Here is a 71,148-nt window from a genome sequence, read left to right as displayed (position 1 = left end):
TGGAGAGGTTTGGTAACTTGCACAAGAACGCAAGTAAATGAGAGGCAGAGCCAGGATTCAAGCCCAGGACTACCTGGTTTGCCTGGGGGAAAGCCTGTATTTTTCCCCCAGGAAGGACCCATGTGAGCCAACAGATGAAGAAGGAGGCAGAACCTATACTTGCATTGAAAGAAGCACAGCATCCACATCACAGACAGTAAGGATCCTTCTAGGAGTTTTGCCACGCATTACGTCACCTCTGAGTATTATACCTTAATGAGGCACGGAGATTTTAAGAGTTTCATTCACAAAATAGAGTGAAGAGTGCTGGAAACTGGGAGAAGCAGCTGGGTATATTGAACCCAGCTGAGAACAGCTTCTGGAAATTCAACAGTATTTTCTTATATCAGAATAGGTGTCCTACAGAAGCCAGGGAGGTTTGTGAGTGTTGCTCTGGAAGGCCAGATGAGAGCAAAGTCATGTCAGTTCAGGTCACATCCATTAAAGGCCTGCCAGGACCAGATGCTGATGAACACAAAGGCCGGGAAGATGGCAGTGCTGGCACTCAGAAGGCACAGCCTGGCAGGGAACTTCACCTGGGGACAGCGAGACCTGTCTAAGGGACAGAGCTGTCCAACAGTGGAAGAGGCTGGTTGGAAGGAGTTTGAGCCCTGAGGCTAAAGGTCTCAAGGGGCTGTTGTGTTATTGCCAGGGTTCCAAGCATCCAAATGTGCACACATGTCTGTAGACTGAATAAATCGTACATCTTTCATGCATGTGTATTACCATTTTGAAATGTATGTGATTGTAAATGCAATTTTGTTTAAAAGCATTGTTGAGTTCACAGTAAAAGTGTATGCTCTCCAATAATACTGAAAGTACAAATTCTAATCTATGTGACGGTCAATATAATTTTTTGATGTGAAAAGGGGTCTTCAGATCTGGACAGTGGTGGGAGCCAAAGTGGCATCATGGTCAGGTGGGTGAGACCCCTGTAGAACCTGACTTCGCTGATCCCACAAAGAAGAAGTGGGCTCCTGCTGGAGCAGAGGGTACTGAAGCTTGATCCAAGAAGAACTTCCTCAGCTTAGGGTGGTGCCTTGATGGCCTGGGTAAGCCAGAAGTTTGGATAAATAGCCTTTCATGGGGATCCTGAAGAGCAGGAGAGGCTTCGTGGAAAGACAGGGGACTGCCTCGAGGCAGAGCAGTACACTGGCCAGCCTCCTGGTTGCAGCGTCCTATGAGGCTGATTTTATATGCTGTAACACAGTGACTCACTCATTTATCTAGGGAGAAAGAGCTTAGGATGCTTAATTAAGCTTCAAATAATCCAGATGTACAGGGTGAGTGTAAGTCAATTGTGTTTTTTCCAAATATTTTTTGGGTCTTGCCAATCCAGAGGGCTGGGCAGGACCATCATGAATTTCAACCCAGGATTGCTTCCTCCGCTTCCATCACCTGTATGACTGAGGACTCTCCAATCAGAATCGATGTTCTAGTCCTGCTAATACATTCCCAGGTCCTGGTCGGCTTCCTGTTCCCTCATGGGCAATGTCTGCTCTGAAATTGTGGCAGCAGAACAAGAGTAGATTAAGCCCTTCCTTCCACTCCTTCTGCTACTGTCTGGAGAGGTCCCAGCTCTAGAACTAGATGAAGACAATGGTGGATTGTGACTTTGCTTCTCGAAGATTCTTCTTCAAGCTAATTCCCTCCAAAAGAATGCAAGTATGGCTTAGAATCAGTGAGCTCTGGCCATGGCTGGAATCTCCCCCAGTTGGGGGACAGTTGGGTACCTTGATTCACTGTGGGTTTATGAATCCTAGGGATTCATACCCTAGACTTCAGGGCCCACACCCAGCCACACAGCAACCTCGTTCTGCCAGGCAGGCCTTCCATCTTGTTCCATCCTCTAATCCCTTTCTTCTCTAGCCAGGGCTACCTCATCCCTGTATTGGTCAGGGCTCACACCTGCAAATATGAACATCCATTCTGTCAAATGTAAATGAGAAATAGTGTATTAAGGGACTTTGTTGCCCATGGCATCTCTGGGAGCTGGGTAGCCTGGTGTCATGCTCAGCCACACCTGGGGGCTGCTCTGGTGACAACTACATGGCCATTGCTGTTGTGCCCATGATGTTTGGGGCAAAGTGACAACATCTACCTTGCCCATGGAGGCCCAGATGTGTCCATCATTGCACTCTCTAGGAAGCCCAATTGCTTTGTCTGTCTACGGCTATCTCCTTACATCATCTATATCAGAGTCTGAGTCTCACAAGGGTCTACCTCATTGGAAGAATCTAGGCCAGAGGCCTGGCCTCCAGCTGCAAAGGAGTCTGGGAACATCTTTTCTGGATTTTGTTCTAGGAAGGTGGGAATCACAATGTGGGAAATAGCCAAAATGCAGGAATGATGTTCACGATGTTGTGTAGCCACAAATGACAAAAGTCTGCCACGGTCATCACTTTCCGAATCCAACCATGCTTGTTTTCAACCCTGAGACTTGGCTCATGACCACCTGGGCTGAAATGCTTTTCCTTCTGTCTAATCCTGCCCTCCTCAGAAGTTTTGGCCCACGTCTCTTCATGAAGCCTTCCTGTGTGATTCCCTGTTTTTCCAACTGTCCACGCCCTCACAGCACCTACTACACATCAAACAGTTTTACAGTCTTGCTTGGTTTGGCTTGTCTAGACTGTGAGCTCTTCGGAATTCTATCACATGGCAACTGAGAGAGTCAAGGCTCAGAAAACACTCTTCGTATTTGCTCACTGGTTTCTCTGTGGAAGGCTGACAGCTGAGGCCCTGCTTCCCCTCATCTCAAGTCATGGAGTTCAATATGGCTTCTATCTATCCAGCCCCAAGCTGTGCTCCCATTCCCTGGCGGCGGCGGGGGGGGGGGCTCCATGGATAAATGCAAATGGAATCATCATTTTATGGGATTGATTCTTTTGACAGGCATGAAAGCTGACAAAAATAGTTAACAATGATAGTGAACATGGCCTGAACTCAGGTGGTATGCTCGGTACTTTCCAGGCATGACAATGACCTTATGAGAAACATATCATTAATAACTGAATCTTATAGACAAGGAAATTGAGGCCTGGAGAGGTTAAACCTTGCTCAGGGATGTGCAGTGACAACACTGAGATTTAAAAACTGGGTCCGTGTACACCTGAACTACCATGATGTTGTATGTCAGTTAGATTTCCATTAAAAAATTTTTAGGGGCACCTGGGTGGCTCAGTGGGTTAAGCCTCTGCCTTCGCCTTGGGTCATGATCTCAGGGTCCTGGGATCGAGTCCTGCGTCGGGCTCTCTGCTCGGCGGGGAGCCTGCTTCCTCCCCTCTCTCTGCTTGCCTCTCTGCCTACTTGTGATCTCTCTCTGTCAAATAAATAAATAAAATCTTTAAAAAAATTTTTTTAAAAAACTGGGTCTGTTTGGCTCCAAAGTGCTTGGTTTTTAATACTAAGAGAAAGAAATATGGCCCAATTTTTGTGACACATTTTTAAAAAGATTTATTTATTTATTTTAGAGAAAAAGAGAGAGAGAGAGAGAGAGAGAGAGAGAGAAAGCATGGGGTGGGGAGGGGCAGAGGGAGAAGGAGAGAGAGAATCTTAAGCAGACTCCATACTGAGTGCCGAGCCTGAAATTGGACTCCATCTCACGACCCTGAGGTCAGGACCCGAGATCAAGACCAGAGCCGAAATCAAGAGTCAGATGCTTAACTGACTGAGCCACCCAGGCGCCCCTGCAAAATATTTTTTGAAACACTTGACAGATCCCACTCATCTAGCTCTGTTCCTGTGAAATTCAGAGGGGCCGAAGTGATTGCCATCTTCAATGGTTAATGATGCTGAAACCCAGAGGATCTAAACAGCTTTGGTCATGTTTAGTCATGGGGTGGGGCTGGCCCAGCTCTGGGTTTGGTTCATTCTTTAAAGTGTGGTTCTTCTGAGGGAGAAAAGTGAAGGAGGGTGGCTATTGGTGGCCACCCTCTCGGCCTTGGGCCAATTTCACATGTCATGAAGCCTGGGCCAGTGGCTGGGGAAGGTCAGAGATTCAATTTAGACTTGCTAGGGAGGGGATCCCCGTACAGGGCAAGAGGCAGATTGTAGGATCTCAAATATCCAGTCAACTTCAAGCCGACTCTGGGACTTTATTTATTTGTTTAAAATTTTATTTATTTATTTGAAAGCGAGTGAGCAAGTGAGCTAGAGAGAGAGAGAGAGAGAGAGAATGAGATAGCACGAGGAGGGGCGGGCAGAGAGAGAGAGAGAGAGAAGCAGATTCCCCTCTGAGCAGGGAGCCCATCTTGGAGCTCCATCCCAGGATCCTGGGATCCTGACCCCAGCAGAAGGCAGATGTTTAACCAACTGAGCCATCCAGGTGCCCCTGATTGATTCTTTTTAAATTAAAATATAATCGACATACAAAATTACATTAGTTTCAGTGTGCAAATAGTGATTCTAAAATTACATACATTACAAAATGCTCACCAGGGCGTCTGTCACAATACAAAGTTACTACAATACCATTGACTATATTCCCTATGCAGTGCTTAACATTCCTGAGATTTATTTATTTTATAACTGAAAGTTTGCGTTTCTTAATCCCCTTCATCTATTTTGCCCATCCCCCCACCCCTCTGATGGAGTGATTCTCGATTGGTTGGTTCCTGAACTGTGATTCCACAACATTGTTTCTACTGGAAAGGAGGAGGCACTCATTGTGCACGTGTATCTGCACACCAGATTTGAGACGTCTGGATTCCTCATGCTAAGATAATCTCAATTAGTTTAGGCTACCTTATGTCATGGGATTTGAACCCACTTTTGACCGGTTTTATTTGGTTGTAATCCAGTAAAGCCTTAATTTATTCATGAATTCATCAGTTGATTAATTGATTGATTCATTCAACCAAACAACTTTTATGAGCATCTATCATTGGCAAAGCACGGTGCTAAGAACCAAGGGATCCAGTATGGTAAGAAGATTGTAAACTCTTGGAAAGCTTATGATTTTATTCTCAGGAAGGGGCCAAGATGATGGGTAGCCTGTGAGTAACAAATGGCAGAGAGAAGGACAGAATGGGAGAACCAGGTCACAGAAGAAAATTTCATTTCCTCTGCACTTGGGAGGTTCCCAGCCCCACCCAGCCCTGAACAACCCCCTGTCCTTTCCTCCCTTCTCCTCATTGAGCCAGCTTCTGCCGGCTCTGCACAAGCCACACCCTTAGCAGGGCCTAACGTGTGGCGGAGAGAAGGAAAAAAGACCTGTCCTGGAGAGATAAGCGGCTAATTTGGCAGGAAGGCTTTCCTCTTGGACAAGCCAAGCCCAGTCCTAAGCCTCTGAAAAACACCAGGCTGGCAAGTTCTCAGGCTTTCGGAGTCAGACATGTATGGCCGTGCAATGGCTCTGCTGGTCTGGCTTCCCGAGGCTGGGGGTGGGTCTGGATACTGAGGCCACAGACTCCTGGGAGCATAGTCCCTTAACCCGAGAATGATCCCCATGTGTCCCGTTCACCACGGAGCACCGTGCCTGGCATGAGTTAGACAATCAGTAATTACTTGGTGAACAGGTAGTAGAATTGATGTTTGAATTTCCCATCCTCTGGGACTTGGGCTGAAACCAGAGAAGTGGCAAAAATGTGGGGAGCAGAAAAGGAAGCTTTCGAGATGCGCCAAGATGTGGAATAATGTACAGTTTCTCTGGGAAATTTTCAAAGCAAGCAAGCAAGCAAGCAAGCAAAGCAAGCAAACAAACAAACATTTCTCATGTTGAATTTTGCTGATGTCTCATCAAAGTGCATAGGTGCTAACTGCCCTTTTTCTTGGAAGACCGTCACGAACCCAAATGCCATTGCCTCCTGACCTGCAGCTTGGGATAGGAGGAAGATTTGTCATGGCTCTGAGCTCTGTTTCCAGGAAGGGAGGAAGAGAGGTCATCATTTCATTCCCCAACGCAGCACAGAGCTGGGCACATAGTGGGCATTTGATGGCCATGTGTTGGCTGTGGAGTGAACTGAATCATCCCTCCTGTCGAGATCCTTGCACTGAGTCTGGGTGGGCTCCACTGTTTCCACTACCCAGACAACCAGAACCTCCCGAACCCACCTTCCAGTCCAGTCATTCTACAGCGGAAGGCAGATAGATGGCTGCTGAGCACCTGGCAGGGATGAGTGTGCCTCCTGGGTCCTGTCAGACAAAGCTAGGAGATGGCCATGCCCAAGCATGGGGCACGCCAGGCGCCACCCCCTGCCAGGTAAGCCTGCCACCTTAGCATTTTTACCATTTCAGATTATTTTCAAGGTGTGTTTAGTAGCCTGGAACAAACTTATTGCCTTGGAGGCAAACCCCACCCATAACTGTTTGGGATTAATTATCTCTCCTTGGTTTGAGCCCAGCCACCTCCTTGAGGTATATAAAGGGATTTATTCTGCACAAGTCTTCAGTTCCCTTCCCTCTTCCTCTGACTCTCAGTGTCCTGCTTAACTCTCGAGCTCTTCCTTCATCAAGCTCTCTCACCATGAACAGACAAGTCTGCAAGACATCTGGTGGCAGCAGCCAGGGTTTCTCGGGCCGCTCTGCCGTGGTCTCTGGCAGCAGCAGGATGAGCTGTGTGGCCCGCTCTGGGGGAGCTGGCGGAGGAGCCTGTGGGTTCCGGGCCGGAGCAGGCGGCTTTGGCAGTCGCAGCCTCTACAGCCTGGGTGGCAACAAGAGCATCTCCATCAGTGTGGCTGGTGGCTCCCGGGCTGGTGGTTTTGGGGGAGGGCGTAGCAGCTGTGGCAGTGGCTTTGGGGGTGGCTATGGAGGTGGCTTTGGTGGTGGCTTTGGTGGTGGCAGAGGAATGGGAGGTGGCTTTGGAGGAGCTGGTGGCTTAGGAGGGGCTGGTGGCTTTGGAGGAGCTGGTGGCTTAGGAGGGCTTGGTGGCTTTGGAGGAGTTGGTGGCTTTGGAGGAGCTGGTGGCTTAGGAGGGGCTGGTGGTTTTGGTGGGCCTGGTGGCTTTGGTGGGCCTGGTGGCTTTGGTCCTGGTGGCTTCCCTGGAGGAATCCAGGAAGTGACCGTCAACCAGAGCCTCCTGCAGCCCCTCAATGTGGAGATCGACCCCCAAATTGGGCAAGTAAAGACCCAGGAGCGGGAGCAGATCAAGACCCTCAACAACAAGTTTGCCTCCTTCATTGACAAGGTGATGAAGTTTGGACTGGGCCCCCATTTCTGGGCTGGGACTTTGAGTTTGACTTTTAGACAGTGTTTAGGATCAATCTTGGATGAGCCAGGCTGGAGGGGGATGGTTAGGCAGAGCTCTACGGTCTGGGAAGACGTTCAAGGCTGATGAGTTTGCCTACATGGTCCCTTGCGTAGGGAAGACAATGGGCTCCTCTTTGGACCTGGACATCTGCAAGTCCTGCTTCTCTGGCTCCCTGCTCCAGTCTCCTGACTGTTGTCTTAGCAGCACTGGCAACACACAGCAAGAGCCACGACCCCTGGCAGGGACGGGTCTGACCCAGGACTGGGCATTTTTGGGACATGAGCTGCCCTTTGAGGCTTTCTGGGAGGCCTGCTCCCTCCTTGCCCCTGTGCCAGGCAAAGAAGGTGGATGCCCTAAAGAAGGGATTAAAGAGGCTTACCTGGAACCTTAGTCCCTACAGGTCTGCAGAGAAGCTGGCAGTGAGTCTGCACCCCTAAACTGACCTGGTCTGGAAGAGAGGGGTGCTTGGTGCCCTCCAGACCACGGTAGCTTACACTGATGGGATCCTTCCTGCCATGCTGATTATGGCATTCCGATCAGTATCAGTTCCCAGCGATTCACATCCCTTGAAGGGCTGAGTGTCAGCAGAGCTTTAGGTAGAAGCTATGCTGCTGAGTTCAAGTACATTTCTGCAGAGTGCACTGTATTTTTGCAGTTTGGGCTAGAGTCCTGAAGTACCCTGGGGATGCAGAGCAGTCATCTTTAAAACTCTGCTTCCAGACAGGGGTTACTTCCAGTTGTCCCACATGTTTCTCCTCCTTCTAGAACTTTCCAAACCATGCTGCATCTTTAGTGGCCCAAATGAAGCAGTCATCTGCCCACAGCCTCTCCAGCTACAGTAGGGACCTAGTTTCACATCCTTTCTAGGCCTTTGTGCTGGGGAGATTCAGACACTTAGTCCTACCTGAACCACTGGTCGTTCAGAACCTCCCCCCATACCGTGCCTCTGCCACTAGTGTTGCCTGATGCGGCTTCCCCCCGATGCAGGTGCGGTTCCTGGAGCAGCAGAACAAAGTCCTGGAGACCAAGTGGAACCTGCTCCAGCAGCAGGGCACAAATTCCATGACTGGCACCAACAACCTGGAGCCCCTCTTTGAGACTTACATTAGCAACCAGCGGAGCTACCTGGACAGCATCCTGGGGGAGAGGGGCCGCCTGGACTCGGAGCTGAGGAACATGCAGGACCTGGTGGAGGACTTCAAGAAGAAGTGAGTGACAGATGCACGGAAGGGGAAGTTGCCACGGGCAACCAGGTCTCGGAGTCCCAGCTCTTCCTGCACTCTTTCTGTCCACCCCCCACCCCCCAACCTAGACTGTCTTCCTCTCCTTACCTTCACAGAGGGCAGCTTGGTTCATTGGGCTCCCTGCTCACCCTCCTTCCCCAAGGACAAGGGAAGTTATGGCAAGTGGCATGAGTATAGGCGTGAGGAAGCACTTCCTCATGGTCCATGTTGGGGAAGATTCTGGTTCTAGGATCTGAAGGATGCTGGGACCACTCATGGTGTGCTGACCAACCGTCCCAGTTTCCCCGGCATGGAGGGGCTTCCCAGGATGTGGGACTTTCAGTCCTAGAACAAGGCCAGTGTGCTGGGGCAAACTGGAACGGCCAGTCCCCCTAACGAATAGGGGGATGGTAAGGAGGATGTGTTCCGCTGAGAGGGGCTGCTGAGGGACAGGGATGGAGAGATGAACTTTCAGTTTCAGACAAAAGTGGTCTTCATGAGTACCTCAAAACCCAAACTCAGCTATTTCTTTTTAATCCTTACAGGTATGAGGATGAAATCAATAAACGTACAGCTGCTGAGAATGAATTTGTGACCCTGAAGAAAGTAAGGGCTGTGTGTGAGGTTCCTGGGGCTTGTGGGCACAGGTTTCCAGCTGAGCTGGGAAATCTTCTTACTCCACTGCCATGGAGCTGCCAAATTCAGGCACTTAGAGCAAAAAAGAGAAGCCAGGTTCTTTGTAGTCTGGAAAGATCCCTGAAAGAGTCAGTTCATTTGTTTTCCATTTTGAATCATCCCAGTGGGATGTGAGTTACTCCTTCACGTGCAGACCAGCCTCGGACAAGGACTGGTCAGTCACCAGCCTGTCCTGACTTTTTCCTGCTGCATGTGCAGTTTGTTGTTTGTCCCTTGGGGGAATGAGGTCTTTATGCTTCTGTCTTTCCCAGGATGTGGACGCCGCCTACATGAACAAGGTGGAGCTTCAGGCCAAGGTGGATGCCTTAATGGATGAAATCAACTTCCTGACGAACCTCTATGATATGGTGAGGACGTTACCTCCTAAGAGGGGAGCAAGGGAAGGTGAGATAATCTCGAGACTGGGGCACTTTGGTATCTAGAGCCCCTTGTTGGGGTTCCACAGGGTGGACGGCAGACTTGGGGTTCTCTGAGGAGCTGCGGGGCTGGGTGGGGCAGATGTACCTTCAGTGCTGAGTCAGAGAATGGGTCTGTTGTTTCCAGGCCTCTCTATGCTTGTTGCAGAGGCCCTGAGAAATTAACAGGCCCTGTGTTCGTAGGAGCTGTCCCAGATGCAGAGCCATGTCAGCGACACATCCGTGGTCCTATCTATGGACAACAACCGCTTCCTGGACCTGGACAGCATCATCGCCGAGGTCAAGGCCCAGTATGAGGAGATCGCCCAGAGGAGCAAGGCCGAGGCTGAGGCGCTGTATCAGACCAAGGTGGGAGCTAGACAGCTCTGAGAGGTTTCAGGGAGGCCGTGGCCTGTGGGCCTGCTGGGTGGTGAGTCCCCTGTGGTCACTGGGTGGACTCCTCTTGGTTCTACTCTCTGGGGACATCTTTCTAATGGTTGTTCAGTTGCAGAAAGTGCCGGCCCTGGTGGAAGGTGGTTCTGCTGTCCCCTGTCAGGCCACGTGGGACAGATTTTAGCTTGCTCAGGGACTGAGGGGGGGAGAATGCTGACCATGGCAACCCAGATGTTCTCTTCCCTGTGGCCTCCAAAGTGTCCCTGCTGAAGCATAATCAATGTCATTTGAACAAATGCTTACTGAGCACCTCAAGAATGGGTGGGTGATGTTAGGGATGGAGAAACAAGTCAGTCAAAGCTGCATCAACACCTCATCTTCTCTTCTGTTCCCCAGCTGGGAGAGCTGCAGACCACGGCTGGCAGACACGGGGATGACCTGAAGAGCACCAAGAGTGAGATCATGGAGCTCAACAGGATGCTCCAGAGGCTGCGGGCCGAGATCGAGAATGTTAAGAAGCAGGTGGGATGGCAATGAATACTGGTGCCTGGATGGACTAGCGGGGCCTGGGGGCAAGGATCTCAGAAGTCCTAGTCTGGAACAGGCTTCTGGGGTCATCTCAGGCAGCACTGGCCTCCAGGGAGTTCAAAGACCAGGCCAGTCTAGAGGGCTGGTAATCCACAGGGAAAATATCTCGGTAGATGAAGACAAGATAGAGGTGTTGGGGAGTGCTGTTGCCTGGCTTGAAGATGCTTGCTATGGGATAAGCTATTGTAAGACTCAGAGAGTATGGGACCCTCCTAGGCTCATCTCTTCTCCTGCCTCTCCCTGCCCCAGAATGCCAACCTGCAGGCGGCCATCGCTGAGGCTGAGCAGCGCGGGGAGCTGGCCCTCAAGGACGCCAATGCCAAGCTCCAAGAGCTGCAGGCTGCCCTACAGCAGGCCAAGGATGACCTGGCCCGGCTGCTGAAGGAGTACCAGGAGCTCATGAACGTCAAGCTGGCCCTGGACGTGGAGATTGCCACCTACAGGAAGCTGCTGGAGGGCGAGGAGTGCAGGTGGGCCTCTAATTCCATCTCCCCACCTTCCCTGACAGAAGGCACCTGCTGAGAGCCTGATAAATGACCAAGTAAATGAGAACAGAGGCCTGCTGTATAGCGAAAGGCCTCCACCTTCCACAGGCTCTGCAGAGAAGCACTTGCTTTAACCAGCCCACTCTCTCCATAGATGGCCAAAGTTCAAGTGAAACCAGTGCGCACTGGGGTCTGTTATGGTCCACAGAAGGGTCAGAAACAGCACTGATCTGCTTGGCTTCTGAATTAGTTCTGGTTGCTGTTCAACACCTTCATCCATGAAAGATTGCTGGAAATTTGCTTTGTGACAGAGCTATCTGTCTCTTGCTTTCTCCTACAGGATGTCTGGAGAGTGCCAGAGCGCTGTCAGCATCTGTAAGTAGCCAAAATAACCATGACAATGAGAACCGATTCTGAAATATCTACACTCACACAGGGCAGTAGCATCTTACTTAGAAAATATTTCTATGGAAGTTGGAGAGGTTTTCCATGGAAGGGGCAGCAGATCTGCTTTTGTCATTGTTTTGGGTTCAGGGCACTATTAATTGATCTATATGGGACAGGGAATATCCATCAGGGAGCCTGTTAATGGGCGGAGAAATTCTGGATCATCTCCAACAGTGTCATCAAGAATTGACCATAGGTAGAAGGAACCACTGGGAGATTCATTAATGACTTAGCACTACGGCGGGGCAAGCACCTTATGCCATTAGACTGCATCACGGTGATCATCAGGAGCAAAGCTGCCTCGGTCTCCTGCCCATCATCCCGGGCCCATTAGTTACCATACAGGGAGGTGGGCGCTGGGCGCTAATCACTGTTCTGTCCTCTCCCCTGCAGCCGTGGTCAGCAGTGGCGGCGCGACATCGGGCTCGGCAGGTGGATTAGGCGGCGGTTTCGGCGGCGGCTTCGGTGCGGGAGGGGGCGCGGGCAGTGGCTTCGGCCGGGCAAGTGGCAGTGGCTTCGGAGGCGGCAGCGGTTTCGGCGGCGGCAGCGGCTTCGGCGGCGGCAGCAGCGGCGGCTTCGGCGGCGGCCGTGGTTTCAGCGGCGGCAGCGGCTTCGGAGGCGGCAGCAGCGGCTTCGGAGGCGGCAGCAGCGGCTTCGGGGGCGGCAGCAGCGGCTTCGGGGGCGGCAGCAGCTTCGGCTCCGGGGCTCGCTGCGGGGTCAGCAGCGGAGGCTTCAGCTCCGGCAGCAGCCGAGGCGGGAGCGTCAAGTTCTCACAGTCCTCGCAGCGCTGCTCGAGATAAACGCTGCGCCTGGGCCCCGCAGTCTCCCCGGTGCCTCGTGGCCCCAGCAGCGCCTTCCCTCCGCCGTCAGCGCCACCCCCCCACCCTCCACACCCATCCCAGCACCGCCCCCTCCTAGCCGTTCTTTGGGGCTCCAAGACCCAGGCCTCTGGCTCCTCCATCCGGACCCCTGGCCGAGCGCAACCTTGAGAACTCTGGGCGCTCTCTTGGGCTCCCGCCTCTGCCTGGTTGTCCAGGAGTGGCCTGAGCCACCACCTTGTCCTGCCCTTGGGGTCCCCTCCCTGGGGGAAATGGTCACCAGTTCTGATGTATATAACACACGGACCCCTCTGCCAACCATTCTGTCGCCAATAAAGTGCATTGTGTTTCACATCAGGCCTCGGCGTCTTCCCTGGCCCCGTTTCTCCCCACTGGAGTGACTCCTGTCACCCTCTCCCAGTGCTGTCTGTCCGCAGAAAGCTGGAATGCTGATCCTTTGCCTCTAAGGCAGTCACTCCCTCCTGTCCACTGTATGGGATCGAAATGGGCAAGATTGGGTGGTTCCTGTATTGTTTGAGCATGGTGAGGGGGTAGGGGAGAGGGGCTGGCAGGGTCACACTCTGGGAGGTCCTGTTGACTAACAGTTCTTAGAGGGGAAGGTAGGACCTTGTAAACTTCCATCTCCCCCTTGTCTTCTCTCATGTGGGGGAACCTAAGAGGGCCTTCAGTTGTTGAAGAGCTTGGGGATGGAGGAATTCTTTCCTTGGCGCTGGTCCCTACTCCAGCTGACAAGCTGAAAGCTTTCCACCTGGGCAAGTGTGAGCTGCTAGACCTCCAGGGCTGCAGGGATTTCCCGGAGCTACCTATCTCAAAGTCTGACCCCCAAACCCCACTCTGTTGAGGAAGCTCTGCAGAAAGCCTTCTGTGTCCCTTTAATCTTTCCTCCTTGGAGCACATAGTAGAGATTCTGAGAAGGCTTGTAGCAAAGACTACCTGTTAGCTGTCTTTAACCCAGCATTGCCCACAGAGGCCTCCTTTCTGGGTAAACAACTATTGACACTGGTGGGAAAATGTCCTACACCTGTCTGCATGCACACTGGGTCCTTAGGTTGTGTGCCAGCCATGGAAGCTTCCAGAACCAGGAAGCCCTGATAAAGTATCAGTTAGCCATGGCAGTGCTGTCTGGAAGGTCATGGCTAGAAGAAACTCAGGCTCAAGGAGTCCAAGAGCTTTATTTGCAAAGAAGGAGACCGAGGGTCAGAGAGGTCTGGTGGTTTGCTTAGGATCCTAGAGCCTCTGAAGGTCTGAGCTGGGAGTGCACCCAAGCATCCTAAGCCTGGAGCTCCTGCCCCTGCCCCACACTGTCTCTGAGGCTATATTTGCTCCCCTCATGGCCAGCTGCCTGGGTACCCAGAGAACACGTAGGCAATGGAGTAGAAATGGTAAGCCAAGCTGGGCCAGGGAAGCAATATTTCCATCTTAGGCCAAAGCTGAATTTCTTCCAGAGAAGGGAAATGATAATTAAACAGAGAAAACCAGCAACTGGGGCTTGAGATTCGCACGGACATCCTATGTTCTCACTTAGCAGAGCAATCCAGGGCCAGTTCTCTCTGATATCCCAGGAAGACTCTTTGTAGGATGTGGGATTTGGTAGCTATTGCTTCATCTTTGGGCAGGAAGGTGCCTTTTCTGGCTGGCATCCGTTCATGGACAAGGCTAGTCGGGTGAGACCCAGTGCCTGCCCCAGCTCAGAGCTCAGAGGGCTGGGTGTGTGGGAAGGTGCCAGGCCGGTGATGGGACAGCTGCTTCCCCTTACGTGAAGTCTTTGTTAGAATTCCTTCCTTCAACCAATATTCACTAAGTTAACTCTCAGGCACTGGGTTGAATGTTGGAGATACATCGGTGAGCAAAAATGAGATGTTGTGTTGCTCCTGTTGTAATAAGGGAGCACAACAACAAAGTATGCAAGCAAACAAACAAAATAACTTTAAGCTCTGTGGTAAGTGTATGGGGAAGAGAACCTGGCGGCTGACCTGGAGAAATGGCAGGACTTGTGAACAGATTGGACGCAGGCATGAAGGAGAAGGAAGATGTGCCTGTGCTGCCTGGTTTTCCAGTGGGAGCAGCGGCATCACAGCTGATGCCGTCTGCAGAGGGGAGGGGATGGGAGGGGCCGAAGGTAGGATGGGTCTGAGGAGGCCCTTCAGGAGCTTGGCTCTAGATAAGTTTGAGCTGCTCACAAGATAGACATCTAGCCTACAGCTGGAGCAGTGAATGTGGTTTCAGAAGGGACACATATCAGGACTGGAGACTCCCATTTGGACATCATCTGCATGAGGATAGTTAGGGTTGTTTCTAGGGCCATGGCAACCGCTGAGCTCTCCCAGGTGGATGGAAGAGAAGAGGGCCCAGGCTGAGCGCCAGCATCCAGAGTCAAGGAGAAGAGAACAATCAGCCAGGCAGTAGAGGCTGGGCCAAGTTTTCCAGAATACCTACCCCTGAGAAGTCAAGGGGTTTCTAAATGGGCTCCAAGGGACGCCCAGGTCAGGGCTAGCCTTTTTTGGGATACTGTCCATGTCTCAAAGTTCACATTCAGCCAATGGCTTTTTCCTTTGCTGTTCTCCCTGGACTCTAGCCACTGGCCCCTGTGCATCCTGTGGGGGTTTTCAGGACACCTCAACCATCTAAGTAGCCTTCAGGTGGCAGGGGGAATCCATGCAACTTCTTAAAGGGGAGAGTAGCCAGGGATAGGCTGGCTCAGAAGGAATGGCACCATGGAGAGGGCTTTTTCTTGGAGGTGTCATTGTCCCAAAGAAATGACCAAGCAGGTGAACTCAGTGCTAAGACCTGAGACTGAAGGAATTAACTCCATGCTTGGCTGGATATTTTCTACCTAGCCCTGATCATTTCTGATCCAGGCTGGAAACACTTCCAGGGAACTTTGCCTGATTCTGAGCACTCCTCTTTTTTCTTCACTTCAGCTTTTACAAAATTTCTTTGTGAAATTCTATGGTGATTTTTTCAGGTGCTCTTAAGTCTCTGGGCTTGGGTTTGCTTTCTTCCACTTGACTAGACTTTTTTATCTTTTGAGTAAGGAGCCAATTGGTGCTGTGTTGTCCATTCTTTTCCTATCCTCTGAGGCATGTTTGTTTGCCCACAGGGGAACTCTCCATGACTGTTGAATAATGCTGACTTGTATGCCTTAAACTGGGATTTGGGGCTCTCTCTGTTTTGGTTCACTCCTGTTTTGTTTGCTCCTTGGGTGTGGAGTGGTACACCCTCCTGTGATGCCACGGGGACCCAACTGCAGTCCCTCACCCCAATCCTATCCCCATCCATTCCTCTCTGCCTACACCCTCCCCACACCCCACCAGGGAAGAACACACCAAACAGTTCCTTCCTGTTCCAAGAGCTTGTTGACTCATTGGTTCACGCATTCCTGCAGGTCAAGGAAACCAAAATGGGTTTTTAGATTTTGGGTTATTTCATTCTTTCTCCTTCTGGGATGTAGGCTATGGGTCAGAACAAGTATCAACAGTGATGGTGACAAAAGCCTCAGTTAAGGGAACCAGGGGATTGTTTTCCCCCACAAGAATCTGCCTCTGGATAATCCAGACTGCTGATGATCAGGATTTGCATAGAAAGTTCTGGGTAATTTGTAGGAAGCTCTCTGTGTGACTGTTCTCTGTTTTGCCTAGAGCTGGGTGGGGCTTGTTAGGCAACCGTCAGAAATCTCATCTCTTGGAATTTGGGCTGCCCCTTCTATGTCTTCTCAGCACTTTGGCCCCTGTGCATTCTCCCTCTGCTTCCGAGGCCAGAAATGTAGACACCCTGCAACAATTTTGGAAAGACTGAGAAAAACTCACGAGTTCGGAAAGTACTTCTTCACATATTTATCTATATCTCTCACAAGCCCCTTTGGGATGCAAACTGTATAATGCACATTTCTGTTGTGCCTAAAATCAGTCTAATTAGCCCTGATATTTCCAGCCCAGGCTGAAGGCTAGTTGGTTCTCCTAGGATACCACTGATGAGGGTATTGTGCGAGCAATCTGCTATCCTTAGAATCCATGGTGATATCAACTTCTGGAGAAGATGGGGGCAGGAAAGGATGGTTCTAGACGGCAGTTAAGTAGAGATTTTCATTGGGGGCAATCTCCCCTCCCCCTCCAGAGAGAACATATGACGATGTCTGGTGAAATTTTTGGTTGTTGCAACAGGAGGAGTCCTATGGACATTTAGAGTGTAGGCACCTACAAGGCACGGAAAGGCACGGGACAGACCCCTGATCAAGAATTATCCAGCTGAGGGGCGCCTGGGTGGCTCAGTGGGTTAAAGCCGCTGCCTTCGGCTCAGGTCATGATCCCAGCGTCCTGGGATCGAGCCCCGCATCGGGCTCTCTGCTCAGCAGGGAGCCTGCTTCCTCCCTTCTCCTCTGCCTGCCTCTCTGCCTACTTGTGATCTGTCTGTCAAATAAATAAATAAAATCTTTAAAAAAAAAAAAAAGAATTATCCAGCTGAAAGTGTCAGTAGGGCTGCTGCGGAGAAACTCGGAAACCAGGCAAGAGGTCATCTCATTCACCCCTCTCCTTAGGAAAGGATCCTTGGTTACCCTGATCTTGGTTATAGCTGAGCTGAATAGAGACAATTTTGGCTTTGAGGGAAGTAGATATTTTTAGGAGTTTGTTATAAAACAGAAATGTCCTTCTACCCTGGACAAAGGCACAGGAAAGAAGCCAGACAAGCAGTGTGGCCCTATGTGGGCATTTGCAAGACCTGTGCCAATGAACTGCGAAGTCTTGCAGTTCTGGAATAAACCTGGCTGTTTTATGCCCTGTGCCTTTGACAGTCTTCCCCTTTGCTAGGAATACTCATTCCATCTTTAGTTACTTGACTAGCTCTTACTATCATTGACGATCATTCAGGTTCCACCTCCTGCAGGATTTGCTGGACCGCCACATGGCCCTGAGGTCTGCCTGTGCTCCCACGGGGCCTGTTAACCCCCTTTCCTCACTTGCCCTTTTGTATTAAGATGACCAGTTTCATGTCTGTTCTTCACACTAGCATGGAAGGAACTCGAAGGGATGGATGTGCCTTCTTCGTCTTTGTGCGTCCCCGTGTTCACAGTGTCTCTCACATGACACTGTGAATTTTACCGAGCTAATGAGGTACTGGAAAAGGATAGGGTGGGCTCTTCAATGCAACATTGTCCTGACATATTTCACAAAAGCAACACGATTAAACAACTCATTGTTGTTCTGTACTTACTGGTGCAAGTCGTACGCCAGGTAATTTGCACGTGTCATTTCATTTAATCCTCACCATAGGAGGCAGGTGGTTATTATCCTCATTTTCTAGATGAGGAACCCGGCGCTTAGAGAGGCAGAGTAACACGCCTGGTCTCAGCAATGGAAGTGGCAGATCTGGGCCTCTAATCCAAAGCCTACACTTACAACCACGGGAGTGAAGGGGGCTGGCTGACTTTGCCCTCTCCAGGATGCCCTCTCTTGTACTAGCTCCGGAGCGTGGTGCTAACAGCTCTCTGCAGTCCCGAGGAGCCAGAAGCTCCAAACCTGGTTTGGTTTTGGTTCCAAACCAAGCCTGAAGATCCTAGGCGAGCAGAAGAGGTTTTTTTCGGGCTTCTGAGGCCCCGTGAGAGGGGCAGGTCCACCTTCAACTCTAGAGAGTTCTGATCTCCAGTACAGAAGCCAGAGATCAACCAGAGGAAATAACCTTGATAATGATGGGTGTTTCTCTTTGATGCCAAAGAAGAATTCGCAAGGTTTCAAACTATTTTCATTCATACAAGTGGATGCTTCCAGGCATGTCTGTCCATCACATTCCGTGGGTGGGTTCTTTAAATGTCCAAGTGGACATTTCACTTTTCAGTCTGGGTGGTGTGATTTGACTTGCTGCAGCCCACATGAATTCATGACAGGATTTGGATAGCCTAATTAAAACCCTAGGTCTGGGACACCTGGGTGGCTCCGTCAGGTAAGCATCTGCCTTTGGCTCAGGTTCTGATTCCAGGGTCCTGGGATGGAGTCCCACGTTGGGCTCCTGGCTCAGCAGGGAGCCGGGTTCTCCCTCTGCCTGCCCCTTCCCCTGTTTGTGCTCTCTCCCACTGTCTCTGACAAATAAATAAATAAAATCTTAAAAAAAAAAAAAACCCTAGGTCAGTCAGCTAATTGATTTGGGGTAAGTAATTAACCTCACTAAGCTCGTGTCCTTATCTATGAAATGAGAGTGAAAATTCTGACTTTGTGGCGTTTTTATGACCACTAGAAATTATACTCATAAACAGCTTAATTTCGTGCCTGGTGTATGGCCGGCACTCAGTCCACATTAGCCATTTTTATATTCTTTTTACAGATAGGTAAAAAGAGCAAAGATTTGAAAGAGGACATTCTTGTCACTAAAGCATAGCCCCCACAATTCTTGGAAGTATGCAGTAGCTCAATAAATATTTGTTGACTGATGGACGGACGGCATTACTGATGAGCCCCTGTAGTGGAAAACTGGCTTGGCCAGGCATGGAAGACTGGCTTTTATGGAACTTGCCATGCTGACACTGTGATTCCTTGCAATTTGATGCAAAAATCATCAGACTTCAGTGCTTCATTGACCCTAAACTGGGCTACCCTTGAACATTCCTCCCTCCTTTTAGCCTCTAGACTGGTATCTTCTAGGAAGGCTCTTACATCAACATCATCATCATCATCATCATCACAGGAGCTGCCATATGCTGACCACTTGCCCTGTGGAGGGGCTTCTAATGCTATTTCCTCTAGTCCTTACAACAACCTAATGAGGTGGTTATGCTAACACAAATTTAGAAAACAGAAAACTGAGGGCAGAGAGTAAAATGACTCGCTGGAGGCCTTGTAACTGGAAAACGGCAAGGCTGGGATTTGAGCAGCCTAACTCCAAGGTCTCCATGTTTTCCACCCCTCCACCCTGCAAAGAAAGAGAAAGAGAAGAGGTCATTTGAGGTCCAGAATATTCAGAATGCCAATGAAAAGGGATGAGGCCTTTTCCCCATGGTGCTTCCTGAAGGAAGTCAAGGCAGCCAGACCATGGCTGGTGAGAGATCTGTGTTGACGGGAGAATCGGTCCTTGGGGACCTACTCCATTTTCCAGCATCCCAGAGCTCTTCTCCTAACTTCATCTACCTTCAGGCTTTAGTCTGCTCTCAGCTTCCTCTCTCATGCATGGAGCAAGTGCTTTCTCTTTGGGTGATGAGGCCGGTCTCTTTAACTTTATGCCTTAACCCCTTGGCTGCCCTATGTGCCCATTCTCATCCATTCCAGATGCATCGCTGGACTAGTGTTTCTCTAAGTGTGTATTGATAGGGGTTAAGATAGAAAGGTTTTGGGGCGCCTGGGTGGCTCAGTGGGTTAAAGCCTCTGCCTTCGGCTCAGGTCATGATCCCAGGGTCCTGGGATCGAGCCCCGCATCGGGCTCTCTACTCTGTGGAGAGCCTGCTTTCTCCTCTCTCTCTGCCTGCCTCTCTGCCTACTTGTGATCTCTGTCTGTCAAATAAATAATCTTAAAAAAAAAAAAAAATACTATAAGCTTATTTTTAAAAAAAAAAAAAAAAAAAAAAAAAAAAGATAGAAAGGTTTTGTTGTTAGGTTTGTTTGGGAAAATCTAACAAAGTAAAAGTAAATTATTTTTTTCTATGTGACTTCTTAGGGCTTTTAAATGTGCTTTATTAAAACCCCAAGGGAAAGCTATAGAATTTTCATTTTCCAAACTTATTTGGCCAAAGAACTTTTTTTTAAAAATCAAAGCTATCTTGGGGGATAGTATTTGGCCCTAAATAAGCCCTGGGAGAGAATCCAGTATGAGATAAAGATTTAGGGGTGAGTTGAAGAGCACTATAATCGAGTCTGGAGAGAAGACCAGAATTAGACTGAATTATGATCGTTAATGACTAAGACTTAGTAACATAAGGATTTACGCATACTTAGATTTTTTTCTTTTTCTTTTTTTCTTCTTTTTTTATCAAACTTTAGTTATAAAGGGAGCTAACCTTATATGGTAATATATATTTTTTGTTCATTTGTTAAATAAAGTTATTTCAGTAGTGATATTTCAACTTAATTATATTTTTAAAAGGTTTTTAATTTCAGTTGATTAATATGTAGTGTAATATTAGATTCTGGTGTGCAATATAGTGATTCAACATTTACATACAACACCACCCAATGCTCATCACAAGTGCTCTCCTTCATCCCCATCACTTGTTTAAAACTCTGTGTACCTTACTGAAAGAAGATGTTACTTGAATGATGGTTAACACACTGTATAGCGTCCAATATAAGTTTTTATTTTAACATGGTAGAAAGTAGAACATGATGCTAATTCTTAGTCCAGGGGCAGTATACCCAGAATGACTGTTCATTTTTCTTTTTTTTTTGGGGGGGGGGAAGACAATTTAATGATTATCTTGAAAATTTGATCTGTGAATCTGCATATACAAAGGTCACATAACTATCACCCCTTCATCCTTAGCTCCCAGGTAGAGAGGGATGTCTGTATACTTTGACCTAGAGGTAGTGACTGCTGTCTCAGGATTCATTCCTATACTCCCAATTATATTATGGGCAACTAATACTTAAGCATTCTCATTGCAGTTGAACACCAGAGAACAATCTGTCTAGAGGAAATAACTCTGCTTGGTGACAATTCCCCCTAATTTATAGGTGAGGAAATAAGGATCCAGAGCACTCAGCCACTTGGCAACCTTGACACGGAAGGTTCTGACAGGTGAGGGATTAGAAGAACTCAGACAGTTGGCAGCAGGCAGCGCATTTAGACGCCACTGCTCTAAAAGATCCTGCAGTGAATAAGAGAAATATTGCCGAGGATGCTAACTAGTTATTTCCAGAAGCTTCAGTCAACTGCTGAGAAAACAATCTCAACTGGCTAAATAGGGTGATGCTTTGGCAGGCTCAGGAGATATGGATTAGGCAACCCAACCCAAACCTGTGTTTTTGTGACCTGCCCATTCCTCTCTCTACCCTCTTCTCCAGCATATGCCAGGATGGAAGAGATGAGCCACACTTAGGAGACTGCCACCCGCTGCCTCAGCACTAGAGCCAAGGGAGGGGAAGGGAATCAGAGACACTGATGCCTGTTCTTGTTTGCTTTGGGCTCTCACCTGGGGATTCAGGAGAGCCTGTCTCAGCTTTCTTCTCAGGGAGGCATTTGATCTTCTGCTTTTAAGGGGATTCCAGAGAATGTGAATAAAAACCTCACCAAGGAGGACTGACATTCAACTGACGGGTGGAGTAAGTGTCTCAAAGAAGAACCCAACAGAGATCCCCTTCATGGATTGTCTATGGAAAGATAATGTTGATTTAACAATCCAAACATTTGTTTCTGGGCACTATTTAAATCTCCAAACAATCCTGCAAGTGGCATAGAATCCTCATTTTACAAATAAGGAAAGAGAGACTCAAAGAAGTCAAGTACCTTGTCCAAGGTCACTAATTAGTGCAAGGTAGACAAGAGAATTGAACCAGGTCTCCTGAAGTTCTAACAGGCCTTCTGTTAGACCACAATTACCTTACTCTTGTGTGGCATTTTCAAGGGACTTTCGCTTATGTTATATCCTGTATAATTTTCAAGGGAAAACTTTCACTTATGTTATATCCTGTGAGGCTCCCTACAAACCACTGAGGTAGGAAAGGATTTGACAGATTAGGACACAGACTTAGTGTGTTAAATCACAGCCCAAGGTCCCTGACATTAATCCCTCCTAGTAGAGGTCTTGCCCTCTACTATCCTGACTTGGGTTTCTTACTCTTTACCCTCAGTCAGCTTTCTTTTCTTACTATCCTTTGGTGGGTTGCTCAGGGGTACAAAGTTGTTTTTGAGAACAGCCAAGGTTAAACTTATTTCCTTTCCCTGTGTCCCCAAGTAGAGTACTAGCAATAGTTTAGTGTACAGCCTCTTATTTGGAGTAAAAAATTGTACTACACATTTTATATTTATATATATTGTTTATTTATTTATTATAATATATTATTATATGTAAATAATATATATTTATATATTTATATTTATATGTATTTATACATATATTTGCATATTTATATATATTTACAACAGCCCATGAAGTGCCTGCTATTATAGTTGAGGAAAACAAAGCACATAAAAATTAAGTAATTTGTCCAAGGTCAAAGAGCTGGTGAGTGGTGAAGCTGGGATTCTAAGCAGGCAGACTGGCCCTAGACAAACCTGCAGAAAGAAAATTAAGAATTGGCTGCAGAACAGTTAAAATTGCTTGACTTCAGGATCTTCAGACCTATCCTCTGCCCTAGAATGTTTTGTCTGGAAACCACCCCAGAAAGACATTGATTTGATTGGAAATCTGGAGATATACCGGAGATACACCAACCACCTATTTAAGTCTAGAATCACCTCCTCCTGCTCTGTCATATTTTATAGAGTCCTGAATGTGAATAGAAACCCGAGAACATATTCTTGCCATGTGTGGTGTGGTTGGGTGTGGAAGGGGGTTGGCATGGGAATGGGGGATAGTTGAGCTGTCAGAAGTTAGAGCAATAATGTATCAGCATACCTGCTCTACTGCCAAGGGTCCTCCATCCTTACTTCCCCTAAATCCCTGGGCTCAGATTAAATACCCATAGTTAGCCAGGGCATCCCAAACTTCCTTGATCATAAGGATTACCTGAAGGGTTTGTTAAAAAATGTAGACACTCAAGCCCTTCCTCTGAAGATTTGTATTCCATAAGACGGGTGAGACCTCGGTCTAGATATTTATATTCTTAGGCACTGGTTATGGGTCAGTTAACACAAGTCAATGCTTACCCTATGCAAGAAGTTGGTGATTCAAAATGAGTAGGACTCATTCCCTTTCCTTAATGAGCTCAGGGGCCTACAGGCTGTACTGAAAATTAACATATAAGTTTATTTTAAGACATAGTGGGAAAAGTACAGGGTGTGGTGGGAAAAAAAGGTGATGGAGGGGTTGGCAGATCCTAAGGCCATCTGTCTGACATGGCATGCACTCTTATCCTGAGATGAATGGGATCTTTCATTTTACTCCACCAGCCAACTGGAGGGTCCCCACATTGTGTCCTCTCTTTCTTCTGGATCTGGAAATCATCTACTGTGGGTCAAGGATGGTGGTGAAAGGGTGTGGATGGTAGGTCAAAGATGGAGACTCCTCCCTATACCTGTTCTTTTCCACTTTCCAAGCCTCATACTTGTTTGCTTCATATATGACCCCCACTTTTCCCAAGGTCAGACATTTTATTTTTTTATTTCCCATGAACAGCACTGCTTAGCTCAAATGACAGGCTAGCTCGAATGGATGTCCTTGGCTGAGGTGGTGTCAGACTGGACCTCTGCCTTGCCATTCCCCCACCCCAAGCCCTCCTCTGGATATTTCTCTGCAGAGGTGGGCATAGATGATATGTCACTGGGCTGTGGTACTCTGGCATTGCAGAGAGGGATCCAGCTCACATGGAAGAAGTTGTCTGGTCCTCACCCCTGTGTCATGGAGCTCCATGGGTCCTAAGACCCTGGTGTCAAAACCAAATTAATTCTGCTGGATCAGGTGCTGTCTGAGTTCCCTAAGCCCCCTAAGGAAATCACAGGGAAGAAGGGAGGAGAGCTCCAGTCTTTTGTCAACTGTGGCAAGTTTGGGTGATTAAGCTAAAAAAGCAAAGTCATTTTGGTCCAGAGGATTAGTTTGGAGGTGTGTTGCAAGTCTACAAGTAACTTATTGCCTGGGAGGCAAACCAAACCCAAGATGACTCTCAGCTAATTGCTTGCCTTTCCTTGTGCCAAGCCTAGCTCTCTGGTATATAAAGGCCACCCTCCTCTTTGTCCCCATCCTCTGCCTTTACCCCTCTCAGCCCTTGCTAAGTGATTGCTAACTGACCTCCAAGCTCTCTCACCATGAACAGACAAGTCTGCAAGACATCTGGTGGCAGCAGCCAGGGTTTCTCGGGCCGCTCTGCCGTGGTCTCTGGCAGCAGCAGGATGAGCTGTGTGGCCCGCTCTGGGGGAGCTGGCGGAGGAGCCTGTGGGTTCCGGGCCGGAGCAGGCGGCTTTGGCAGTCGCAGCCTCTACAGCCTGGGTGGCAACAAGAGCATCTCCATCAGTGTGGCTGGTGGCTCCTGGGCTGGTGGCTTTGGGGGAGGGCGTAGCAGCTGTGGCAGTGGCTTTGGGGGTGGCTATGGAGGTGGCTTTGGTGGTGGCTTTGGTGGTGGCAGAGGAATAGGAGGTGGCTTTGGAGGAGCTGGTGGCTTAGGAGGGGCTGGTGGCTTTGGAGGAGCTGGTGGCTTAGGAGGGCTTGGTGGCTTTGGAGGAGCTGGTGGCTTCGGAGGGGCCGGTGGTTTTGGTGGAGCCGGTGGTTTTGGTGGGGCTGGTGGCTTTGGTGGGCCTGGTGGCTTTGGTGGGCCTGGTGGCTTTGGTCCTGGTGGCTTCCCTGGAGGAATCCAGGAAGTGACTGTCAACCAGAGCCTCCTGCAGCCCCTCAATGTGGAGATTGACCCTCAGATTGGACAAATAAAGACCCAGGAGCGGGAGCAGATCAAGACCCTCAACAACAAGTTTGCCTCCTTCATCGACAAGGTGAGGGCAAAGCTCAGAGGTGCCAGGGAGGGTTTTGGCTGCCCAGGGTGTTGGTGTATGAAGACACCAGTGGGATCTGCCAGGCTTATAGGCAGGGGTATTGGTTTCTTGTCCTGGTTTTGCCTTGGGCCCTTCAGGAGAGCAGGCATGCTCTTGCTCTTCAGGCCCTATTTTCCCTGCTGTGAAACAGGGAAAGGATTCTAGATTCTCATTTTCTTCTAGGGATAGGACTAGGGAAAATGAAGTGAGGGTCCAAACATGTTTGTTGTCCTTTGAAGAACAGGGCATTAGCCATGAAATTATTATAGTTAACATTCAATTTCTCTTGAAAAGCAACTTCCTGATAATATAAACTAGCTGGTAATCAAACTTGCATTAGTAAGAACCTTGGGACTGCCTCTCAGTGATGAGTGTTGGCAACTAATTTACCTTCTGAATGGTCCTGCATTTTAACTGATATTAATTTGTGTTATCTATGCTGGGGCAAGGAAGGGTGTACTGGGTCTGGGGTAATGAGCCTGGGGTTTGAAGTTAAACCCAGATCAGCTATATGCTGAGTAACTGAAAGGGAAAAAAACTAGAGGAAATATGAAACAACTTAGGAAAAGTTAGACCCTGTTGACTGTTTTCACTGCCTGTAGGAAGGTAAAATTTTCACTTAAAAACAATTATAAATAACTTTATTTATGCCTATCTTCTGTACTTGTGTTCTGAAGGATCACCATAGACTAGGGCAGTGATGGCTGTTACTCTTAGCTTGGTCACTTAGTAGTCAGGTCAGTTTGGGCAACTTAAACTGTTTGAAATTCCATTTCCTAGGTACAAAGGGATAATAACACTTCCTTTTTAGGTGGTGGTGAGGATTAAATGAGATAGAATAAGTGAAAATGGTAAGTACAGAGTAAACAACACATTGTAGCTCTCCCTTGTCTAAATTCTCATTCTTCTCAGTTAAAAAAACCCCAGAGGCTACTGCAGATTGGAGAACTTGGTTCATTTCCACATTTCCACTCTTTGGGATGCATAGTCCCACTTGCCCAACTCAAGAGGCTCATTCCTTTTCTTTTTCACCTGATACAGGTGCGGTTCTTGGAACAGCAGAACAAGGTCCTGGAGACCAAGTGGGAGCTGCTCCAGCAACAGACCACAGGCTCTGGCTCAGGACCCAACAACTTGGAGCCTTTCTTTGAATCCTACATCAGCTTCCTGCGCAGGCAGTTGGATTTGGCTCTGGGGGAGAGAGGGAACTTGGAAGGAGAGCTGAAGAACATGCAGGACCTTGTGGAAGACTTCAAAAAGAAGTAAGGGACTCAACTGGGGAGTTTCCCCTTATGGGGAATTAGCAGGCAGGTGTAGCCCCAGCTTGAGATTTTAACTGTTCCAGACTGTACCTTCAGTCAATACTCTTAGATGGACTTGCTGAGTGAGGCATGACCAAGCAGAAGGGGAAAAGAGGGTGGGGACTGAGACTTCAAGGTGGCTGATTGTGACAGATTTTTCAGGCTCCAGGGACCCCCTCCTACACTAGCCGTGTTGGATAAGAGAATCTACCCAGAGTTAAAAGCCCTTTGGGATGAAGAGTCTGCCCTCTACACTTACCGTACATAGGGATCACCTTGGAAGCTTGTCAGAAATGCACATTCCTGTGCTCTGGTCCTAGATATCCTGAATCAGTAGGTGTGGGGCAGGTCCCAGGAGTCCCAGTGCCCCATAGCTGCCAGGAGTTCTTGGCAGATGCTCTAGGGCCACACATTGTAAAGTACTCTTTCAATGTGCCCAATAACCTGTCTCTGGAGCTTCAGTCAGCCCCCTTCTGCATGTTTGGGGTTGTAGTTGACACCCTCTGAAGTCTGTAAGAGGTAAATTGGGCCTCTCAAGGTGGGGAGGGAGCTCCGGACATCCCCACGGTCAGGACCCACAGGGGTGGGCACACCTGTTCTGAGGAGGCCCCATTCCGGTTTAACTGCACAAACCTGGCGGACACCCAGGCTCTGTGCTGAGCACTGAGAATCCAGTGGCAACTCAGATTGACATTGCTCAGAAATCTCTTCTCCTGGAACCACTCCATTTTTCAATCTTCATGAGATCTAGACCCCTGGTTGGAGATTATAGTCGTGAATAAGCAGGAATCTCATAACCTTGATGCGTTCAGAAGACATGAATTTATTCTTAACCCAAATTCTATAAGAAGCAACTCTAATTAATGAAAAGAAGTGGAACAGAGGCAGAAAACCTGGTCTGAGCAAATACCTCTCTGGGTCTCATATACACATCTTACGCTTTGTGATGTCTGCCAGAGCCAGGCAAGTAGTCAGGCTCCTTGAAGTCTTCTCCCACCCTGCCTACCCACACTTCAGCCTGTCACCAGGACTTGCGGGGGAGAAGGGTGAGGCAGTGGCCTCAGCTCTGAGAGGTCTCTAAGCCAGACTGGCTACATAATTCTGGGGGCTCAGTGCAAAATGAAAATGCAGGGCCCTTGCTAAAAAAATTACTAAGAATTTCAAGACGGCCCCAGCAGAGCATTAGACTGAATGAATGTGAGGACCTTCTGAACCCAGGGTCCTGTGTAACTGCACAGGTCACATGCCCATGAAGCTTGTCTTGTCTCTGGGTGAGTGGATTCTGTGTGAGTACTTGGGATCCTCTCTCTCTCTCTCTTTTACTTTGGAAATGTCACTGTCCAAATGTGTGCTTCTTTCTGTGCCAGGTATGAAGATGAGATTAACAGGCGCAATGCTGCTGAGAATGAGTTTGTGGGGCTCAAGAAGGTAAGAGAGCTGGGAAGAAAATGTTGAGGCTTTATTTCTGAGCACTAACCCATGGAGTCAGCTGCTCTGGGGCATAAGGACCCTATGCTGTGTGTGGGGTTTACATTTCTCCTTACATTTTTGGAAACAAGGGAACCTGCTCTAAATATATTACTGGTGAGGTAGACATCTTACAATGTTACTGTGATTAATGAATTGATTAGTAATGTGAACTAATAATGAAGGTTTTATGTGTAGCATTAGTCAAGGTCTTCAGCCTACAAGTGCACCTTGGATGTTATTAATAATAACAATCATCCAGTACTTGTAGCTTACTTAACTAATCATCATAAAGATGAGGTAGTGAGAAGAATATCCTCATTTCTATTCAGAAGGTTGGTTATATAGCACCCAAACCCAAAGTCACAGTTAGATAAATGTGATTTTTCTACCCTTACTCCAGTGTCTTGCTAGTGGTTTATATCTTAGTAAAGCATTGGGGTATAATTGGTCAAGGCAACTAAAGGGAAGAAAACCACTTTGATTTTCTTTTAGAAGGGGAAGTGAGGAGTGGAAATTAGGAGAACAGGGGAAGGACAAGGAGGAGGGACGAAGGCTTAGGAAAGAGCTGTGGTGTTTGGGGTAGAGTGGGTCATCCTGCTGCGTTTCTAATTTCCTGCCTTCACACCCTGTAGGATGTGGATGCGGCGTACATGAACAAGGTAGAGCTGCAGGCCAAGGTGGACAGCCTGACAGATGAACTGAACTTCTTGAGGACCCTCTACGAGATGGTGATTTTTTGATTCCTTGGTTTGCCAAGCTCCAGAGCCTTCCTGTCTGCATCTTCCCAGACATGCTTTCCTGAGTAGGACTTTAGGGATAGTCAAGTGGCAGAACTCGCCCAAAACAAGCAACAGGGCTTGGAACTTAGCTATGCTTCCCCCAGAAAATGCTAACTTTGCTCTCCCAGCCTGCATAGACCTGAGCCATAGGGCCAAGATCCCTCTTTGTCTTTGTTTTCCTTCTGTTCTCAGTCTATTTTGCTCTATACCTTCCCTCTGGTCCTATACCAGTATCATAGATAGCTCCTGCAGAGTACTCCTTCCTACTGTAGTCCCATGGAAACCCACACAGTCGGGCTCACTGCCTGATACTCTCAGGCTGACAACATGATTGTATTTGCACGTTTGCCTTTCTCTTTAACTTTGTTGTCTGGGATCTCTTAGGCTATAGCTAGGTCTGAAATGCAAGCTTAGTTTTCTAACTGTCCCATTCCTGGCCCCACTGTTGGGATATCTTTGCTGGCAAAAGATTCTTGGACTTCTTCATTCCCAGCATCTTCTGGGGCCAAGGGGTGGTGAAAATGACCATCCATGTCCCCCATAGGAACTGTCTCAGATGCAGAGTCATGTCAGTGATACGTCCGTTGTCCTGTCCATGGACAACAACCGCTGCCTGGACCTGGACAGCATCATTGCCGAAGTCAAGGCCCAGTACGAGGACATTGCCCAAAGGAGCAAGGCAGAGGCTGAGGCACTGTACCAGACCAAGGTGGGAGCCTTCTCCTTGTCCCCATAGCCTAGGTTTAGATCTTGCTGACCAAGAATGTTCTAACCCTGCAAAACTATGTTGATTGGTTTCCCCTCTGTCAGCTTGGGGAACTGCAGACCACCGCTGGCAGGCATGGGGATGACCTGAAGAACACTAAGAGTGAGATCATGGAGCTCAACAGGGTGATCCAGAGGCTGCGGGCCGAGATTGAGAATGTTAAGAAGCAGGTGGGTCTGGACCTAATGGAGAGATCCTGGAGGTCCTCTGGGTCTTGAAGAGAAAGAGAAGCAACAATTATGCCTCTGCCACATGCTTTCTCTGTCCTTTCATGGTGTCATATGTGGGGAAGCTAGGAGAGTCCATCCTCCCAGAGATTCTTTCTTGAATCTGAGCTTCTTGGAAATTCCCTAAGGAGAGATGGTCGCTCATTCTGGCTTTCCCAGCAAATCTTGCAACTGTAGGGATGGCCTTAAACACTTGGTTTCAGTAGGATCTGCCTTCAGTGAACTATTTATCATGCATTTCACATAACCTCACTGGCTAATTTGTATTACTGGAACAAAGTGATTAATTAGGCAAGGGAGTTTTTAACAGTCTTGCAAAAAAAAAAAAAAAAAAGAACCAGTTACTAGACCATTACTCCCTTTACCAGCAAATCAGTGTTCCTTTGCTTGATGAGACATGAGTTAATTTCAGTGGGGTGTGGGACGGGGGTATGGGACAGGGAAGAGAACTTTCAGGAAAGATCAGCTGTTTGTTTCTTGGTCACTATGCTAATTGGTCTCCTACCTCTTCCTTTCCTAGAATGCCAACCTGCAGGCGGCCATTGCTGAAGCTGAGCAGCGTGGGGAGATGGCCCTCAAGGATGCCAATGCCAAGCTCCAAGGCTTGCAGACTGCCCTACAGAAGGCCAAGGATGACCTGGCCCGGCTGCTGAAAGAATACCAGGAGTTGATGAATGTGAAGCTAGCACTGGATGTGGAAATTGCCACCTACAGGAAGCTGTTGGAGGGCGAGGAGTGCAGGTGAGGTGCTGTGGGGTCAGCATTCTCCTGATAGGATTTTAGAGTGACCTTTGATAACAAAGAAAGAGAGAAAGATGATTGGAGAAGACAACCCAGACAAAGGGTAAGGAATCTCCTGAATGACAGAATTTAGGATTCAAGTGTCCCCATTTTTTTGTCAATCAAGATCATACACTTCTCCAGTTTACCGTGGCCAACGATGTTGTATTACATAGCTCTGTTGATCCTCTTTATGAGCAATGAGTAAGGAGGAGTGCTTTGGGGTTATAACAAAAGTTACAGTGCTGTCCACTGAACTTCCTGAGATGACAGAAATGTTCTAAATGTTCTATGTGCTGTCTAATACAGTAGCTATTACTCACTTGAGTATTGAAATGTGGCTAGTGAAACCGAGGAATTGAGTTTTACACTTAATTTAATTTTAGTAAAGTTGGCTAGCTTCAAGTGGCTAGCAGTTACCATATTGGACAGCACAGTACAGACAGTCCTGTAGCCCTCCACCCCTGAGACTGAATCCATAGGGAAAGTGGCTGATGCACACACACTCTGGAAAAAGTAGCACAGTATCAAGTAGCAGATAAGGGTTTAGTGAGTGAATATCAAATGCCAAAGGACTGTCAAGGATCGAGAGACCTTTCTGCTGAAAGCTGCTCTATGTATCCTGTCCTCAGATAGCTTCCAATTTGATGGAGGAAGAAGAACTCAGGTGTGAGAAGGAAACTTAAGGATTTTTTTATAAGTTTCTATGAAAAGGAGTGGGAGTGATAATGGTGCTATGTGTACTGGAAATTTGGGATGAGGATGGAGTGGGTCCCACACTGGTAAGGTATGCAGACATGCTCCATGTCTGCTCAGATATGTGGCCATGCCTTCTCCATGAACAAGAACAAGGCATAGAAAATGGGTTGTGGGGGCGCCTGGGTGGCTCAGTGGGTTGAAGCCTCTGCCTTCGGCTCAGGTCATGATCTCAGGGCCCTGGGATCGAGCCCCGCATCGGGCTCTCTGCTCGGCAGGGAGCCTGCTTCCTCCTCTCTCTCTCTGCCTGCCTCTCTGCCTACTTGTGATCTCTCTCTCTGTCAATTAAATAAGTAAAATCTAAAAAAAAAAAAAAAGAAAATGAGTTGTGTGGGCAGGACATCTTCAAACTCATCGTGTGTTGAGTGTCAGCCCCTCTCACATTTTACCTATCTGAACCACTAAAGGGCTAACCAACTGGGAGTTGGGTGTTGAGCAGTTGACCTGGAACAGATGCTCTGGAAACTAAGGGAAAGAGGATGGACAGATGGAGAAATAGAGGGAGGCTGGTGAATCTCCTGGACACCTCAACTCCCCCAAAGCAGGCTCTTTTCCTGGGGATACGGGGTCATAGAGACACTTGGAATAGCCTTTCTTCCCCTAGGGGCTTGACCCCTCATAGGGCAAATGGGGGAGTATGGCTCCCAAGGTTATGAACGCTCAGCTTTGTGGCTAATGACTCATGGCAGAAATAACCCATGTTTCCTTCTTTTCCTTTTTAGGATGTCCGGAGAGTGTCAGAGTGCTGTGAGCATTTGTAAGTAGCCCTTCCAAACTTTCTCCCTGGGTTGCAAAAAGGGTGACCAGGAACATCTTCACTGCCAGCCTACATCAGGACAGCTTGACCCATGCAAAGAGGCCAGGCCACCAAATAGTGCCAGAGTCTCAGGCTATGGCCACACAATCCCCTGCTAGCATAAGCAGGGAAACTCTAAGGCCAAAGCTAAAATGCCTGTGGTCTTGGAGAGTTCCCTAGATTGGAGAACCAGAAATTTCCGTGAATGCTGCTGGCTCTTGTTCTTGGGGGACACCAGAGGACCATGCTCACTCTTATCATTTACCAGCTTAGCCCTCAGAGAAGTTGGGTATCTTTCTCAAATTTGCACAGCTAAGCAGGGTAGAGCTGTGATCCAGACCTGGGCCTTTGCCTGAACTGAGTGCCTCTTCTCCACAGCCGTGGTCAGCAATGTCACCAGCACAAGCAGCAGCTCTGGTGGAAGCCGTGGAGGGTTCAGTGGCAGCAGCAGCGGTGGCTACAGAGGCAGCAGCAGCAGCAGCAGCACCAGAGGCAGCAGTGGTGGCTACGGAGGGGTCAGTGGCAGCAGTGGCAGCGGCTACGGGGTCAGCACTGGCAGCAGTGGGGGCTACCAGAGTGGCAGCAGTGGGGGCTATCAGAGTGGTAGCAGTGGGGGTTACCAGAGTGGCAGCAGTGGGGGCTACCAGAGTGGCAGCAGTGGGGGTTACCAGAGTGGTAGCAGTGGGAGCAGGCTTAGTAGTGGAAGCAGCACCTCTGTGAGTCAGAGTGGAATTGGCTCCAGCTCTGGTGGCATCCAGACCTCAGGAGGCAGCAGCTATAAGTCTGGCACTGGAGGCAGCACCGGGATCCGCTTCTCCCAGACCACCAGCTCCAGCCAGCACTGCTCCAAGTGATCCTCTGGGGTTAAGTGTCTGTGCCCACTTGCAACCCTCTCAGCCTGCCCACAGCACTTCCCACTATGCTTGGCATCAGCAAATGCCAAACTCAACCTTGCTTTTCTTCAAGTTCCCTGGAGAAGGGGCTGAACTTTTTGGCTCCTCCATCCTCAAGATCTCTCCTAGGCCAGGGAGGTCCAGCTGCCCATCTCAGATGGTGATGTCCCTGACGATGGTAACGATACCTGAGCCCAAACTCCTGTGGGCCTTCCCAGCCTGGCCTGTTCCACCCTGGCCCATCTGCCTCTCTCACTGGGAGCTGATGGCCTGAAGAAGGCATATATCAGCCCCGCTGAGTGGGGGAGTGCTGGAGGGTGAATGGTTAAATTCTCTGGACTGTTGGTTTACAGGGTGCCCTCCCCACATTTGGGCATCCTGTCCTAACTTATCTCTGTCCCTTTAATTCCCCCAGCTGTGGATCCTCTGGTGATGAGTATGTTGCACTTTCTTCTCTCAATAAATTGCACTGTATTTCACATTCTGGTGTTTGGCTTTCATTCAAGGGGTCATAGAATTGACTGAGGTCCGAGAGTGGAGAGAAATCAGGTGTGGATGGTGGTCTTCCAAAGTTCAGTGATGGGTATAAAGGATACTCAGTAGTCATGGCTTCTCCTCTGTCCATTTAGCCAGGTTCTTGTGATAGGTCTGCCCAAGAGTATTTATGTTGCTTAAGTGGGGTCCCCCTTTCCCAAGGAGGTCTTCCCATCCATCCTCCCTGCCTCTGAGCAGGCCTCTGGGATCCAGTCTTGGAAAAAATAAAGTTTTACAGTTCATCAAGGGAATAGATTCTACTGGGAGTGCAGCCCCTTTTCTTCAACTCTCATGCTGGCCAGACACAGAACATTCTCATTTATTTATTTATTTATTTATTTATTTATTTATTTTAATTTCTTTTCAGTGTAACAGATTTCATTGTTTATGCACCACACCCAGTGCTCCATGCAATACATGCCCTCCATAAAAACCCACCACCAGGCTCCCCAAACCTCCCACCCCTCTCCTTTTCAATACCCTCAGATTGTTTTTCAGAGTCCATAGTCTCTCATGGTTCATCTCCCCCTCCAATTTCCCTCAACTCCCTTCTCTTCTCCATCTCCCCACGTCCTCTGGGTTATCTCTTATGCTCCACAAATAAGTGAAACCATATGATAATTGACTCTCTCTGCTTGACTTATTTCACTCAGCATAACATGGACGGGACTGGAAGAGATTATGCTGAGTGAAATAAGCACAGCACATTCTCTTGCTGAAAACACAGCTCCTGGAGTCTGGAGGGGTCAATACATAACATCCTCTTTTCCCTGGCCAGGTTCTGAGCCAGTTAAAAAATAAAACAAAGGTATGAGCAAATGGAGACCCAATATTGCTTTTATTACCAACAAAGAAGATACTGGAGAATACAGTTTATACCTCTGATGGAATGGGTTTCCTAATACAGGACCTCAGGATTAGGCCAGATTTCCCACTTGGGCAGACATAATATAGGGCCATCATTGCCTTACCTGAAATATAACAGCCCTGGTCTCAAGACTTGGAGGAGACTAATTTTAAAGTTCCCACTTGAGAGTGTAATAAATCCTTGCTGATTTTTTCAAGGCCTGCTGGCAGGAGGTAGCCCCTTCCCCATTTACTCTTGGCACAGTTCTGGGTACTGTGGGAGCAGGACAGGCCACTCTGGTTTGCTGCTCTTACTGGTCTTTTGGAGACCTTACAAGAAGCATCACCAGTTCCTAGGAAGACATCCCAGATACTCTGCTCCTTACGTTGCCTAACCTCCTGGGTAGAGGCTGAAGGCACTGCACTAACCCAGCTCTCATCAGACTGAAGAAGCAGGGTTCGGGGATGGCTGCTCAGACCCTTATCCATCATTCCATGTGTGGAGAGTTTGTTCCTGAGTATTGTCTTAGGGCTCTGCACAGCGTGTGGGACATGCAGTGAATATTTCGGGGGTTAACTGGAAGAATGAGGAGAGTAATAAGAGCAGGACCTTCCTTTCCTCAGCCGGAAATAAGTCACACCCCAAGCAGGATGAAGCTGAAAGTTGACAGTGAGAGCCTGGCACCCTCTTACGAGTGCTTTTGAGGAGAGATGGTGGAGAGGGTAACAGAGGGAGGAGGTAGTGAGAGACTACAGGATGCTTGGAATTGAGAGAGGGGGATGATCAGGTGTGTTGGAGAAGAAGCCTGGAGCAGGCCTGGGAAGGAGAATCTGGGCGACATGGAGGAAGGGCAAGGTTATAGAGTAGATATCCAGACCAAAGCCTAGGAGAATCTAGGACTAGCATCACATTTCATGTTCTTGACACAGGCTGGGACTAAGCCACATGCTAGTGGAACAGGGAAGCTTCCAAGATGAGGCCATCATGTCTGAGGCCAGGCTAGGGGCTGGAGAAAATTGATTATCCCTAAGTGTCTGGGAAGGCGGCAATCCTGAGCTTTTGGAGCCATGAAGAATCCCTGAAATCCATCTCCCATGTGAAGACACACTGCGGCCATCTTTTGCTTTTGAAGGCAGCCAGGGTAGGTAGAGTAGGTATTCACTTTTATGGAATGGTCAGAAGGGTGACAGGAGTCTACCCAAATGGAAGCTTGAAATCCTACCAGTTATGTCCTTAGGATTAAACAATCTGTCTCCTAGAGGCAACTGTTTCTTCATTCTCCATCCTTTAACTTTCCTCCTCCTCCTCCTCCTTCTTTTTTTTTTTTTTTTAAAGATTTATTTATTTGAGAGAAAGACAGAGAGAAAGAGAGAGGCATGGGAGAGGAAGAGAGAGAATTTTGAATAAATTCTGCACTGAGCGGAGCCAAACACAGGGCTCCATCCCGTGACCCTGAGATCATGACCTGAGCTGAAATCAAGAGTCAGATGCTTAATCAACTGAGTCACCCAAGCACACCTGTCTTTTATTCTTTATCCTTAGTCTTTCCCTCTTCTTCTAAAAATCTTCCTCCAGATTATAAAAACAACACATACTTGTATGAAATACATAAAATTCAGGAAAGTAAGAAAAAGAAAGATGATCTATAATTCCACCTCCCTATGAGATTTTCCTATGTGTACACATGTGCATGCACACACACACATACATGGAGATAGGTATGTGTAAATGTATCATCTTTTACAGAATAGGGCCTTAAAAATACATACTGTTTTACAACCTGATTTTTCACTTACTCTGTTGTGGAATTTATCCATTTAGTCATTCAACAACTAGACTGAGTGCCTATCATTTTCCAGACATTGTGCCGGGATCAGGAATAGAATGGGGACCACGGGTAATCTCTGCTCTCAAGAGTTTACAGTCTAGCTGGGAAGAAACTTACCAAATAATATTTCCTATAACAATGAATATAGATGGAGATTGTTATTTTATTTTTCAGTGCAGATTCTTATTTTTTCTTAAGTAGGTTCCATGCCTGGGGCACCTGGGAGGCTTAATTTGTTAAGTGTCTGCCTTCAGCTCAGGTCATGATCTCAGGGTTGTGAGAATGAGCTCCGCATCAGGCTCCCTGCCTGTTCAGCTGTGAATCTGCTTCTCTCTCTCCAAAAAAAAAAAAAAAAAAAAGTAGGCTCGACACTTAATCTGGGCATTAAAATCACAACCCTGAGATCAAGAGTTGAATGCTCTATTGACTGAACCAGCCAGGTGCCCCTCAGATTCTTATTTTTACTTAAAAAAAAACCCCACAGAAGTACACATTGGGAATTAAACAACATTTTTTCCTTCTTTCTAACAGCGTGACATACATGTTTTCTGGTCATTAATACTCTACCAAACATTTTATTAAACCTAAGCCAAATAGCGGATCATTAAAGCTCTTTGGTATCCCCCTCTATTCAGGCTGAGTTAGACCAGTGAACATCACTTTGACTGGGAGAAGAATAGAGTTGGAAGAGCAGAGCTTGAAGAATGACATTTTTACCAAACGCATCTTAATCCCAACCCAAAACCTAACAAACTGATTTATACATAAAGAATTTTAAGCAAATCTGCCTAAATACTCAATGTGCCATAAGAAAAGGATAAGTTTAGTCTATTTCCAGCATACAGTATATATTCCTTCGTGTCTAGTAAAATAGTAACTCCAATGAACAACGTATTTGCCTTCATAGAGCTGACAGCTGAAAATTATAGCCATTTAATACTTAGATCTTTAAGGGGGTAATCACAGAAATTCTAAGACTAAACCTACAGAATTAGTCTGAGCATTCATCTACAAAAATATTTTTTCAGGGGCACCTGGCTGGCTCAGTTGGTAGAGCATGCGACTCTTGACCTCAGGGTTGTGAGATCAAGTCCCACATTGGATGTGAAGCCTACTTTAAAAAAAATGATAAAATTTCTCCCCTGCCCCAAAATGATTCTTATTAAAAAAAGATTTCTTTTGCAGCAGGGCAACTACATCAGGACTAGAAGAAGACAGTGATAGAAGAACTGCAAATCCAAGACTGGAAGCTGATTTTTACATGTAGCTTTTGGGTAAAAGATATCCTTTTTTTATTTTTATTTTTTTTAATATTTTATTTATTTATTTGACAGACAGAAATCACAAGTAGGCAGAGAGGCAGGCAGAGAGAGAGGAAGGGAAGCAGGCTCCCTGCTGAGCAGAGAGCCCGATGCGGGGCTCGATCCCAGGACCCTGAGATCATGACCTGAGCCGAAGGCAGAGGCTTTAACCCACTGAGCCACCCAGGCGCCCCAAGATATCCTTTTTTTAGTTTATCCCCACAGCCAAGACTAGTTCTAATTTTCCCATAATGGTGGGCTGAAAATAGAGGCATTTCATTAATCTGAAGATAGGGGCAGCTATTTTTTAAATTAATTTTTAATTTTTTATTAACATATCACAGCACTCACCATAGCACATACTGGGGCAGCTATTTCAACACCATAAATAAACACTCCTAAATAGTAAAAAAACTCCACACAGGTGGGACATTGGGTTTGACGGACTGAAACTCTAAACCAAGTGAAAGAACTGTGAGCCCCGAGGAAGATTTATGCAAAGCCTGTCTGTGGTATTTCGGACAGGGAGGGTATGTGCTGGTGTTGTTCCACTTGTTGTCACCGGAATATGTATTCTGGGGGCAGGGATCTTCCAGGTGGAACGCCTGACATAGTTTTGTTCCAGAGCAGTCTGACTCTCAGAAGCACCTGAGAGAGGCATCTGCTTTGGCAGGAATACTAGGGGTTATTGAATAGAAGAAGGTGTTTCAGGGAAAGCAGAAGTCCTGGGAAATTCAGGTAATTATCGTTCTGACCAATCAATACCTTGTAGAATAAATAAACAATAAACCTTGTAGAACAGAACCATTCTTTCCAGGGTGTATTCTCCAGTCATCCCAAGCAGAAGCCTCTCCTGGCCTATTGGGCCCATGTTGTGCAGGAGGCCGCCATTGCCGGCAGGCGGGAGCTAGTGTAGGGATTTTCAGGAAGCTGCCATGGGAGATGATTTGCACAATGAAGTCACTACTAAATCACTACTCAAGGCCAGTCTTTGGCCTTCTTTTTCTTCTCTGGAGCCCAGAAACATCTGTTTAAATGCCAGAAAGTCTGTAATGAGAGTGGCATGTTGAATAGGTCATCAAGCCACCTCATCTTTGCGGTGCTTTCCTGTTGCTATGGGAGCCGCCATGTTGAATCCGGGAATCTGCGTCAGCAGCTGCTCTTCAGTATACTTTTCTACTAAAGAGAGGTATTCGTTAAAATTGGTGTGTAGGCGAGTTTATACTCTTCTGTGTCTTCAAATTTCCGGTATTATCTGTCCACGAAACTTCTCAGCAGTACGTAGAACCCTCCATCCATGACAACGTCCTCCATAAATCCAACCCTAGCATCAAATTCGGCTTCAGAGGCGGAAGAGATAGTGCGATACTCTCTTCTTCAGAGACTTCTGCAGCTCCCACCGGCCCCGGCTAGTGGCTGACTGGCTTCCCTCCGAGCCCAGGAGCCCGCAAATCTGCACCTGCGCACTCGTGTGGGGGTGGGGTGGAGGGGGAGGCTAACAGGATTGCAGGGAAGTGGGGTAAGTTCCAAGTGGGGAGGAGCCAACTCAAAATCTTGTCTGCAGTGGTAGATGAGATAAGGAGATAATGGTAGATGAGATAATGTGTCAATGCTAAGATTGACATAGAAGCAGGGTCAGCCCCAGAAGTTGAGGGGTCTGTTGCGGATGGCCCTCCAACCCCAATCCTACTTCATTTATTCCCCTTTAGCATTGGTCCTAAGATAACTCCAGCACATTTTCTGACCACTGTTTCCATCTCAGAATCTGTTTCCTGGGAATCTGACCTGAGAAGGGCTGAAGGAGCAGCCAGGTGGTTGCTTGACTGGGATTTGAATGAGGAGGATGCCTCTCTTCAAGTAAGAGCCAGTTCCGCCAGGGAGAGTGGAGAAGACCCTAAGGATCCTTGAAGCCCCTGGAGGTGAAGAACCAGGGGCAGTGGGCAGCCCATGGCTTATACCCAAGATGTCATTACAAAATTCTGTAGGGATTTGGAGGGGAGTGGGCTTGCCTGGCTTGCTATCATCTGATTAGTTGTAAACCTTGCCTGGGACATTCAGAAAAGCTGAGCTGGGGCTGGGGCAGGGGCCGATGTGCTAACTGGGTCAGTCTCCCCAGCCCACTTCCTAACCTGTCTGTTCATTCTGGACATCCCCTTCCTTCCCCTCAGCTGGGTTTCTGAGGACTCCACTGTGGTGCCCAAGGTCAGTGAAGTCAAGACTCTTATTAACTGATCTCTGGCTGATGGAAATAAACTTCTAAGCATTTTCCCTGGCTCCAGGATGTTGGGGCTAACCTCCTCCAATCTATCCTTTACTGGTAACTGGGGAGAGCAATGGGCAAAAAGTGTGCATTAGAGCTCCTTTCTCATGCTACTGTTTAGACTAGTCTTTTGGTTGTTTCAAGCCAGGTTCTGACTTATTAAGGATGCAGTTATTCAGTCAAAGCATATGCAGTCCACACTTGAAAGCCCATAACTTTATTTCATGCCTTTGCCCAGAGAAACTGATAATTAAGATGGAGGTCTTAGCTGTCCAACAATAATCCTTTGTGATGGAAGTACAAAGAAAACCTGGGATGAGGCATTTCTAACAGTTGTTTTCAGCTTTGCATAATTATTGTTATTCAGTTAGAATTAAGTACAAATTTCTTTTTGAGAGAGAATGAGAGAGAGAGATGAGGTTTAGAGGATGGGAAGGAATCCCAAGCAGGCTCCATACCTAGTGTGGAGCCTGACATGGGCCTTGATCTCATGACCCTGATATTATGACCTGAGCTGAAATCAAGAGTCAGATGCTCAACTACCTGAGCCACCCAGGTGCCCCAAGTACACATTTTAACAGAGTTGAGTGGGTCTACCCAATTTCCCCACCCACACATGACTGATGCATCTGAGTCTTCTGACTGTAATCCCTGCTTCGCCCACCACATACCTACACACACAGAGACACACACACTCACACCCACATGCCTGCCTTTTTGAAATATAGAAGCACTTGTTAAAAAACAAAATTCAGTTGCGTAAATGTGAAGATCTAATTGGCTTTATTAAATGATTCAAGAATTGGGCAGTATTCCCTGTAGCAAGTATAGGGGAGCTCCATTGAACTAAATGAAAGGATTTTAAAGACAGAGAGAGGACATAAGAAAAAAAATAGAGAGAAAGGAATTTATTAGCAAGGAACGCATTGTCTAGGCAAGGTGACCTAGGAATGGAAGGGGGAGGGGTCTGTCAGTAAATTGTATTGCCCAGGAAATTCTGCATTGACTGGCTAAAGGTTATACTACTGGGAAGGGGCAGTTAAAAAGTGCAGTTAGTTTAAGTACTAAGTCTTGGTTTGCTATCTTGTCCTAAATGATACTAATTTGGGGCCTGTAGTTTTCTTTTTAACACACTAAACAGCAATAGGACATCCCTTCCCCCACCCCACACCCCTGCAAACACACAGACACACCCTTAATGAGGACTCTGGTGAGAGGCAGTTATGTTTGGTTGATATTCAAGAGAAGATTATCTGTCATTGTACATAGGATGACACAATTAGCTAAGAGCTAATGTGTACTGAGTGCTTATTATGCCCTAGGACCTGCTCTAAAATAATCCTTACAACCACACTATGAGGTAGATCATATTTTTATCTTTATCTTTTTGATGGAAACCAAGGCACAGCGTGTTAAACGACTTATGAAAGTCATATAACTAGGAGCTGAAACTCAGGCAGTTTTACTACAACATGGCTTGACTGACCCAAAGACCAGTGGGATACAAGGGAAGAGAAGGTTTTCTAGTAGAGGATATTTTCTGCAACAAGACTCATGATGTCCAGATCTGGTGCTCCAAGGTCTCCTTGGCCTAATTCTTTTTGTGAATTAGAAATAGATCTCCACTCTGTGCAGACACAACTCCACTGTCTCGGCAGAGGACAGCACTTTATGTAAGGTAAAAGATGCCTTCACTTGGGATGGACACAGCTCATGCCACAGCACACAGGTTGGTGACCAGAGTATGGGCTAGATTTTGGTCCCTTTTCACACTCATCACCCGGAACTCTTGTACGGGACACAATCTACACAAATGTACATGACAGATCTGGTAGTTTGTGTCTGAGCTCTGAGATCTGGGGATCAGGGAAAATATCTCTAATTCTTTGTTGATTCTTTGATCTCTAGCCTCTGCAGCTGGACTGCCTCTACAGCTTTTCATCCAGGGTTGGCCACCACTTCTTTTAACCTTCTCTTCAGTGGCCCAAGGTCCAACAGAATCTTAGGGTTTTAGATTCACTTGAGCCTGCAAAAGATGGGTATGTGCTCTCTACAGCAAGGAATGCTTTGCCCATATTCCTGACAAATTGGATCTATCCGTAGTTTATCCACCACATCCAAAAGAAATTTACCATATTACATGAGGATTAAGAATGGGAATATATTTGTGTGGATTGTAACCCTTTAAGGAATGAAAAGATTAAAAGTATTAATATAAAGTTATCATATTACACATTATTTTATGTGTATGTTAACTTCATTATAAAGCTATTGAAATGATAATGAAAACAATGGTTTATGTGTAGCAACATACTAATACCATGTTTCAACTGTAGACACAGAGAGATCTGGGAGGATGAGGGCCTAAGGGTATCTCTTGGATTTGGCTTTCAGGAAGCTGGGAAGAAATGTACTCTTAGGAGTGTGGTGTCCATGATGCAGGGATTATGTGCAGAGCAAGATTTCATGAGTTTAGAAGTTGACCAGTGATGGGGAAATGTACACTGTGAATTTGGATTACCCTTCTGATCTTTAATTGAGAAGGGGAAGAGACAAACAATAGTAGCAAGAAAGTGTCATGGGGTCAAGAGAGGGACCTTAAAGATGGGAAAGACTTGGCCGTAGAGGACATTGAGGATATGGTGGGAAGGAAGGTAACTGATTGAGTGCAGAACTAGTGGAGGCATGTGGGGAGGATTCTTGTAGCCTTGTACAAGAGGAAGAAAAATAAGGTGAGTGTGGAGGCAGCTAAGAGTGAAGACATGGAAGAGATGTCAAAAGGAGGTCACTTCTGACAACCTGAATTTTCTCAGGGAAGTAGGAAACCAAGTCATCTTCTGCAGGCAGAAGGTGGGGACTGAGAAGGGGCTGGAGAAGAGTAGTGGAGGTTTGGGGCAGAGGTTAAGGCCATGAATAAGAAGCTGACAGGACAAGAGAGGGATTGAGCATCCAACCAAAATGGAAATCAGGACTCAGTTGTGCCCCAGATTACATACTTGTGTGATTCCCACAGCAGTGTACAGCTTTTGTGATAGGAGGGGAAAAGAAGGCTGCAGCTTTGTCTTAGACAGAGGACTTTGTTAGGCTGATGGTGGAAGCGTTAGTAACATAAGGAAATGGAGGATGCTGGTGAGAGAGTCATTCAGATGGTTACTAGACTCTTTTCATGAGGGATGGGACAGCATTCATTTTGTTCACCATTCCCTACCACCAGCTCAGTGCCCGGCACATAATAGATGTTCAAAAAGTATTTGTTGCGAGAGTGGACATCCTTGTTGTGTTCCTGATCTCAAAGGGAAGGCTGTCAGCTTTTCCCCATTGAGGATGATATTAATTGTGGGGTTTTCATAGATAGATTTTATGAAGCTGAGGAATGTTCCCTCTATCCCTATACTTTGAATCGTTTTAATCAGGAATGGATGCTGTATCTTGTCAAAAACTTTTTTCTGCATCAATTGAGAGGACTATGTGGTTCTACTCCCTTCTCTTACTGATTTGTTCCATCACATTGATTGATTTGTGAATGTTGAACCATGCTCGCATCCCATAGATAAATCCCACCTGGTCATGGGGGATAATCTCTTTAATGTACTGTTGGATCCTATAGGCTAGGATCTTGTTGAGAATCTTGGCATCGTATTCATCAGGGATATTGGTCTGAAATTCTCCTTCTTGGTGGGGTCTTTGCCTGGTTTGGGGATCAGGGTAATGCTGGTTTCATAAAGTTTTCCTGCTGTTTCTATTTTTTGCAACAGTCTCAGGAGAATAGGTATTATTTCTTCTTTGAATGTTTGGTAGAATTCTCCAGGGAATCCATCAGGTCCTGGGCTCTTGTTTTTTGGGAGTTTTTTGATCACTGCTTTAATCTCGTTACTAAATATTGATCTATTCGGGTTGTCAATTTCTTCCTGATTCAGTTTTGGAAGTTTATAGGTTTCCAGGAATGCATCCATTTCATCTAGGTTGCTTAACTTATTGGCATATAACTGTTGATAATAATTTCTGATGATTGTTTCTATCTCCTTGGTGTTGGTCATGATTTCTCCCTTTTCATTCATAGTTTTATTAATTTGGGTCCTCCCTCTTTTCTTTTGGATTAGTTTGTCCCATGGTTTATTGATTTTTTTTAGATTTTATTTATTTATTTGACAGACAGAAATCACAAGTAGGCAGAGAGGCAGGCAGAGAGAGGTGGGGGAGGCAGGCTCCCTGCTGAGCAGAGAGCCCGATTCAGGGCTCGATCCCAGGACCCTGAGATCACGACCTGAGCTGAAGGCAGAGGCTTTGACCCACTGAGCCACCCAGGTGCCCCTGGTTTATTGGTCTAATTGATTCTCTCAGAAAACCAGCTTCTAGTTTTGTTGATGCGTTCTACTGTATCTCTAGTTTCTATCTCATTGATCTCTGCTCTAATCTTGATTATTTCCCTTCTTGTGTGTGGGATTGGCTTAATTTATTGTTGATTCTCCAGTTCTTTAAGGTGTAAAGAGAACTGGTGTATTCTGGATTTTTAGTTTTTTTGAGGGAGGTTTGGATGGCTATGAATTCCCCTTAGGATCGCCTTTGGTGTATCCCATAGGCTTTGGACTGAAGTGTCTTCATTCTCATTGGTTTCTACAAATCGTTTAGAACTAGAAGTCCTAGCAACAACAATCAGACAACAAAAAGAAATAAAAGGTATTCAGATTGGCAAAGAAAAAGTCAACCTCTCTCTCTCTTCGCAGATGACATGATACCTTATATGGAATACCCCAAAGACCCCGCCCCCCAAGCTACTAGAACTCGTACAGCAATTCAGTAATGTGGCAGGATACAAAATCAATGTACAGAAATCAGTTGCTTTCTTATGCACTAACAATGAAAATATAGAAAGGGAAATTAGAGAATCAATTCCATTTATTATAGCATGAAGAACCATAAGATACCTGGGAATAAACCTAACCAAAGAGGTAAAGGATCTGTACTCAAGGAACTACAGAACACTCATGAAAGAAATTGTAGAAGACATAAAAGGTGGAAGAGCATTCCATGCTCATGGATCAGAAGAATAAACATTGTTAAAATGTCTATACTGCCTGGAGCCTTCTATACTTTCAATGCCATCCTGATCAAAATTCCACCGGGATTTTTCAAAGAGTTGGAACAAACAATCCTAAAATTTGTATGGAACCAGAAGAGACCCCAAATTGCTAAGGAAATGTTGAAAAAGAAAAACAAAACTGGGGGCATCACATTGTCTGATTTCAAGCTTTACTACAAAGCCGTGATCACCAAGATAGCATGGTACTGGCACAAAAACAGACACATAGACCAGAGTAGAGAGCCCAGATATGGACCCGCAAATCTATGGTCAAATATCTTTGACAAAGCAGGAAAAAATATCCAGTGGAAAAAAGACAGTCTCTTCAATAAATGGTGCTGGGAAAATTGGACAGCTATGTGTAGAAGAATGAAACTTGACCATTCTCTTACACCATACACAAAGATAAACTTGAAATGGATAAAAGACCTCAATGTGAGGCAGGTATCTAGCAAAATCCTAGAGGAGAACATAGGCAGTAACCTCTTTGACATCGGCCACAGCAAGTTCTTTCAAGATATGTCTCCAAAGGCAAAGGAAACAAAAGTGAAAATGAACTTTTGGGACTTCATCAAGATCAAAAGCTTCTGCACAGCAAAGGAGACAGTCAACAAAACAAAGAGGCAACCCACGGAATGGGAGAAGATAATTGCAAATGACACTGCAGACAAAAGGCTGACATCCAAGATCTATAAAGAACTCCTCAAACGCAACACACACAAAACAGATAATCACGTCAAAAAATGGGCAGAAGACATGAACAGACACTTACACTACACTACACAGACCTTACACTAGTTAGAATGGCCAGAATTAACAAGACAGTAAACAACAAGTGTTGGAGAGGATGTGGAGAAAGGGGAACACTCTTACACTGTTGGTTGGAATGCAAGTTGGAAAACAGTGTGGAGGTTCCTTAAGAAATTAAAAATAGAGCTACCCTATGACCCTGCAATTGCACTACTGGGTATTTACCCCAAAGATACAGATGTAGTAAAAAGAAGGGCCATCTGTATCCCAGTGTTCATAGCAGCAATGGCCACAGTCGCCAAACTGTGGAAAGAAACAAGATGCCCTTCAACGGACGAATGGATAAAGAAGATATGGTCCATACATACAATGGAGTATTATGCCTCCATCAGAAAGGATGAATACCCAACTTTTGTATCAACATGGATGGGACTGGAAGAGATTGTGCTGAATGAAATAAGTGAAATAAGTCAAGTAGAGAGATTCAATTATCATATGGTTTCACTTACTTGTGGAGCATAAGGAATAACACAGAAGGCATTAGGAAATGGGGAGGAGAAGTGATTTGGGGAAAATCAGAGGGGGAGACAAGCCACGAGAGACTGTGGACTCTGAAAAACTAACTGAGGGTTTTGGAGGGGAGGGGAATGGGGGGTTGGGTGAGCCTGGTGGTGGATATTATGGAGGGCATGTATTGCATGGAGCACTGGGTGTGGTGCATAAACAATGAATTTGGAATGCTGAAAAAAAATAAAAAGAAAATATTTGTTGAATGAATAATACTTAGATTGGGAAGAACAGGAAAAGAGGCCAGGAGAGGGCTAACAGACTGGGAGAAAATGAAGGGATGAAGACAATGGGAGTATTTATAAGAATAAAGAGCAGGTGTGGTGGGAGGTAGGTGAAAATAAGCTGAAGGATGAAAGGTTGTGGCCAGAGAGTGGGGATTTGATGTTTAAGCTCCCAAAAGGGAACAGTTCTTTGTGATGATCAAGGTCATGGCCCTGAGTGTGTGGCTGAGGTGGAGGAGGAAGACGAGTGAAACTGAGAAGATCAAGGAATCCCCAGGCCAGGATGTGGGGTGCGTCATGCTCTCAGAGGTGGACCTCTCCAAGGATGATGGTGAGGGAAAGTGTGGGAGCATCATGGGATCCCAGAACCCCAAGGATGGAAGAAAACTCAGAGGTGGTTTGGCCCAATTTCCCACCAAACAATAGCAAGAAATTGGCTTGGAGGGAGTGGTAAGGCCTTAATAATAAAGTGAGGCATGAAGGAGGAAGGAAGGAACAAGGGGCAGAGGTGGAAGGGTGTTATAGGTCAAGAGAAGGTCATTCTTCTAGAACATGAAGCCTAGTCATTTTCTGAGTAGGAGAGTGACATGTTGAAAGTGGTATTTGCATAAGATCATGTTGGCAGCGATGTAGGAGTGTATGGGAGAGCAAGGAGAGACTAGAGGCTCTGGGTGGGTCTTTGGGGGAGAAGTGAACCACGTCCAATTCCATGACCCACCACAGTTTGCCAGGTTGCTGTGACAAGCACAATTTCTTCCCATGCAATGGGTCAGGCTGGCACATGCCCCTGCATCTCTGTATATAACATGCTCCCCTCTGTTGCTTTCAGTAGCTTCTGATGATCTCGCTTTGAATAAAGCTATAATGTTTGCTGCACAAACTGGTTCTTGCAAATCTCTTCATCCTAACATGGGATACTGTCTGTCTACTTCAAATTGGCTTCCTCGGGGAAGCCTTCCATGGCTAACGCCCCACCACAGTTCCCAATTCCATCCCCTCTTGTAACTGCAGTATACATGTGGCTCCATCTGTGCATGTCTTGTGTTCTGAGTAAGAGTGTCAGACTGCCTCTTAGATATATAGAAGACATCTTCTCCTTCCTCTGAACTCCTTATTCTATGATAAAATAGATGCTCAATAAATGCTGGATAGACCTGTTTTTGTTTAAACTTTAGCTCTCATGCTGTCTTATATGCCTTGCAGTGAATATGCTTCCCACACATCTTTGAGAACTGACTTGCCATCCCATGAGCTATTCCCTGTAGAGGCAAGGCATGGTGTTAGGTCCATGCAGATGCCAAGGTGTGAACAAATGTGTGTTCCAAGCCCAGTGTAAGCTCCTACCAGAGGCAGGAGTAACTTTGTAAACTGTAGTACACTTGGGCTTGTCTGCCTCCCTCCATCCCCTCCCTCCCTCTCTTTATCCCCTCCCCTCCTTCCCTCCCTCCTTCCTTTTCTTTCTTCCTTCCTTCTACCACATGTAACTAGAAGGTACTCAAGTCCCTCACACAGGGTCAGGTGGCAGTGGACTTGTGTCTGACACCCAATCACGACCTCCTTTCCTTCTAGAGGAGATGCTACAGCAGCCAGGAGTGCTCCAGCTCTTCTAACTGCTCTGTAGGAAAGGCCTTCCCCATCCCCTCACTGTATTGTGTCCTTTTCCTTGGCCTGTGTTCACCAGAAACCACCAGATTCTGATCTCTCCTTGTAGCTAGGATGGCTATTGCTATTACCGCAAGTGTGGAGTTCTTAATGGAATCACCCGTCTTTTGTTTATTTTGAGGACAATGGAGCCTCTCTCCCCAGCCCCTCAAGGGGGTCAGACTTTCACCACAAGCATCCAAGGTGGGATGTGCGGGGGTTTATGAAGGGTAATAGAATGTAGGAGTTCAAGGGAGGTTCAAGGCCTTCTGATCAGTTGGGTCCTTTCACCCACCTGTGGGCTATCTGGCTGCATTTCCTGTACACTTAAAATGGGCCTGATACACAGGTGGCATTTTTAGCAGAGAGGGAAGCCATCCACACAAATGGCAGCTAATTTAACAGTTTGTGTCTTAAATCGCTATCCTGAGCTCACAGTTACAGGGCTTTGTCCTGAGCTTGGGGTAAGAGATGGATTGGATGGGTGAGTGTCTTAAGGGACAAGGCTTTCTTGTCCAGTGTGATGATGGAGGTGGGACACGTATAGGGACCCACATAGAGGGGCAGTACCAGAAGTAGGAAAAGCTGGGCAGCCATTCATTCTACAAAACCTGTGAGCCATGACGGACTAGGCATTGTGCTGGGCGATGGGGGTACTGTTGGACCAGACAGATAAGTCCCAGCTATCATGGTGCCTATTGTCAAAGGGACAGGGCTACAGCCTTCATGCAGGGAAGAGGAAGGAGGGGAATGCAGACAGTAGGAACCACAAGAGCCTGAAAGGGGGAGGTTTCCCGGAAAGGGGATCGAGGAGGCATATTTGAAAGAGGAAGAGACCTGTTGTGGGAGTGAAATAGGGGATGTGGGTCCACCTGGGCAGCAAGTTGAACAGGAGCAATAACACCATGCAGGGAGCCAGGGGAGAGAGAAAGGGACATTAGAATTCTCCTGGTCACCCCAGTGGTGAACAGTGCTAAGGCTCTAGTATCTAGTCCACTCACTTAGGCCTCTGGATCAGTCTGGAACATTCTCACCTGACACCTGCCCCTCTGTGACTGGGATACCAGAGGAGCTGCTTGTGTCACAGAGCCAGGGACAAACCAACAGAGGCTTTCTGGTGAGTTCCATGGATACACACTGTGAGATTTGGAGGTGCTACAGGTAGGAGGGAGCTCACTCTCCACTCTGTCTCTCCTAAACACAGGAATCTGTGTGCGCCTCATTCATTCTGGGAGGCAGACAGCTTAGCGACACGAGAGGACGCCCAGGTGTTTGGGGGAATGAAAAAGCCACAGAGTCACCTAATTGAACCTGCTGCCTCCTGAAAAGCTGGTGCCTGGGGCCCTGGGACTGGGCCATGCCTGGCAGGAACCGAGCTCATTCATCAAGGGAGGGCCCTGGTTTGGTAGGACATAAATTCTGCACAAGGATAATTACAGGAAAGACTTGAAATGGAGACTCTGGGATTACAGCGAAGGAAATTGGTGTGGGGATTAGCTGTAGCCAGTGAATGAAACCCTGGAAATCATCAAATTAATGAACCAGTTCACTGGAGCCTATAAAAGGGGCCACCTATCTCCCTGTGTCAGAAGGTGCCCTTTCCTCAGAGGCTTCTGACCCAGGACATCTTCCTGTGCCCAGAGAAAATGATGAGCCAGCATTCCAGCAGGTTGTCTCAGGCCACCAAGGGCTCTAGGGGATGCTCTGCTGTTGTGGTGTCTGGCCAGAGCTGTATCAGCCCCACTAAGTCCCAGTCAGCCTCATGCTCTGGAGGAGGCAGGACCTCCACAGCCTGTGTCATGGTAGGGGGTACCTTTGGCAGCCAGAGCCTGTACAGCCTTAAGGGGAGCAAGAAGGTCTTGCTCAGTGTGGCCAGAGGTGCTGTCCAGACTGGGAGCTCAGCATGGGGTTGCTCAGGTGCCTTTGGAGGGAGTCTATGTGGGGCTGGAGGAAGGGGCATGAGAGGTAGCTCTGGAAGAGGCTCCATTAGCAATGGAGGAAGACCTGGTGGTTTGGGTAGCATTCCTGGAGGAGCTTCAGGCCTTGGGGGTTTAGGGGGCTTTCCCCTCAGTGTCCAGGAGGTGACCATCAATCAGAGCCTCCTTCAGCCCCAGAACATGGGGATTGACCCTCAGATCAGGGAGATGAAGATCCAAGAGAAGGAGCAGATCAAGACTCTCAATGACAAGTTTGTCTCTTTCATCGACAAGGTGAGGGCTCATGGTAGGGAGGGGGGCCTGGAAACATGAGGCATAGGTTGGGGCTGTGGGTCTGCCCATGAGCCAGAGGCTGGGTAGGCCATGACCTCTGTTCCCTGGTTGACCACAGGTGCAGTTCCTGGAGCAGGAGAACAAGGTGCTGGAGACCAGGTGGTGCCTCCTGCAGGAGCAATCGGCCATCTCCAGGGCCAGCGACAATGACCTGCAGTCTTTCTTTGAGTCTTATACCAGCTGCCTCCAGGCCCACCTGGACAGGCTGCTGAGTGAGCAGGGTCAGCTGGATGGGGAACTGAGCACAATGCAAACACTTGTGGAGGAGTATAAGAGGAAGTGAGTGATGGAGGTGCTGGGGAAGCAGCCACTGGGTCTAAGTGATTGTGGTGTAGGTCAGGAGGTGTGGAGGCTTTTCGGCTGGGAAGTTGTTTGTGCATGTCCTCAAGGAATCTGTAGGCCGCAGGATGGGGTGTCAGGATGCGGGTCTGATGAAGGAGGATCTGCTCTCTTTTGATATTTGTGTTGGTGCCAAGGAGAATGAGATGTATGTCAGAGTGTGGGCTTCAAGGGGGCCCCCTTTAGACAGAGATAGATATGAGACACTTTGGCATTAACAACAGTGTTTTGTTTTTTTGTTTTTTGTTTTTTGTTTTTTGTTTTTTGTTTTTTTTTTAATTGACAAACAGAGATCACAAGTAGGCAGAGAGGCAGGCAGAGAGAGAGGTGGGGGGAAGCAGACTCACTGCTGAGCAGAGAGCCCGATGTGGGGCTTGATCCCAGGAACCTGGGCTCATGACCTGAGCCGAAGGCAGAGGCTTTAACCCACTGAGCCACCCAGGTGCCCCAACAACAGTGGGTCTTATACTGTGCTGCTTACTGGAATCACTTTGGAAGCTTTATAAATTCTGTATGTCCAGGTTGCACACATGACTCATTGAATCAGAATTTCTAGGCATGGGATCCAGGCACTGGTAGCTTTTATAGAGCCTCAGGTGATTCTAACATACTGCCAAGAGTGATAACTAGTTAGAGAATGCGTTTGTGCTGGGTGATGAGGGAGATTCAAGGGGATGTAGGATACAGATGGAGAAGGGAACAGCTGGGAGCTTCAGGTGTAGGTGGGAGGTGGCCTTGGGAGTGACCACAGGTTTTTTGTTCATGAGGACTAGCCTGAGTCCTTGCAGTAGAGAATTCAGAGACCTGCATGAATGTGTTGCCCAAGGACACCAGGGTTTATGTGCTAATTCCATCACTTGTTTTATCTTCTATTTCCAATATTCTGGAGTGTCAGAAATGAGGTGCCAGTGTGCTCTTAAAGACCCTACCATTTTAATAAAGCATGCCACTCAACTGGCTTTAGTTTGGTCTTATCCAGGGAATAGTCACCTGCATCTCTGCCCTAGGTTACACACCACCCTCTGGAATAAAGAACTTTCTCTGGGCACATGGGCACATACACTTGGCTCAGTCACCCTCGAACATGACCTCTCTCCTTTCTTGTAGGTACAATGATGAGCTTAATAAGGGCCCAGAGGCTGAGAATGACTTCATGATTCTGAAGAAGGTGAGCAGGCCAGTGGGGAAGAACAAGGTGTCACAGGGATCCTCCCATGGCACAAGGGAAGTGGGAGGGATGGTGGTATCTTCCCAGGGATGTGAGACTGGCTAGCACTTTGTCCAGAGCAGAATTTCGAATGTCCTGTTGTCGATGGCCAGAACAACGCCAGCCTTGCATCTGAGCCTATGCCCTGAGGGCTTTTTGTTTTGTGTGTGTGTGTGTGTGTGTGTGTGTGTGTGTGTGTGTGTGTTTGTTTTCTGTAGCTAGGATATCTCTCAAGTGTGTTTGGCTCAACAGTTGCAAAACTGCTTTGAGCCAGTCCTTACACATTATAGTTTATTGCAACTCTTAATAACTACCACCCTAACTATCCAAGCTACAAAAATGGATAGTGGTGATTTTTTCTAACACTGAGCTCAGTTATCAAAACTCTCTACTACAGGTGTAAGGTCTGGTTTAAATGATTTTTCGTCCCTCAACTATGTAAACATGATACCAATGTTATTAAATGCAATGGTAACGAATGAGAATAATACTGAAGCTAAGCAGGCTAATTCTCTGTTTTTTTACTTTATTTTTTATTTTAAGATTTTATTTATTTGACAGAGAGAGAGATCACAAGTTGGCAGAGAGGCAGGCAGAGAGAGCAGGGGAAGCCCGCTCCCCACTGAGCAGAGAGACTGATGCGGGACTCGATCCCAGGACCCTGAGATCATAAACTGAGCCGAAGACTGAGGCTTAAACCACTGAGCCACCCAGGCGCCCCTGTTTTTTACTTTCAGGATGTGGATACTTCCTACATGACCAAAGTGGACTTGGAAATAAAAATGGAGAGCCTGACCAGTGAAGTCAACTTTCTGAGAGCCCTCTTTGAAGCTGTAAGGACCTTCATACTGTCCTGTAGGGTGGAAGCCGTGACACAGGGTCTCAAATCTTGCTTGATTCTGGGGATTCAGCTTCCTTTGTGAAATCTATCTGGCAGTAGGCATTTGCAGTCTTTCCCATCTTTATCCCTATTTCTTCTTCATTTCTTCAATTTTACACCTCCTTAATCATATTGCTTATGTTCTCCCTCTTCTTCCTTCCATGGCTCCAGGCTTTCAGAATCTGCAGTCCATGCCTTTAGAATCCACATGTACATAGGCTCTCAAGGGAAATCTGTAAAAGGAGAGTTAAGGGCAATCCTTCACTGCCTGCTGGGAATTTTTTTACTGCCTGGTTTCTGGATCACTGTCTTGTCCTCTTCCTTTCATTCCGGTAAGATTTAATTTTTTTGACCTCACAACATTCCAGAGCCAATGCTTGGAAGGTTTAGGGCTTCCTAGAGAGATGATGACACTGCCCAATGGTGTGTTCCTGTGTGCATGTAGGAGTACAACCAGGTCCTGTCAGAATCCAGTGATATGTCCATCATCCTGTCCATGGACAACAACCGGCATCTGGACCTGGATAGCATCATCACCGAGGTCAAGGGCCAGTATGAAGAGATCACCCAGAGGATCAAGGCTGAGGCTGAGGGGCTATACCAGGTCAAGGTAAATAGGAGTCCCTGCAACAGTCTAGACTCACAAGATTTATCCAGGGCTCCTGCTCCTTCACCTCCAGCCCTTCCTGGCAACATCCCAGATAATGCAGTTTGTTCAGTGGAAACCCACCGAAATATCTTTTACAAATACCTATGGCTTGCAACGTTTTCCTTTCTACTGCCTGTTATCTTTAAGGGCAACTTTGATTTTTAGTTAAGTCAACCTTTCCATTCTAAATGCCCGGTGGACTTCTGTGTAATATTAGGACTTTCTGGATTGACTGCACTTCTTTTCTCTTTTTCATACACATGTATTTGAGGGTTAGGGATAATTTCTCCCTATCTGCTCCTTACCTTCCAGCTTGGGGAGCTGCAGACTACAGCCAACATGTATGGTGATGACTTGAGGAGCACCAAGAATAAGATTGCAGAGCTCAACAGGATGGTCCAGAGGCTGCGGACCAAGATCGAGAGCATCAAGATGCAGGTGGGTGTGACTCCCCAAAGCCTGGGATTTTAACTGTGATAACAGTGGTGCTCTGAGATGCCAATGGAACACCTGAACCTAGTAGGGTGGAGAGTCTTTCAGGTACTTATTGGAAGCTGCAATGGAGCTTCCCAGGTAATACTATACAGAGTGATGGCTTCATGTATGTTATCTTTATTCCTACCCATCATCTTCAAGATAGAATGATCTTCCCTCATTTCATTTGTTGTGGCCCCAAGGCTCCATGAAATATGTGGGACTGAGTTTCTGGGGTTTCATACCATAGATTATACCCCTTTAAGAGATTGGGAAGCAGGTGATCAATACCTCTGGGATCTCTGGGTAAGGATTCAAATGAACACTGGAATTTCCTAGCATCGTGTAGCTACATGGATATGAGTGATATGGGCAGAAGGAGTTAGCATGGTCACCTGCCATGTGCCCAGGTGATTTTAGAGATTCAACCCTTCTCTTCTCTCTCCTCTTCAGAATACTAACCTGCAGGCGACAATTGCTGACACTGAACAACAGGGTGAATGGACACTCAAAGATGCCCAGGCCAAGTTGGCAGAGCTCAAGAAGGCCCTGCAGCAGGCCCAGGAAAACTTGGCCCATCTCCTGCGTGACTACCAGGAGCTGATGAACATCAAGTTGGCACTGGATGTGGAGATCGCCACCTACCAGAAGATGCTGGATGGCGAGGAGGGCAGGTGGGTAGGACTCTGGCTAAGGCAAGGAGGACAATTTGAGAATCAAGTTTCAAATGATTTTATGGTCCTTGGTTAGACACAGTGGCAGAGGACAAAATAGGGTCTCCACAAATGCTTGAATAACTGAATTATACTGTCTAGCACTCACCCCTTTGGGCTCAGGAACACCAACTTTGTTAGAGCTGAATACTTAAAGCTTCCTAACAGGCATGTAGTGCACCCCAAAGGCCAATGCCAGCCAATCCTGATATGGTGGAGAATACAGATAGATACTAGGTTGTCCTAGCAGCCTGTTCCTCCTATTCTCCAAACTGGTTTCCACTTCCCTCCACACCAGTCACTCTTCTTTGCCTCTCCATCTCTGGCACAGATAAGAGCTGTGTCACTTTTGGTATAGGCCAGACACTGTGCTAGACATTCTTTGTGGCTTAATTCACTCTTCTCAACAAACTGAAAAAGAAGTATATTATTCCAGTTTTGCCAGTGAGGGAACCAAGACCAAGGTGATGGCAGAGTCAAGTATCTAGAGACACATTATAACTCTGTTCCTCTGCATCCCCATCCTAGAGCCTCAGGGAAGCCCTTCTCATGCCTAACTTCAATCCCTGATGCTGCAGCTTATAATATTGTACTCTGAACAGAGATGCTGACAGGAGCCACCATGAGTTTTCCATGATATTTACTTTATTTTCCTAAACAGGATGTCTGGGGAGTGTCAGAGCCCAGTGTGCATCCGTGAGTATCTTATGCATTCCATTTCTAGTGTTTGACATGATTTCTCATGACTTCGCTTCAGCTCTTCTATCCACAAATTGCTTTTTCTAAAGCCTGATTGCCAGAGTAAAAGAAAGGGAAGGGCAAAGGGAGATCCATATTTGGGTAGGACTTATCAAATGTCCTGTGCAGTGTATGTCCTAGATTTGCCTTCAGATAAAGAACTCCCACCCATGGAGATATATATATATATATATATATATATATATATATATATATATATATATATATATTTTTTTTTTTTTTTCCTCTTTTTGGATTTTTCTCAGCCACTCATTCCTTAGATAGGAATGCATGCAATGGGCATTTAGACAGACAAGGTGGCATTGAACAACCCATTCTCTTTGCAGTTGTGGTCAATCACACATCTGGCAACAAGAGCATTAGTGCTGGGGGCAGCAGTCGCAGCAGCAGCAATGGCATCTGGGGCAACAGAAGTGACCAGGGCATCCAAGGTGACTGTGCATTCACCAGTGTGAGGAAGGGCATCCAGTCCAGAAGCAAAAGCGCCTCCATGGATCAGAGTTCCAGACTGGGCAGCTCCTCCTCCTCCTCAGCTAGGATTATGCAGACCACCGCCAGCAGTGACCAGCGTTCCTGCATCAAATACTGAGACTGGGCCCTGATGCATGACTGTAGAAATTTCCCCTACCTTTAGCCACACCTCTCTACAATCGCTCCTCTCTCCCCAGGGCTGGTGATACTATACTCTCATATGCTTGGAGGCTCAAAGCCAAGAAGGGGCCCAGGTAGACATCTTCAGTTTAAGAGTTTCTCCCTGAGCCCATCACCCATCCCATTACCACCTATTGTCCACTTGTATATAAACTCTGCCTTGCCTCCTCTCTGCTCTCTGTTAATTTTTCTTCATTAAACTGCAATAGATGATGATGGATTTGACTCTATGAGTTTTTCAAAATAATAGGGACCCATGATATTTGCTGAATCAGAGGGCAATACACTAAAAATGTGGCCTGCAGGAAGTTATGTTAGCATTGTGCATGGAGTGAGTGAGAGTTAAGAAGAGGATGAGGGTGCTGAGGGAGTCTTTGGGGGTAAGCCAACTGGGTCAGACTTCACAATTAGCCCAACTGCCATGCAGTTCACTTCACTTTTTCTGGATCTATCTCAGGGCAGGCCACACCCTAGGGCTGGAACACTTCTCATACTGGCAACAGTAATCCTTGCCAAGAATTCCAAATGGCTCAGTGGCAGCCAACTGACTAACTGCAGTGTCAAGTCTGGGTCACCTCAGTGGGCGGCTTTTCTTTATCACCTCCCTTGGGGTCTTTGGTGGGAGAATATGGTCAAAAGCTATCCCTATGTCCTCATTCCTTATGATTCAATGGTAGTTGCCCCCTTTCCCAGTAAGACTCTGCAGCATTCTGACGCCCTCTTCCTCCCACAACCTGAGATGTCAAGGCTCTGGAAAATCAATAAATGAAACCAAGTTTTATTTAGTAATTTCCACCTGTTCAGACATTGTTCTGAGAATTTCACACATAAATAGTTTAATCCTCACAATGATCCCATGAGGTAGGCATGATTATCCTCTCTTTATAGATGAGAAAAAGGAGCACAGAGACATAAAGATGATTCCATGCCAAAGGTTGCAGTTAGCAAGTGGTACAGCCAGGGTTTGAACCTGAGTGGTTGGGGCCTAGAGTCCATGCTTGTAGCTTGCATTTATACTAATGTCATATGCGTGATTTTGTTTTTTCTTTGTGTGTGTGTGTGTGTGTGTGTGTGTGTGTGTGTGTGTGTGTGTGATAGATTTGGGGGGTAGAATGTCTTTGGTCTTCGAAGGCAGAGGCTTAGTTTATTCAGATTCCTGCTCTGTCCTTGGTTCTGAAATCTGGTCCAGATACCTGGGGACTCTTCTATTTCAAGAGGCTGACACTTGTCTCAGTCCCTCCAAACTTGACTTCTCAGTCCCACCTTTAGTTCTGACTATTTGCATGTACTCACAGATTTCCCGCTTAAGATCAAGTAAACAATGAATATCGAAACACTGAAAAAATTAAATTAAATTAAAAAAAGAAGAATACAAGCTCCAATAAAACAAAGAGGGTAGAATAAAAAATAAAATAAAATAGAGGGAAAAAAAGATCAAGTAAACATTTGTTTCAAAGCTCAACTTTAAAAAAGACCCAGACCTTGTCCATTTTGTTTTGTTCCCTTTAAAACCAAGAACAACAAAAAAGTCTCAAAGTGTTTATGGATAATAAAACTTACATAATTTAGCATGTTTACCTTTTTGTCTCAGCTGCTGGGAATATTTTTCATTAGATTATTAGAATATTCGCTTCCTTTTTAAAAACATGGATTATTTATATTATTATTTTTAGAGAGAGAGTGTGGGGGGGGAAGGATGGGGGGAAAGGGATAGAGGGAGAGGGAGACAGAGAGAATCTCAAGGAGACTAAATGCTCAGTGCCAAGCTCAGCCCAGGGCTTGATCCCACAACCCTGAGATCATGACCTGAGCTGAAATTCAGAGTTAAACGCTTAACTGGCTGAGCCAACCAGATGTCCCTGTATTATTATTATTTTTTAATTTAACTCCTTTATTATTGGGACAAGAGGAAAATAAAAATAAAGAAAATTGAGAAAATAGTCTTCTCTTGATTAGAACTAGGCTCATGATGAGCAATTTGGAAACTGGGCACTCACAGAGGAAGAGAGTGATTTAAAATATTAGCTGTTAGTATTGTAGTAATAAAAATAATATCTGCTTCTCAGAGATGTTTCCAAGAATACATGAAAAAGTGTTTTATAAAATGAAAATATTCATATAGATTTTTTTCTTAAATTTTTATTTATTTTTTAAATTTCTTTTCAGTGTTTCCAGAATTCATTGATTATGCACCACACCCAGTGCTCCATGCAATACATGCCCTCCATAATACCCACCACCAGGCTCACCCAACCTCCCACACCCCTCCCCTCCAAAACCCTTAGTTTGTTTCTCAGAGTCCACAGTCTCTCATGGTTTGTCTCCCCCTCTGATTTCTCCCTAATCTGTTCTCCTCTCCATCTCCCCATGTCCTCTGTGTTATTCCTTATGCTCCACAAATAAGCGAAACCATATGATAATTGACTCTCTCTGCTTGACTTATTTCACTCAGCATAATCTCCACCAGTCCCGTCCATGTTCATACAAAAGTTGGGTATTCATCCTTTCTGATGGAGGCATTATACTCCATAGCATATACCTTTTTTTTTTTTTAGATTTTATTTATTTATTTGACAGAGACAGTGAGAGAGGGAACACAAACAGGGGGAGTAGGAGAGGGAGAAGCAGGCCTCCCCGCCGAGCAGGAAGCCCGATGTAGGGCTCGATCCCAGGACTCTGGGATAGTGACCCAAGCCGAAGGCAGATGCCTAATGACGGAGCAACCCAGGCACCCCTTCATATTCATATTCATTCATGTGTGCAAATTTTGATTAGTAACTAGGTTATAAGCTCTTTAAAGAGAGGGACTATGTCATATATTGTTTGTATGTTATATAATACTGGACAGAAAATGTTTACTTGTTGACTGATGGACTGCTTAAATAATATAATGCATGTCAAAGCTCAGCACAGCTCCTAGAACAAGATAAGTACTCAATAAATCAGAGATATTACCATTATTATTTCAAGGGTTACCACTATTAATTAATTTCTGAAGATTCAGACTCTCAAGGCTAGAAATGACTTCAGAGGCCCTGAAAAGGATTCCCCATTTAGACATTGAAGTCTTCTCTAAAACATGATTCCACAATCAGCAGCCCATCTTTCTGTGGAAGGTAACTCCTCTCTTGCACAGAGGATGCTCAGCTGAGTCCTACCTTGTAAATTCTACTCATTGGTCCAAGTTTTTTCCCTCTGTGGCCATAGGGAACAACCCTAAGTCCTCTTATGCATGGCAGTCTACAAATATTTGAGGATGGTTTTTCCCTTCATTGGATTCCTTCTCCAGGTGGAATATTTCCATTTCCTACTCTGCTTTGGGATGCTCTCCCATACACATCACATCCTCTGGATGCCTGGAACCCAACCCAGACTTCCAAGAGTGGTTTGACTGGCCCAGGAAAAGAGTGGGCATGGGGCTTCCTGTTGTGTATCCTTCAACCTTGTAGGTGAGTTTGGCATCTCCTTCCTGCTGCTGACTCATCCTGAGCTGGTGCCATTTCATACAAGCCATTAGGAACTTGTGTTTCCCCATGCTGGACCATACCGCCGCTTTGCTTGAATACACCTGTAGGATTTTATTTTACATTAATCTCTGTTAAATCTTCCTTGTTAGATTTGGCTCAAGCTCTAAACTGTCAAATTATTTCTAGGTTGTGATAATGCCATCCAACTTCTTATTACTCTGACCATGTTCGGGCCAGTTGTTAATGTGAATTGTATGCACAACTGTCCTTGCTTGAGTGTATTGGAAAGAAGAAATACTATAAAGGAAAAATGACTTATTTATAATAGAAGAGGAAGGTGCTCTATTTAATCTTAAGTAACTTTTAAAAAATCTCTTTATTATAGAAAATTTCAAATAAATATAAAAATAGAGAGACTAGTACAATGAATGCTTTCTTTTGCATCCATCACCCAGGTTGACAATTAACTCATTATCCTGTTTCATTTCTATTCTCCCCACTCCCTTTATCCCTCCAGATTATGCTGAAGCAAGTCCCAAACAGCATACTATTTTATTCATATATAATTTTAAAAAAGATTTTATTTATTTATTTGAGAGAGAATGAGTGAGAGAGAGCATGAGAGAGGAGAAGGTCAGAGGGAGCAGCAGACCTCCCAAGGAGCCAGGAGCCTGATGCGGGACTCGATCCTGGAAGTCCGGGATCATGACCTGAACTGAAGGCAGTCGCTCAACCAACCGAGCCACCCAGGCACCCCCATATGTCATTTTTAAGTTCCTCTGAAGGATAAGGACTCTTTAAATAAGATAACCATATTAACATTATCACCCTTAATAAGATAAATACTAGTTCTTTAATATGATTTAAAAAATCCAGTCCAGTGTGTCAGCTCTATTCAAATAAAAATTTAAAAAAACTCTGGCTGAGGGTCACAGTTCCTGTAATGTCTTGTGAATGCTTTCATTAAAATCACTTATTTGAATCAGGGTCTAAATCACCTTCATGCTTTGCGATTGGTTCATTTCCCCCTTTTTATTCCTTGTGATTTACCTCTTGAAGAAACTCTGCCATTTGTTTTGTGGATTTAGTGTCCTACTAAGTTAGTGGCCCCCCCACCTTCACCCCTCTGCTGTGCTATTGTTCAACATGTTCCTTTTTCCTTTGTCTCTATTTTTAATGATCATATATTGGGTGTACTATTCTAATAAATTTTATTACAGTTACTCGTGTATAGATTTGTGAAGCCACCACCACCACAAGAGGGTACAGAACAGTTTTATCACCCCCCCTCCAATTCCTTCATGTTACTTTTGTATAGTGACGCACTCCCTCCACCTCTAACCACGGGCAAATCAGTAGATTTGTTTTCCATCAGAACAGTTCAATCTTTTCGAGAATCTCATACCATCAAATCACACAGTGGGTAACCTTTTGAGATTGACTTCTTTCCCTCAGCATAACACCTTTGAGATTTATCCAATTTGTTGTAGCAACAGTTTGCTTCTTTTTATTGCCACGAGCACTGCATGGAATTGATGTACTATGGTTTTTTTGTCTCCTCTTTTCTTTCTTTCTTTTTTTTTTTTAAGATTTTTTTATTTATTTGACAGAGAGAAATGAGAACTAGGCAGAGAGGCAGGCAGAGAGAGGGGGGGAAGCAGGCTCCCCACTGAGCAGAGAGTCCGATTCGGGGCTCGATCCCAGGACCCTGAAATCATGACCCGAGCCGAAGGCAGAGGCTTAAACCACTGAGCCACCCAGGCACCCCATGTCTCCTCTCTTCTTGAAGGACTTTTGAGTTGTCACCAATTTTTGTGATTATTAATGGAGATGCTATAAGCATTCATGTACATGTTTTCGTGTGAATGTAAGCTTTTATTTCTCTAGGGCAAATACCCAGCAGTGGGATTTTTGGTCATATGTTGTGTCTTTAATTTTATAAAAAATTGCTAAATTGTTTTTAAGAGTGGTTGCGCCTTTTTGCATTGTATGAGAATTGCAGTTAAATTGCATCCACCAGAGCAAGTTCTCAGTATTTTTAAACTTTAGCTGTTCTAAGACATATGTAGTGGTGTGGCCCTTTGCTTTGAAGAATTTATTGATTCTTCGCTTTTGAAAGGTGAGATCCTCTTCCACCCTTTCTCCGCATGGAAATCTGGAGAGGGTGAGACAAACAGGCCTTTGTTATGCTGCATACAAAATTAGAGGGATTTTGAATTTTCAAGGGAGATCCAGGAAAGAAGGCCAGAACAGACCATGGAAAGAAGAGGAGGGTGAGGAGGTTTCAGCTCAGGTCATGATCTCAGGATCATGATCTCAGGGTCAGGAGATCAAGCCCCATGTTGAGCTCCCCACTCAGTGTGGAGTCTGCTTGGAATTCTCTCCCTTTCTCTCCTCTTTTGCCCCTTCCCCTACTTGCTCTCCCTCTCTCATAAATAAAAAAATAAAAAAATAAATAAAATCTTTAAACAAAAAAGAGCTTCTAGCTGAAGGCTAAGCAGCAGAGTGGCGTCGGTGGAGAGATTCAGCCCATTGTCTGAGAACCAAATTCTGCAATTCTGGGACTATATCATTTTGTGGGGGGAGCATCTTCATCTAATATGCCTTCACAGCCTGTGCCATGGTAAGGAGCCAGGGAAGGGACATGAGAGGTAGCTCTGGAGGAGGCTCCTTTAGCAACAGAGGAAGAACTGGTGGTTTTGGAGAAGGTGGAGCACGGTCCCTGGTTCCCACAGAGCCCTCTGTCTGGAGACCAGATCTGCCTTGGCAGCAGCAGCAGCAGCAGCAGAGCTGGGCCTTAGGCATGGTGGCTGGAGTGTAGGGCCTAGACTGAGTGAGGGGCTCCAGAGAAAGAAGCCTGGATATTTGGTGATCGAACCATGGAAAGAGCACTGGATGGGAACCCTATGAATTGCTGGATGATCATTTGAGGTTCAACTGTCCTCACTGTGTAACTTGAACAGATTCCATCTCCTCTTTGATCCTCGTGGTCCTTATCTTTACAAAGAGACCTTTGGAGGTCTCTAATCTTTTTTTTTTTTTTAATTTTTTATTTATTTTCAGTGTAACAGTATTCATTGTTTTTTCACCACACCCAGTGCTCCATGCAATCTGTGCCCTCCCTAATACCCACCACCTGGTTCCCCCACCCTCCCACCCCGCCCCTTCAAAACCCTCAGGTTGTTTTTCAGAGTCCACAGTCTCTCATGGTCCACCTCCCCTTCCAATTTCCCTCAACTCCCTTCTCCTCTCCATCTACCCTTGTCCTCTATATTATTTGTTATGCTCCACCAATAAGTGAAACCATATGAGGTCTCTAATCTTTGAGGTGTTTCTTAAGTAATACCTCAAGTGGGAGGGGGCTCTATGTTCTTGTAATTTTTTTTTTTTCCTTTCTACAGCAGGATGTCTGGGGTGTGTCATCACTCTGTGCATCTGTAAGTATCTTACATATTTCTTTCCCTGGAGGTTGGGTTAAATATTGCTACTGAGATTACGTAACTACTTCCCTTAGGATAAAGCAGAATGATTCAAACTTTCACAAAGGGACGGTCTCTATATAACAAAGTCATTACTGAGTTTTCCACATTCTGACCTCTTGGAGCTGGAGGAAAAGAAGAAGGCATCTGCTGTTACTCCTTATGTCTGGCTCTGCCACAGCTGAGCTCACCACCTGCTGTGGCCACCTACCCTCTAATACTGCGGTGTGCCCCTCACTCCCCACCCCTCAGCCCCGAGCACCTCTGCCTTCTCCATCCATCCATGTAACCAGCACCTAGAGCAGGAAACAAACATTCCCATTGCCCCAGATGTCCTCACTCTGGTCTCTCTTCCAGCTACGTCTCCCACCCATCCCCACCCCTGAAAGGGCTAATCTGATTTCTAACAGCATAGTTTAGGGTTAAATGTTTTTATATTTCATAAACATTTTTCAGTAGCATCATACAGTTTGTGTCTGGGCTCTTTTGTTTAACACAATATAGCAAAATTCCTCCAAAACCAACTCTGTGGTTGCAGATTGTTTGTTCTCATTAGTATGCTGCTATGTTCGGGGCACGTGGGAGGCTCAGTTGTTAAGTGGCTGCCCAGAGTCCTGGGATGGAGTCCCGAATTGGGCTCCCTGCTCGGCGGAAGCCTGCTTCTCCCTCTCCCACTTCCCTCTGCTTGTGTTCCCTCTCTTGTTGTCTCTCTCTCTGTCAAATAAATAAATAAAATCTTAAAAAAAAAAGTATGCTGCTGTATGGCTAAACCCAGTTATTTACATACTCTACTACTGTTGGACATGGTGTCTGAGTTCAATTTTCAGCTATTATGGACAAACCTGCCGTGAGTATTCTACTACATGTCTTGTGGTGAATACATGAACACCCTCAATGGTTTGTGTACATCTAACAGTGGAATTGTTGTGTCCATAGCGTATGGTATGTTCAGCTACAGCAGATACACTTAATATTTCCTTTCTTTGGTAGTTTAGCCTTTTTGGAGGGGATACTATATATATCTTTGTGATTTTTAAAAATTTGCACGTCCCCTAGTGGTTAAGGATGTTGAGCTCCTTTTGTACATACACTGGCCATTTTGGGTATCCTCTTTCATGCATGTCTTCAGCCCATTTTCCTATTTTTCTTGTGAATTTACAAGTGTTCTTTATATGTTCTGGATATGAGTCTTTTGTTAGATATATGAATATTTCCACCCACTCTGTGGGTTGCCTTTTCACTCTTTAATGGAGCTTTTTCGATAAGCAGAATTACTTAATTTTATAAATTCATCATATTTTTCTTTAGTGTGGTGCTTTTTGTGTCCCATACTCTGCTCTATACTCTAAGGTCATGAAGACACTCTCGGGGGTCTTCCAAAGGCTTACTGTTTCACTTTTCATGTTCAGATCTGCTGTTGATTCTTATGTATTTTTTCCCCCACACATACATCAAATTGGAGATTCTATAACATTTAATTATTAAAAGAGAGATGTCCATCTGTCTAATCTTGGTGGTAAGTACACGGGTGTTTGCTATATTGTTTTCTGTATGATTGAAACATTTTACAATTAAAAATAAAAAGAAAAAATATTTAAGCATTGATATTTCCCTGGGTTCCCTCTTTGATCTACAGTTCTTTTCATGTTACATGATCTTCCTGGGTGAGTTTGCCTACTTCCCTTCTAGTCATCTATTTATTTTAATTTCATTAAGCACCAATTCCGTCCATGTACCATGCAGTTGCTGGCCACAGAGAGGAATATAACATGGTTATCCTTTTAAGGGACTTACAGTTTGGTATATATAGTGACAGAGAATTGCAGTGAAGTTCCTTGGAATAGCTATTGCAAAGGACACCTCAGAGCTCATGTTCTCTTCAACATGAGTGTTCAGTTTTCCTTCCTCTTCTTCTTGTTCCCTTTCTAAAATCAACTTCACTGGGGCACCTGGGTGGCTCAGTGGGTTAAAGCCTCTGCCTTCATCTCAGGTCATGATCCCAGGGTTCAGGGATCGAGCCCTGCATCGGGCTCTCTGCTCAGCAGGGAGCCTGCTTCCCTACCTCTCTCTCTCTCTCTGCCTGCCTCTCCACCTACCTGTGATCTCAATATTTTTTTAAAAGATTTTATTTATTTATTTGACAGACAGAGATCACAAGTAGGCAGATCCCAGGATCTTGTGGGACTTGATCCCAGGACCCTGAGATCATGACCTGAGCTGAAGGCAGCGGCTTAACCCACTGAGCCACCCAGGCACCCTAAAAAAAAAAAAATTAAAATCAACTTCATTGAGGGATGATTTGCATATGATAACAATGCAGCCATTTTCAGAATACATTTCAATGAGTTTTGACAAAAGTATATACCCATGTAAGCAAAACCGCAAAATATAGGACATCTTCCAAAATTTTCTCCCACGCCCCTTTGCTGTCAATCACCTGCCAATCCTCAGGCCCAGGCTGAGGCTTGCTTCCTGTCATTATGGGTTAGTTTGCCTCTTCTAGAATTTCATGTAAATGAAATCATACAGAATGCATTCTTTCTGTGTCTGGCTTCTTTCCATCATTGTGACGTTTTTGAGGTCCATCAGATACATGTATGCTCCAGGACATGGTGTGCCTTTGCTTGCCTTTTCTCAGCGATGGGTTTCAAAGCTCCCTGCCTCCCTTCCGGCACTCTGGTGGTATCTCTCACTCTTCAGCATATGCACCTACATATAAAGGCTGGCTGCTCTACCCGGCCTCCTGGACTAATTAGAAATTTCTATCTAGTCTGAAGACAGGACAGGTGACTCTCTTATTGCTTTCCCAGCCTTTCATAAAGACATGGAACTTTTCCTCCTTTAATATAGTGATTTATGTTATAGGAATTAGTACACCAGAATTAAAGTAAACTGTAGATCTAGAAGAATACCAGTGCCTGGGCTAACATTCTCTAAGATTCTGATTCAGAAGATCAGGAGTAAGGCTTGAGGACCTGGATTCTGAAAAGCTGCCCAGAAGTCCTGATGTGCAGTCAGCACTGAGGGCCACTGTCCACAGAGTGAAGTCTCGATTCTGCAGCATGGCACAGAGAGACCATCATAATCAGTTTCAAACTACACCTTTGGCTCTTTCTGCACGACCTGTCTTCCTCTTCCATGTTCCTTACTCCCTACTCCCTGCAAGCATGTGTGGTCTCTCACCAACAATCCCCCTCACCTGTATGTGAAATGTTTTCCTCTTTAGCAGGGATGTCTTCTCTTATTGTCCATCCACTTGGCCCACTCCTACTCATCCCTCAATAACCCATTCAAAATTACTTCTTCTATGAAGTATGAAAGGCCTTCCATAGTCTTTCTTCTCCCTATGCCCATAGTACTGCTGTCAAAAACACTGACCCCGTTATGATATAAGGAGTTGTTTATATGAATGACCTCTCCTTCAATACAACTATGAACTTCTACAGACCTTAGGCCCTGTCTTGTGCAGCATCATGTTCCCATTGGGTAGCCTGGTGCCTGACACAAGTAAGTGCTTAACAAACGATTGCTGAGTGAATGAATGGACATTTGGAGAGAAGACTGAAGGGATGGCGGTCCTTGATATAACCCTTGGAGGGCATGAAGTCCTGGGGGAAACAAGGGCTGGGAACTCCTGCCTGGGTTCTCTGAGCATTGTGCCTGACCCTCACTCTCAGGTTTGGTTTCCAAGCCTCTTGGGAGAAAGCAGAGTCAGAGGGTAGGTTGGGATGGCATTTGACTTCTGACTGCATCAGTCTTCAAACCTAGTTCATGCTTAATGCTCTTGTCGTTTTCATTTGGAGTTGCTGGTTTTTTGAGTCTGTGAATGTGAGTCACAAAGGGTGTGTGTCTGTGTGTGGCATGTTTGCCCATATGTCTGTCAGTTTAGATAAATGAGAGGATTTTAAAAAGTTGAAGATATTCTATAAATGTCAGATACTATTAAGTGCACATATGCTTACATGTGTACTTATATGCACAGATGCACTTATATGCACATACACTTATATGCACAGATGCTTAAGAGGCTGTGGCTTGACATTTTTTGGAAACAAGATCTTCTCAAGTTGTGCAAGGCTGGCTGGCCACTGAGGGTATAGGGACAGTTCCAGCTACAGGGCCTGCCCTCCAAGGACTTCCCCGCTGGATGAGGTTAAGGAAAGACATTCTCATTTGACTTTGGGCCTGGTAGGGACAACTGTATACCAGGAACTGTAAGACAGGAGAGCTCAAGGGGCCAGGCTAATCATACAAGACATTGCTGTGGGGCTGGGCTGCTTGCTCATTCCTAAATTATGGGTCATTTTTGGTATAAAGAAAAGGGGTAGGTTTTTTTTTTTTTTAAAGATTTTATTTATTTATTTGTCAGAGAGAGTGAACACAGGCAGACAGAGTGGCAGGCAGAGGCAGAGGGAGAAGCAGGCTCCCTGCTGAGCAAGGAGCCTGACGTGGGACTCGATCCCAGGACGCTGGGATCATGACCTGAGCCGAAGGCAGCCGCTTAACCAACTGAGCCACCCAGGCGTCCCGGGGTAGGGGGTTTTAAGAGAGAGGAACCTTCATGGTCCCTAGGACAGACGAGGAACTAGTCAGAAGAGGTCAACACAGTGCCCAGCACAGAAAGGTGCTCAGGAGGGGTTGGTTGGGAAGCAGGTGAGGGGAAAGGCAGAAGAGCCTCACACTAGAGCTTCACTTAGAGGCTGGGCTACTGGTTGTGAATTGCTCAGTGTCAGGGCGGTCCAGGCTCTGGCCTGTGGCTCATGGGCTTGCAAAACTGGGACTGTGAGCCTGACCAGGAAAAAGTGAGATGGAACAGCACAGACTGTCCCCTCTGCTGGGGAACTTGCAAAGTGGCCTTGCTAGGGACCATGTTTAGACAAGAGTAGGGTCCTGTTTGTGCCTTTTCTCCCTGTTCCGTACTCTGTTTTCATCTGCCATTTCCCAAACTTGATCAAATCCGAGTCAACTGTTCAAAGTCAGAGCTTGCTCCATGAGCTGAACTCTGGGTGGGAACACAGAGCTCCCCATGGGGCCCCCACACAGGGAGCCTTTTCCGGAGGCCTGAGTCATGCATGGCTATTCCCTAAACACGGGCTCCAGACTGGGGCAGAACTAGATTGGAGGCCACATCCTGTCTGTGGGCCCTTGGACAAGTGATTGAACTTCTGAGTCCCAGTTTTCCTCTTCTGTGAAATGGAGCTTTGTGCCTTTCCCTATAGGGTTGTGGGGAGGGTGGAAGGGAAGAGGTCTGTAAATGTCAATCACTGAGTCCACCACTTGGCCAGCACGCCACAGCTTGCCTTCCTACCAATAGTACCAACCCTCAGTTAACACAGCACATCTGTCCTCCCATTTATAAAGCCCTTTATTGCACTGTCCTCACCTCCCAACTCCCAGCTGCTCTGCTCCACAGACAGGGGAGGGGATTTTCACCTCCATTCTGATTGTCTACATGGAGGCCCGGAAGGATCCGGAGCCTAGGAGTAGGGCTTCCTGTTTCTGCCCAGGCTGCTTTTTAAAAAAAAGATTTTATTTATTTACTTGAGAGAGACAGAGATAGTGAGAGATAGCGTGAGTGGGGAGGAGAGGGAGAAGTAGACTCCCTGCTGAGCAGAGAGCCTGACAGGGGGCTCCATCCCAGGACCCTGGCATCAGGACCTGAGCCAAAGGCGAACGCTTAACTGACTAGGCCACCCATGTGCCCCCAGGCTGCTTTCCATGGCTCTGATGGCCTCCTGGGGTGGCAGGGTCTGGGTACTTTGAGGAGGCCACCCACCCATCAGGGGCCCTGTCCCTCAGGGCTGCAGCTGCCGAGTTCTAGATGCAGCGAGGCTGGCCCCTCAGTGAGACTTGGCTCAGAGCTCACCTGGTATGGGACAAGAGTTCTCGATGGAGCCGTGTTCTCTCCGATTGCAGACCACATGACACCAGAGCTCAGGCCCTCACCCCCCGACACAGTGCCCCAGATCCTGACACAGCCCTGCATGCTTCTCCCTCCTCAACTCCTTCCCAGCCCCACCCATCCCATGTTGTCCCTGGCCCATGTTGCCTGCCATCTGTGCAATGTGTTGCTAAGCTGGTCCTTAACCCTGAGTGCCTGCGTCTGAGTGCCCTGTTTCCCCAGAGAAGCTGGGGTCCCGGCAGTCAGGAGCAGTTTCTCCCCCACCTCCCTGATTCCCTCAGGGAGGGCTCAGGTTCCCCAGAGAAGAGGGGGTCTCCTTTATGGTACCAGCCCGGGGGGCATAGCCATGACAATGGAGAAGAGAGGCTGCAGGGCCCTGTGTCTCTCCGGAAGCCCCTGTGCCCTCCTCTCTGGAAAGGCCCATCTGGACTAACTCTGTTAGCGGCACACTCTGTTCCTCTCTTAAGAGGCAGCTGAGAAGAATACGGGGTTTTATAGTCTGCAGGTGCAGGGGATTAGCAGTGGGCTTTGCCAGGAAGGAGGGATTTGGGATGGGCCCTCATTAGAGCCTCAAACTTCCACCCCAATTTCTTTGGAATTTGTTCTTGATGTTTAAAATACAAACTGACTTCTCAGCATATTCAAACTGGGCCAGGTCATTGGCAAATGTCAAAGGGTGGAAACCACTGAATTGTTCTGCAGTGTTTCCCTCAATAGCAAGGATTGGAAAAAAAGGTAAGCAGGGGCAGGAAGACAGTGTGTGACATTTCCTCATTTGCTCCCTGGGTCTCTTTTGAGGAAGGCCATGGACCACATTGAAAAAGCACCCTTTGGATTTTGGAGTCAGGACCAGACTCGCATACCTGTGAAGAGAGTAGCTTCGGGCATTGTCATAAAGTCCCCTCTCCCCAACCCCTGGCCACCAACCCACCCTCCATCTGCTTTCCCCAGGCTGACTCTGCTCTCAGTCAGCATCACAGATGTCAGCAGGCTGGTGGAGGCAATGAGGCTAGGACACTGGGGTCCCTTTCTCCCACGTCCATACCTCCTTTGAACCCCGGGCTTCGAGAGGTCTAATGTGAGCCCTCTGCTCAAGTCTGAAGGCCTGGGTGAAGAGGAGGAAGCTGGGTACAAGGAGAAGGCTCAGGTGTGGCTGAGTCACACCTGTGTTGTGAACTCTTAGTCTGTGCCCCTATTTAGCGCTGGTTGCCATGTCTTGGTTTCTCAGATTAGCAAGATGCTTTGAGAAAGAATCAGGGTCTTGGAGGGGTGGGGCGAGCACCTATGTTTTGAAGGGAGCAAGGAGGGTATTTCCCATTTGTGGCATAAAGGGAAAGAGAGCACAGGACAGGACACTGTGATGATAGCGTGTGTGGTTTTGTGAGTATGTATGTCAGTATGTGTGCGTTAGTGGGAATGTGCACTGTTCATGTTGTGTTCTGCTTCTCTCTCTGTAGGTAGAAAGTCTGGCAGTCTGAGGACTCAGAATTCTAAGGAAGGGAGAGCTGGATCAGGCAGAACCTCCACTTGCCCAAACTTTCTTAGCCCTTCTTCCTTGAGGGTCTTTGTGACTTTGCGTGTTTGAAGTGTTTTGGAACTGCTCTAAGATTTGGTGGGTCACCGGTTTAAAACGGTCCTCTCCCCAGTGAGCTTGTAAGGGAGCAGTTTTCTTGCACTCCTGGTGCCAAGTGTAGGAGCCCAGCAGCCAGAAGTGGAGGGGGTGAGTGGGGGGAAAGGCTGAGATGGATGAGAGAGGGTTCTGGGAGGAGCATGTGTCTGAGCATGGAGGCCAGATGTGATGGGAGAGGGGAGGCTCATTGTAAAGGCGGACGGTCTCTGTGGAGACTCATTTTCCAGAGAGTGTCTTGGGTTTTGCTGCCAGGAGCAGAGTCATCAAGACTGGTCTTTGCTGTTGAAAGGAAGTAGGAACAAGTGTTATAAAAGGGTCCTTCCTTCACACCGCACACAATTTACAGAGAGCTTTTCTCATACATGATCCTCTCAACAACCTGAGGAATAGACAGTATTTGTCTTCTTTTTTTAAAAAATAACTTTAATGGTAATAATAAAAGGGAAATTGGCAGATTCAATGGGACTTCTGTAAAATTTCTAGATTTTAGGCAGTGTGTACTAGGAAAAGAATTAGAGATGAGGACAAGTGTGCTACAGTCTACTGGGAGATACTGACGTAGTGTTTAGAAGATATCTGAAACTTTTATCTCTCATATGGAAGAAAGAGCAATGTAGAGAATTTTAGGACAAAAATCTACTCCTTGGTCATGATGTGTTGAATGTAACTAGCCCTGTAATGTACATCATGATGATAAATAGATACTTCAGAAAACTCGTGATGGAAAAGAGCCTTCACTTGCTTCACTGAGTCAAGTTCAGAGGCCACTGCCCAGCTGCAGAAAAGAGGTGATTTTTTAGTTTCCATTCTTCTTAAAATTTCCTGGGCAGGACCCCAACCTTTCTAGATCGGGAAGGTGGTGTCTTTCAGGTGAGCCAAAGAGGAGAGGCCTTGGGAATCCTGCATTTGTTTTCTTAATGTGAGCCTGGAAGAGGAAAGGCTAGTGGTTTCTTGGGCTTGGACCAGTGGTCTAGACCCCTCTTCCTGGCTGGACTGGCCTTCGTCCAGCTTTCCCCTCTCCACGGGCCCCTCTCCCCACCTGC

At 46.6% G+C, this 71,148-nt stretch overlaps 3 protein-coding genes across 3 annotated transcripts; all 3 read left to right on the top strand.

Moving 5' to 3' along the window:
* Positions 1 to 6,502: 6,502 nt before the first annotated feature.
* KRT3 (keratin 3) lies at positions 6,503 to 12,626 on the top strand (the record flags this gene model as incomplete). Its single annotated transcript, XM_080812346.1, has 9 exons — positions 6,503 to 7,162; positions 8,213 to 8,433; positions 8,994 to 9,054; positions 9,396 to 9,491; positions 9,744 to 9,908; positions 10,329 to 10,454; positions 10,770 to 10,990; positions 11,346 to 11,380; positions 11,846 to 12,626. The coding sequence occupies 9 exons, from the start codon at positions 6,503 to 6,505 to the stop codon at positions 12,250 to 12,252; spliced, it is 1,992 nt and encodes a 663-aa protein (XP_080668472.1). The 3' UTR covers positions 12,253 to 12,626.
* An 11,542-nt stretch (positions 12,627 to 24,168) lies between these two features.
* Positions 24,169 to 32,614, top strand: LOC308348335 (keratin, type II cytoskeletal 2 oral-like; the record flags this gene model as incomplete). Its single annotated transcript, XM_080812345.1, has 9 exons — positions 24,169 to 24,846; positions 25,927 to 26,147; positions 27,554 to 27,614; positions 28,289 to 28,384; positions 28,980 to 29,144; positions 29,246 to 29,371; positions 29,949 to 30,169; positions 31,687 to 31,721; positions 32,139 to 32,614. The coding sequence occupies 9 exons, from the start codon at positions 24,169 to 24,171 to the stop codon at positions 32,612 to 32,614; spliced, it is 2,079 nt and encodes a 692-aa protein (XP_080668471.1).
* A 13,727-nt stretch (positions 32,615 to 46,341) lies between these two features.
* Positions 46,342 to 55,565, top strand: LOC308347116 (keratin, type II cytoskeletal 2 oral-like; the record flags this gene model as incomplete). The annotated part of the gene is made up of 9 exons (XM_080810263.1): positions 46,342 to 46,385; positions 49,757 to 49,895; positions 50,014 to 50,234; positions 51,402 to 51,462; positions 52,239 to 52,334; positions 52,827 to 52,991; positions 53,343 to 53,468; positions 53,958 to 54,174; positions 55,303 to 55,565. 9 exons carry the CDS (start codon positions 46,342 to 46,344, stop codon positions 55,563 to 55,565), a joined length of 1,332 nt encoding a protein of 443 aa, XP_080666389.1.
* Between the last annotated feature and the right edge of the window lie 15,583 nt (positions 55,566 to 71,148).

This window comes from Martes martes (genome assembly GCF_963455335.1).
Source record: "Martes martes genome assembly, chromosome: 8".
In the NCBI taxonomy this organism is placed as follows: Eukaryota; Metazoa; Chordata; class Mammalia; order Carnivora; family Mustelidae; genus Martes; species Martes martes.
Note: the sequence above shows the minus strand (reverse complement) of the source record. Positions and strands in the feature narration are given on the sequence as shown.